The sequence below is a fragment of the Hyla sarda genome, chromosome 10 (genome assembly GCF_029499605.1).
Source record: "Hyla sarda isolate aHylSar1 chromosome 10, aHylSar1.hap1, whole genome shotgun sequence".
Classification (NCBI taxonomy): Eukaryota; Metazoa; Chordata; class Amphibia; order Anura; family Hylidae; genus Hyla; species Hyla sarda.
In genome coordinates, this window is record NC_079198.1 from 85,643,147 (window position 1) to 85,704,288 (window position 61,142).

The 61,142-nt window shown below is 44.9% G+C and overlaps 1 protein-coding gene across 1 annotated transcript; it reads right to left on the minus strand.

The window, feature by feature from the left end:
• Nucleotides 1-24,107: 24,107 nt before the first annotated feature.
• LOC130293221 (5-hydroxytryptamine receptor 3A-like) lies at nt 24,108-59,517 on the minus strand. Its single transcript, XM_056541724.1, has 9 exons — nt 59,463-59,517; nt 50,278-50,438; nt 48,991-49,035; nt 45,152-45,261; nt 41,446-41,615; nt 36,880-37,037; nt 35,093-35,303; nt 28,227-28,457; nt 24,108-25,006 (listed from the first exon to the last, which is right to left on the minus strand). Exons 1-9 carry the CDS (start codon nt 59,515-59,517, stop codon nt 24,738-24,740), a joined length of 1,410 nt encoding a protein of 469 aa, XP_056397699.1. The 3' UTR covers nt 24,108-24,737.
• Between the last annotated feature and the right edge of the window lie 1,625 nt (nt 59,518-61,142).

Consider the following 61,142-nt stretch of genomic DNA (forward strand, 5'->3'; position numbering starts at 1 on the left):
GTTGTAGACAAATTCAGTTTTAAGCGTAGTGGAGCATATTGTACTCCCCTCATATACGCACTAAGTATGTCAGGCAGAGAAGTGCCCAGACGTGCACAGAGAAGTGGCAGAGGCCTAAATTCATCAGGCAGAGGTCACAGCAGACTAGGAGTGAGTGGCAGCAGGAATCGCAGTGAGAGGCCTGAGCTTCCGGTATCAGCTAGTGGTCGTGTCTCGATCAGCAACCCATCCGCCGTCATCAATTGGTTAAAACAGTCATCCACTCCATCACAAGTGACATCTGACACCCCCAGTCAACAGTCGATGGGTTCCTCAGATACAGCCCTCAGTTGGCATTGCCCAGGAGCAGTCCCTGTCTTCCCATTGCCTCTGTCCTTTGCTGTTCCCTCCCCTATTTAGTGAGGACGATCTAGAGGACACAGCAGCTACTGCCAAGCCAAGAAGTGGAGGAGACATCCGCCGCTTTCTCCGCTAGGTGGGCAAGTACTGATAAGAAGAGTGGTGTGGGAGGTGGTGTTGCGAACGATTAGGCTCCTTAAGCAGACACTTTTGAGGAACCTGAGAAGGACATCAGTGATGTGCAGACACAACTCGATGATGATGAAGCCAATCGCACTTGGGAACCGGGTGCAGAAGGGGCTACCTCCTCCTCAGGAGAAGAGGGTTGCAGGTTGCCCGTGAGGCAGAAGTTGAGCCAGCAAGGTGGTAGCATGGTTGGCAGTCAGCATGGTGGCAGAAGTGGAAAGTCCGGAGCCAAAGCGTGCCCTGGGCTACGTGGCAGCCTACCTTCCCGGGAGGTAGTGGAACAGGGGTTCCTGGAGTGGGCTGCAGTAGCAGTCAATCAGTGCAGACTGTTGGTGGGTGTGGCAGTTTTTCATCAAGCATCCGAAGGTTGTTTACCTGGCCACATGCAAGATGTGTCGGCAGAAGGAGAAGCATGGCTAGTGTCCCAATGTTGGCACCATAGCCCTGCATCAACATATGCAGCATCACCATAAAGTGGACTGGGAGAACCATGGCTCCGATGTGGTGGTCCAGCCTACTGCATCACCCAATGGCACGCCGATCCCTGTTTCAGCCAGCCAAAGCTCCACCACCTCAACCGAAGGGAGCTGTGTGTCATACCCATCTTTTGTCGCTCCATATGCTCCTGCTCCTCCTATTTGGTGAAGCCATGTCCAAGAGACAACAGTATACACCCACTCATCCAACTGTAGAGAAGCTGAATATGCTCCTGTCCAAGTTGCTGGTGTTGCAGTCTATCCCTTTTAAAGCGGTGGACTCTGCACCTTTCAGAGAACTGATGGCTTGTGCCGAGCCGAGGTGGAGAGTCCAAAGCCGTCATTTCTTTGTGAAGAAGGCAGTACCAGCCCTGCACAATTTTGTGGAACAGAAGATGGACCAGTCCTTGAGCTTGTCGGTTTGAACCAAGGTGCACGACAGCGCCAATGTGGGGAGCTGTAACTATGGTCAGGGACAATACATGTCTTTTACGGCCCACTGGGGGAATGTGGTTGCTGCACATCCACAACAGCAACTTGGACAGGTCATGCAGCTTCCGCCTCCACGCTCTCAGGATGTTGGTCCTGTGAAAGTGGACGACTCCGCCTCCTCATCCTCCACCCTGACCTAAGCATACCATGTGTGAAGGGCACAGTGGTGTCACGCTGTTCTTCACATGGTTTGCCTTGAAAAACGGAGTCACACAGGGGAGGAACTGCTAAAAGTCAATCATCAAGAAATCGAATCATGGTTAATCCACGAAATCTGGAATTAGGAACCATGGTGACCGACAACGGGAAGAACATCTTGTCTGCACTGTGACAAGGAAGCCTTAGACATGCGCCCTGCATGGCACACGTGTTCAATCTGGTTGTCAAGCGGTTCCTGAAGTGTTCCCCCCATTTGCAAGACATCCTAACAATGGGAAGGAAACTTTGTATGCACTTCAGCCACTTGTACATCGCAAAGCACACCATTCTTGAACTGCAGCATCAAAACGGTATCCCCCAACATAGTCTAATTTGTGATGTTGCCACACGTTAGAATTCCACCCTCCATATGTTGAACCGACTATACAAAGAGAAAAAAGCCATAACTGATTTCCTGATGATCCAAGCGGATAGGGGAACTCCCCTGTGTGACTTCAATGTCAACCAGTGGCATTTCAATGTCAACCCATGACACCTGCCTTTTGCTCAGGCCCTTTGAGGAAGCCACATTATTAGTCAGTCACCAGGATTACAGGATGAATATCGTCATTCCACTGCTTCATCTACTACAACACGTGTTGGAAATAATGGCTGGTCAGGGCACTGGGGAACTGTGGGGGCTTAACTGGAGGAGGAGGAGGGGGGGAGGGGCACAGTGGAGCACCGCTATGTTTTGTGAGATGGGCGGTTTTTCTAGTCATCTGACAGGAGAGGAGGAGCAGTAACAGCTAGAGGAGCTAGAGGGTTATGAGGAAGGCGAGACAGAGGACCCAGACACACCGTGGCAGTACGCAGTGGAGATGTAGGCAGGTTGTCCCTCCGAGTCACTTGCACAAATGGCACAATGCATGCTCACTTTCTTGCGTAGTGACTAGAAATGAGAAGATATGATTTGGCCGATTCGCTGAATTAAAAAAAAAATAATGATTCGATCCAAATAAGGGGCCATTTAAATGTAAAAATAATATATTTTTTTATAATTATTTTTTTTTTATTAGTAATGTACTGTATTTTAATATTGTGTTTAATAAAGTGTGTGTGTATGTGTGTATCACTTTTTTTTCTCAATTTTTTTTAATTTTTTAGGTAGTACTACTACTCCCAGCATGGAACAGACTATTCCATGATGGGAGCTGTAATACCAATACTAATAGACAGATCACTGCAGGTGTCACTCCTGACACACAATGCGATTGTCCTTTCTATTGCAGAGATGGAGCGGCTTTCTCCTGCGCTCGCATCTCTGCACTATACTCCGGCCGGCCAGTGATGTGAATAGAATTCACATCACTTATTCATATTTCCCGCAAAGAGCTGTGATTGGCCAGATGGCTCCAGCCACTCACAGCTCTCTGCGGAAAATATGAATAATAGGTATATATATGGCATATACTCATACTACAGTGGGACCAGAGAAGAGTGGCTATACATTAAACAGGACGATCGCATCGGGTGTCAGAAGTAACACCCGCTGCGATCTGTATATTAATGCAGGTACTGCAGCTCTTAGCATGGAGCAGAGGGTACTCCATGTTGGGAGCAGTAGTACCTGCAATAAAGGACAGATCACAGCGAGTGTCTCTCCTGACACCCGCTGTGATCGTCGTATCTATTGCAGAGATGCGAGCGCAGGAGAAAGCTGCTCGCATCTGTCACGATGCCGGCTGGCAGGTAGTGGATCCTCTGTGCCAGAGAGGGATTGGCGTGGACCGTGCTAGTGGACCGGTTCTAAGCCACTACTGGTTTTCACCAGAGCCCGCCGCAAAGCGGGATGGTCTTGCTGCGGCGGTAGTGACCAGGTCGTATCCACTAGCAACGGCTCACCTCTCTGGCTGCTGAAGATAGGCGCGGTACAAGGGAGTAGGCAAAAGCAAGGTCGGACGTAGCAGAAGGTCGGGGCAGGCAGCAAGGATCGTAGTCAGGGGCAACGGCAGAAGGTCTGGAAACACAGGCAAGGAACACACAAGGAACGCTTTCACTGGCACTAAGGCAACAAGATCCGGCAAGGGAGTGCAGGGGAAGTGAGGTGATATAGGGAAGTGCACAGGTGAACACACTAATTGGGACCACTGCGCCAATCAGCGGCGCAGTGGCCCTTTAAATCGCAGAGACCCGGCGCGCGCGCGCCCTAGGGAGCGGGGCCGCGCGCGCCGGGACAGAACAGACGGAGAGTGAGTCAGGTAGGGGAGCCGGGGTGCGCATCGCGAGCGGGCGCTACCCGCATCGCGAATCGCATCCCGGCTGGCAGCGGAATCGCAGCGCCCCGGGTCAGAGGACGTGACCGGAGCGCTGCCGCGGGGAGAGTGAAGCGAGCGCTCCGGGGAGGAGCGGGGACCCGGAGCGCTCGGCGTAACAGTACCCCCCCCCTTGGGTCTCCCCCTCTTCTTGGAGCCTGAGAACCTGAGGAGCAGACTTTTGTCTAGGATGTTGTCCTCAGGTTCCCAGGATCTCTCTTCAGGACCACAACCCTCCCAGTCCACTAAAAAAAAATTTTTTCCTCTGACCTTTTTGGCAGCTAAAATTTCTTTGACCGAGAAGATGTCCGAGGAGCCAGAAACAGGAGTGGGAGGAACAGATTTGGGAGAAAAACGGTTGAGGATGAGTGGTTTGAGAAGAGAGACGTGAAAGGCATTAGGGATACGAAGAGAGGGAGGAAGAAGAAGTTTATAAGAGACAGGATTAATTTGACACAAAATTTTGAAAGGACCAAGATAGCGTGGTCCCAACTTGTAGCTAGGGACACGGAAGCGGACATATTTAGCGGAGAGCCATACCTTGTCTCCAGGGGAAAAAACGGGGGGAGCTCTTCTTTTCTTATCCGCGAACTTCTTCATGCGTGATGAAGCCTGTAAGAGAGAATTTTGGGTCTCTCTCCATATGATGGAAAGGTCACGAGAAATTTCATCCACAGCGGGCAGACCAGAGGGCAAGGGAGTAGGGAGGGGGGGAAGAGGGTGACGGCCGTACACCACGAAAAATGGGGATTTGGAGGAAGACTCAGAGACCCTGAAGTTATACGAGAATTCGGCCCATGGGAGGAGATCTGCCCAGTCATCCTGGCGGGAGGAAACAAAATGTCGCAAATAATCACCCAAGATCTGGTTAATCCTTTCTACTTGTCCATTGGACTGGGGATGATATGCAGAAGAAAAATTTAATTTAATCTTGAGTTGTTTACAGAGAGCCCTCCAGAATTTAGACACGAATTGGACGCCTCTATCCGAGACAATCTGCGTAGGCAACCCGTGAAGACGAAAAATGTGTACAAAAAATTGTTTAGCCAACTGAGGCGCAGAAGGAAGACCAGGAAGAGGGATGAAATGTGCCATTTTGGAGAATCGATCAACGACCACCCAAATAACAGTGTTGCCACGGGAAGGGGGTAAATCAGTAATAAAATCCATACCAATCAGAGACCAAGGCTGTTCGGGGACAGGCAGAGGATGAAGAAAACCAGCGGGCTTCTGGCGAGGAGTCTTATCCCGGGCACAGATAGTGCAGGCTCGCACAAAGTCCACAACATCCGTCTCCAGAGTCGGCCACCAATAGAAGCGGGAGATGAGTTGCACAGATTTCTTGATACCCGCATGACCTGCGAGATGGGAGGAGTGACCCCATTTGAGGATTCCGAGGCGTTGGCGAGGAGAAACAAAGGTCTTTCCTGGAGGAGTCTGCCTGATGGAGGCAGGAGAAGTGGAGATCAGGCAGTCAGGTGGAATGATGTGTTGCGGAGAGAGTTCAACTTCTGAGGCATCCGAGGAACGAGAGAGAGCATCGGCCCTAATGTTCTTATCGGCAGGACGAAAGTGAATCTCAAAATTAAATCGGGCAAAGAACAGAGACCACCGGGCCTGGCGAGGATTCAGCCGTTGGGCAGACTGGAGGTAGGAGAGGTTCTTGTGGTCGGTGTAGATAATAACAGGAGAACTTGATCCCTCCAGCAGATGCCTCCATTCCTCAAGTGCTAATTTGATGGCTAGAAGCTCTCGATCCCCGATGGAGTAGTTCCTCTCCGCTGGAGAGAAGGTCCTAGAGAAAAAACCACAAGTGACAGCATGCCCGGAAGAATTTTTTTGTAGAAGAACAGCTCCAGCTCCCACTGAGGAGGCATCAACCTCCAATAGGAAGGGTTTGGAAGGGTCAGGTCTGGAGAGGACGGGAGCCGAAGAAAAGGCAGACTTGAGTCGTTTAAAGGCGTCTTCTGCTTGAGGAGGCCAGGACTTGGGATTAGCATTTTTTTTGGTTAAAGCCACGATAGGAGCCACAATGGTAGAAAAATGTGGAATAAATTGCCTGTAATAATTGGCGAACCCCAAAAAGCGTTGGATAGCACGGAGTCCGGAGGGGCGTGGCCAATCTAAGACGGCAGAGAGTTTGTCTGGATCCATCTGTAGTCCCTGGCCAGAGACCAAATATCCTAGAAAAGGAAGAGATTGGCATTCAAACAGACATTTCTCAATTTTGGCATAGAGTTGGTTGTCACGAAGTCTCTGAAGAACCATACGGACATGCTGGCGGTGTTCTTCTAGATTGGCAGAAAAAATTAGGATATCGTCCAGATATACAACAACACAGGAGTATAACAAATCACGAAAAATTTCATTGACAAAGTCTTGGAAGACGGCAGGGGCGTTGCACAGTCCAAAGGGCATGACCAGATACTCAAAGTGTCCATCTCTGGTGTTAAATGCCGTTTTCCACTCGTCCCCCTCTCTGATGCGGATGAGGTTATAGGCGCCTCTTAAGTCCAATTTAGTGAAGATGTGGGCACCTTGGAGGCGATCAAAGAGTTCAGAGATGAGGGGTAAGGGGTAGCGGTTCTTAACCGTGATTTTATTAAGACCGCGGTAGTCAATGCAAGGACGTAGGGAGCCATCTTTTTTGGACACAAAGAAAAATCCGGCTCCGGCAGGAGAGGAGGATTTACGGATAAAGCCCTTTTTTAGATTCTCCTGGACGTATTCGGACATGGCAAGAGTCTCTGGGGCAGAGAGAGGATAAATTCTGCCCCGGGGTGGAGTAGTGCCCGGGAGGAGGTCGATAGGGCAATCATAAGGCCTGTGAGGAGGTAGAGTCTCAGCTTGTTTTTTGCAGAAAACATCCGCGAAGTCCATATAGGCCTTAGGGAGACCGGTTACTGGAGGAACCACAGAGTTACGGCAAGGGTTACTGGGAACCGGTTTTAGACAGTTCTTGGAACAAGAGGACCCCCAACTCTTGATCTCCCCAGTGGACCAATCCAGGGTAGGGGAATGAAGTTGAAGCCAGGGAAGTCCAAGGAGAATTTCCGAGGTGCAATTGGGGAGGACCAAAAGTTCAATCCTCTCATGATGAGATCCGATGCTCATAAGAAGGGGCTCCGTGCGGAAACGTATGGTACAGTCCAATCTTTCATTATTTACACAATTGATGTAGAGGGGTCTGGCGAGACTGGTCACCGGGATGTTGAACCTGTTGACGAGAGAGGCCAAAATAAAATTTCCTGCAGATCCTGAGTCCAAGAAGGCCACTGTAGAGAAGGAGAAGGCAGAGGCAGACATCCGCACAGGCACAGTAAGACGTGGAGAAGCAGAGTAGACATCAAGGACTGTCTCACCATTGTGCGGAGTCAGCGTACGTCTTTCCAGGCGAGGAGGACGGATAGGACAATCTCTGAGGAAGTGTTCGGTACTAGCACAGTACAGGCAGAGGTTCTCCATACGGCGTTGTGTCCTCTCTTGAGGTGTCAGGCGAGACCGGTCGACCTGCATAGCCTCCACGGCGGGAGGCACAGGAACAGATTGCAGGGGACCAGAGGAGAGAGGAGCCGAGGAGAAGAAACGCCTCGTGCGAACAGAGTCCATATCTTGGCGGAGTTCCTGACGCCTTTCGGAAAAACGCATGTCAATGCGAGTGGCTAGGTGAATAAGTTCATGTAGATTAGCAGGAATTTCTCGTGCGGCCAGAACATCTTTAATGTTGCTGGATAGGCCTTTTTTGAAGGTCGCGCAGAGGGCCTCATTATTCCAGGACAATTCAGAAGCAAGAGTACGGAATTGTACGGCATACTCGCCAACGGAAGAATTACCCTGGACCAGGTTCAACAGGGCAGTCTCAGCAGAAGAGGCTCGGGCAGGTTCCTCAAAGACACTTCGGATTTCCGAGAAGAAGGAGTGTACAGAGGCAGTGACGGGGTCATTGCGGTCCCAGAGCGGTGTGGCCCATGACAGGGCTTTTCCGGACAGAAGGCTGACTACGAAAGCCACCTTAGACCTTTCAGTGGGAAACAGGTCCGACATCATCTCCAGATGCAGGGAACATTGGGAAAGAAAGCCACGGCAAAACTTAGAGTCCCCATCAAATTTATCCGGCAAGGATAAGCGTATCCCAGGAGCGGCCACTCGCTGCGGAGGAGGTGCAGGAGCTGGCGGAGGAGATGACTGCTGAAGCTGTGGTAGTAACTGTTGTAGCATAACGGTCAGTTGAGACAGCTGTTGGCCTTGTTGCGCTATCTGTTGTGACTGCTGGGCGACCACCGTGGTGAGGTCAGCGACAACTGGCAGAGGAACTTCAGCGGGATCCATGGCCGGATCTACTGTCACGATGCCGGCTGGCAGGTAGTGGATCCTCTGTGCCAGAGAGGGATTGGCGTGGACCGTGCTAGTGGACCGGTTCTAAGCCACTACTGGTTTTCACCAGAGCCCGCCGCAAAGCGGGATGGTCTTGCTGCGGCGGTAGTGACCAGGTCGTATCCACTAGCAACGGCTCACCTCTCTGGCTGCTGAAGATAGGCGCGGTACAAGGGAGTAGGCAAAAGCAAGGTCGGACGTAGCAGAAGGTCGGGGCAGGCAGCAAGGATCGTAGTCAGGGGCAACGGCAGAAGGTCTGGAAACACAGGCAAGGAACACACAAGGAACGCTTTCACTGGCACTAAGGCAACAAGATCCGGCAAGGGAGTGCAGGGGAAGTGAGGTGATATAGGGAAGTGCACAGGTGAACACACTAATTGGGACCACTGCGCCAATCAGCGGCGCAGTGGCCCTTTAAATCGCAGAGACCCGGCGCGCGCGCGCCCTAGGGAGCGGGGCCGCGCGCGCCGGGACAGAACAGACGGAGAGTGAGTCAGGTAGGGGAGCCGGGGTGCGCATCGCGAGCGGGCGCTACCCGCATCGCGAATCGCATCCCGGCTGGCAGCGGAATCGCAGCGCCCCGGGTCAGAGGACGTGACCGGAGCGCTGCCGCGGGGAGAGTGAAGCGAGCGCTCCGGGGAGGAGCGGGGACCCGGAGCGCTCGGCGTAACAGCATCTATACAATATACAAGAGGATCGCAGGGGTGTCGCTAATGAAGAAATTTGTTATTTCGAATCAAGTCAAAGTTCGGATTCGGTCCGAATCAAATTCTTCATGATATTCGGAATTAATTAGACTTGGTCAAATTCGATTTGCTCATTTCTAGTAGTTACCGCCAAATTATCACCATTCGGCAGCGGGATGATTTCTGGCTCTCTTATTTATTGGACCCTTGCTACCGGCACAAAATTGGGGCCTTTTTTACACCCATTGAGAGGGAGGACAAATTGACCTTCTACAGAGACATGCTACGTAGTCATTTGGCAAATGCCTATCTGCATCATCGTCCATCCTCCCTCAAGTATGACTCTTGGGGTGCTCTGTGCTCACCTTTCACTGCCATGGCTGCTGTGGAAGGGGTGGGCTGCGAGGAGCAGTACCAGCTCCATCAGCAGCAGCCTGAGTCTACAGTCGCTGATGAGTAACTTTCTTCAACCGCATAGTGAAGCAACTCTTCATCAGCAGGAAAACCTGGAGCAGGACCTTAACCAGCAGGTGGTGGCATACCTTGACATGACCATGCCAACACACCTTGAAGATCTGCTAGACTTCTGGGCAGCCAAACTTGATTTGTGGCCGCAACTAGCAGAGTTTGCCCTGGAAAAGCTGCTCTGCCCAGTCAGTAGTATGCCAATAGAGCGGAGTTTAGTGTGGCAGGGGCCATGGTAACCCCAAGGAGAACTCGTCTATTCATGAAAAATATGGAGAGACTTACCTTTGTGACGATGACTCAGGCATGGATTAGCCAGTATTTCCACCCACCAATACCTGATGCATTAGAGTAGATTGACCATGGTGCCACGCCAACACTTCACAAATGTGGATAGTGCAAAACATGTTTAAGGCGCTGCTCCCCAGTTACAGACATTCCTCCGCATCAGACCACAAGTAAGTATTGAGCATATGCATTACGTAAAACTTAACCTCTCCCTATTTCCCCCTATAAACACTGCCATTCCCCAGGGTTTTTAGGTGGAAATAGAGTTTCCTGTGTGGGCCCCCCTTTTTAGGGTAACACTTGCCAAGAAGGGAATTAATAGTGCAAGAGTAGGGCCTTACAGGGAAGTTTTTACCCCCACCCCAATATGTTGTTCCCTTCCACCTTTTCAAAGAAAGTGTTAAAGAGGGCGGCCCCACACATGATCCAAACCCTATTTCCCTCTATGAACTCTGGGAAATGGCAGTGTTTGTAGGTGGAAATAGGGAGAGGTTCCTGTGTGGGGCCGCTCTTTTTAGGGCGAGTAACACTTGCCAAGAAGGGAATTAATAATGCGAGAGTAGGGCCTTACAGGGGAAGTTTTTACCCCCACCAGTTACAATGGACAATACGTTGTTCCCTTCCACCTTTTAGAGGTCTTTGCATCACATCAATACTTGGTGGTGTAGGTGGCACATGGTGTTTTTTGCACACCTTTCCTTTTGTTTGACTTAAAAAATAAAATTGGGTACATATATTTTATCCAAAGCATATTAAAAGTAAAGTTTTACGTAATGCATATTCTCAATACTTACCTGTGCACACTAACACTTTCACAAAAGAGACCGTTTTCTTCTGCCTACCTGCCTCAGCTACTATTCTGATCCTGCCACCCACCTGATGCCACACATCTGATGCCAAGTTCTCCTTTTTTCACCCACCTTCGTCACTGGGTTCTGGTATTGCCACCCAGCTCACCACTCACCGGGTCACTTTCAGGATGATGCCACCTCCAGGCTTTCTCATTTTGCCACCATATGTTCTCCTCATGCTGATGCCAGCTCCAGGCTGTCTCATTCTGCCACTATATGTTCTCCTCATGCTGATGCTAGCTCCAATCTGTCTCATACTGTTACGCCGAGCGCTCCGGGTCCCCGCTCCTCCCCGGAGCGCTCGCAACATCCTCGCATTTGCAGCGCCCCGGTCAGACCTGCTGACCGGGTGCGCTGCAATACCTCTCTCAGCCGGGATGCGATTCGCGATGCGGGAGGCGCCCGCTCGCGATGCGCATCACAGCTCCCGTACCTGACTCGCTCTCCGTCGGTCTTGTCCCGGCGCGCGCGGCCCCGCTCCTTAGGGCGCGCGCGCGCCGGGTCTCTGCAATTTAAAGGGCCACTGCGCCACTGATTGGCGCAGCTGGCTTAATTAGTGTGTTCACCTGTGCACTCCCTATTTATACCTCACTTCCCCTGCACTCCCTCGCCGGATCTTGTTGCCATTGTGCCAGTGAAAGCGTTCCCTAGTGTGTTCCTAGCCTGTGTTCCAGACCTCCTGCCGTTGCCCCTGACTACGATCCTTGCTGCCTGCCCTGACCTTCTGCTACGTCCGACCTTGCTCTTGTCTACTCCCTTGTACCGCGCCTATCTTCAGCAGTCAGAGAGGTTGAGCTATTGCTGGTGGATACGACCTGGTTGCTACCGCCGCTGCAAGACCATCCCGCTTTGCGGCGGGCTCTGGTGAATACCAGTAGCAACTTAGAACCGGTCCACCAGCACGGTCCACGCCAATCCCTCTCTGGCACAGAGGATCCACCTCCTGCCAGCCGAATCATGACAGTAGATCCGGCCATGGATCCCGCTGAAGTCCCACTGCCAGTTGTCGCCGACCTCACCACGGTGGTCGCCCAGCAGTCGCAACAGATAGCGCAACAAGGCCACCAGCTGTCTCAACTGACCGTGATGCTACAGCAGCTACTACCACAGCTTCAGCAATCATCTCCTCCGCCAGCTCCTGCACCTCCTCCGCAGCGAGTGTCCGCTTCCGGCCTACGATTATCCTTGCCGGATAAATTTGATGGGGACTCTAAGTTTTGTTGTGGCTTTCTTTCGCAATGTTCCCTGCACTTGGAGATGATGTCGGACCAGTTTCCTACTGAAAGGTCTAAGGTGGCTTTCGTAGTCAGCCTTCTGTCTGGGAAAGCTCTGTCATGGGCCACACCGCTCTGGGACCGCAATGACCCCGTCACTGCCTCTGTACACTCCTTCTTCACGGAGATTCGAAGTGTCTTTGAGGAACCTGCCCGAGCCTCTTCTGCTGAGACTGCCCTGCTGAACCTGGTCCAGGGTAATTCTTCTGTTGGCGAGTACGCCATCCAATTCCGTACTCTTGCCTCAGAATTATCCTGGAATAATGAGGCCCTCTGCGCGACCTTTAAAAAAGGCCTATCCAGCAACATTAAAGATGTGCTGGCCGCACGAGAAATTCCTGCTAACCTGCATGAACTTATTCATCTGGCCACCCGCATTGACATGCGTTTTTCCGAAAGGCGCCAGGAGTTCCGCCAGGATATGGACTTTGTTCGCACGAGGCGTTTTTTCTCCCCGGCTCCTCTCTCCTCTGGTCCTCTGCAATCCGTTCCTGTGACTCCCGCCATGGAGGCTATGCAAGTTGACCGGTCTCGCTTGACACCTCAAGAGAGGACACGACGCCGCATGGAGAATCTGTGCCTGTACTGTGCCGGTACCGAACACTTCTTGAAGGATTGTCCTATCCGTCCTCCCCGCCTGGAAAGACGTATGCTGACTCCGCACAAAGATGAGACAGTTCTTGATGTCTACTCTGCTTCTCCACGCCTTACTGTGCCTGTGCGGATATCTTCCTCTACCTTCTCCTTCTCTGCTATGGCCTTCTTGGATTCCGGATCTGCAGGAAATTTTATTTTGGCCTCTCTCATCAACAGGTTCAACATCCCGGTGACCAGTCTCGCCAGACCCCTCTACATCAATTCTGTTAACAATGAAAGATTGGACTGTACCGTGCGTTACCGCACGGAACCTCTCCTAATGTGCATCGGACCTCATCACGAAAAAATTAAATTTTTGGTCCTCTCCAACTGCACTTCCGAAATTCTTCTTGGATTACCGTGGCTTCAACGCCATTCCCCAACCCTTGATTGGTCCACAGGAGAAATCAAGAACTGGGGTACTTCTTGTTTCAAGGACTGTCTTAAACCGGTTCCCAGTACTCCCTGCCGTGACCCTGTGGTTCCCCCTGTAACCGGTCTTCCTAAGGCTTATATGGACTATGCTGACGTGTTTTGCAAAAAGCAAGCTGAGACTTTACCTCCTCACAGGCCTTATGACTGTCCTATTGACCTCCTCCCGGGTACTACTCCACCCCGGGGCAGAATTTATCCTTTGTCTGCTCCAGAGACTCTTGCCATGTCAGAGTACATCCAGGAAAATTTAAAAAAGGGGTTTATCCGCAAATCCTCCTCTCCTGCCGGAGCTGGATTTTTTTTTGTGTCCAAAAAAGATGGCTCCCTACGTCCTTGCATTGATTACCGCGGACTTAATAAAATCACGGTAAAGAACCGCTACCCCCTACCTCTTATCTCGGAACTCTTTGATCGCCTACAAGGTGCCCACATCTTTACCAAACTGGACTTAAGAGGTGCTTATAATCTCATCCGCATCAGGGAGGGGGACGAATGGAAGACTGCATTTAACACCAGAGATGGACACTTTGAGTATCTGGTCATGCCCTTTGGCCTGTGCAACGCCCCTGCTGTCTTCCAAGACTTTGTTAATGAAATTTTTCGTGATCTCTTATATTCCTGTGTTGTGGTTTATCTGGACGATATTCTGATTTTTTCTGCCAACTTAGAAGAACAACGCCAGCATGTCCGCATGGTTCTTCAGAGACTTCGAGACAATCAACTTTATGCCAAAATGGAGAAATGTCTGTTTGAATGTCAATCTCTTCCTTTCCTAGGATACTTGGTCTCTGGCCAGGGACTACAAATGGACCCAGATAAACTCTCTGCCGTCTTAGATTGGCCACGCCCCTCCGGACTCCGTGATATCCAACGTTTTTTGGGGTTCGCCAATTATTACAGACAATTTATTCCACACTTTTCCACTATTGTGGCTCCTATCGTGGCTTTAACCAAGAAAAATGCCAATCCCAAGTCCTGGTCTCCCCAAGCGGAAGACGCATTTAAACATCTCAAGTCTGCCTTTTCTTCTGCTCCCGTGCTCTCCAGACCTGACCCATCTAAACCCTTCCTATTGGAGGTAGATGCCTCCTCAGTGGGAGCTAGAGCTGTCCTTCTACAAAAAAATTCTTCCGGGCATGCTGTTACTTGTGGTTTTTTTTCTAGGACCTTCTCTCCGGCGGAGAGAAACTACTCCATCGGGGATCGAGAACTACTGGCCATTAAATTGGCGCTTGAGGAATGGAGGCATCTGCTGGAGGGATCAAAATTTCCAGTTATCATATACACTGATCACAAGAATCTCTCCTATCTCCAGTCTGCCCAACGGCTGAACCCTCGCCAGGCCAGGTGGTCGTTGTTCTTTGCCCGTTTTAACTTTGAAATTCACTTTCGCCCTGCCGACAAGAACATTAGGGCCGATGCTCTCTCTCGTTCCTCGGATGCCTCGGAAGTAGAGCTCTCTCCGCAACACATCATTCCTCCTGACTGTCTGATCTCCACTTCTCCAGCCTCCATCAGGCAAACTCCTCCAGGGAAGACCTTCGTTTCTCCACGCCAGCGTCTCGGGATTCTCAAATGGGGACACTCCTCCCACCTCGCAGGCCATGCGGGCATCAACAAATCCTTGCAACTCATCTCTCGTTTCTATTGGTGGCCGACTCTGGAGACGGCTGTTGTTGATTTTGTGCGGGCCTGTACTGTCTGTGCTCGGGATAAGACTCCTCGCCAGAAGCCTGCTGGTCTCCTTCATCCTCTGCCTGTCCCCGAACAGCCTAGGTCACTGATTGGTATGGACTTTATTACAGACTTACCCCCATCCCGTGGCAACACAGTTGTTTGGGTGGTCGTTGATCGATTTTCCAAGATGGCACATTTTATTCCTCTTCCTGGTCTTCCTTCAGCGCCTCAGTTGGCAAAAAATTTTTTGTACACATTTTTCGTCTTCACGGTTTGCCCACGCAGATCGTCTCGGATAGAGGCGTCCAATTCGTGTCTAAATTCTGGAGGTCCCTCTGTAAACAGCTCAAGATTAAATTAAACTTCTCTTCTTCTTATCATCCCCAATCCAATGGGCAAGTAGAAAGAATTAACCAGGTCCTGGGTGACTATTTACGGCATTTTGTTTCCTCCCGCCAGGATGACTGGGCAGATCTTCTACCATGGGCCGAATTCTCATACAACTTCAGAGTCTCCGAATCTTCTGCTAAGTCCCCATTTTTCGTGGTGTACGGCCGTCACCCTCTTCCCCCCTCCCTACTCCCTTGCCCTCTGGTTTGCCCGCTGTGGATGAAGTGACTCGTGATCTTTCCACCATATGGAAAGAGACCCAAAATTCTCTTTTACAGGCTTCATCCCGCATAAAAAGGTTTGCCGATAAGAAAAGAAGAACTCCCCCCATTTTTGCTCCCGGAGACAAGGTATGGCTCTCCGCTAAATATGTCCGCTTTCGTGTCCCCAGTTACAAACTGGGACCACGCTATCTTGGTCCTTTCAAAGTCTTGTGCCAGATTAACCCTGTCTCTTACAAACTCCTTCTTCCTCCTTCTCTTCGTATTCCCAATGCCTTCCATGTCTCTCTCCTTAAACCACTCATCATTTACCGCTTCTCTCCCAAACTTGTTTCTCCCACTCCTGTTTTCGGTTCTTCTGACGTCTTCTCCGTGAAGGAGATTCTGGCCTCCAAGACGGTCAGAGGGAAAAAAAAATTCTTGGTGGATTGGGAGGGCTGTGGTCCAGAAGAGAGATCCTGGGAACCTGAGGACAACATCCTAGACAAAAGTCTTATCCTCAGGTTCTCAGGCTCCAAGAAGAGGGGGAGACCCAAGGGGGGGGTACTGTTATGCCGAGCGCTCCGGGTCCCCGCTCCTCCCCGGAGCGCTCGCAACATCCTCGCATTTGCAGCGCCCCGGTCAGACCTGCTGACCGGGTGCGCTGCAATACCTCTCTCAGCCGGGATGCGATTCGCGATGCGGGAGGCGCCCGCTCGCGATGCGCATCCCGGCTCCCGTACCTGACTCGCTCTCCGTCGGTCTTGTCCCGGCGCGCGCGGCCCCGCTCCTTAGGGCGCGCGCGCACCGGGTCTCTGCAATTTAAAGGCCCACTGCGCCACTGATATGCGCAGCTGGCTTAATTAGTGTGTTCACCTGTGCACTCCCTATTTATACCTCACTTCCCCTGCACTCCCTCGCCAGATCTTGTTGCCATTGTGCCAGTGAAAGCGTTCCCTAGTGTGTTCCTAGCCTGTGTTCCAGACCTCCTGCCGTTGCCCCTGACTACGATCCTTGCTGCCTGCCCTGACCTTCTGCTACGTCCGACCTTGCTCTTGTCTACTCCCTTGTACCGCGCCTATCTTCAGCAGTCAGAGAGGTTGAGCCGTTGCTGGTGGATACGACCTGGTTGCTACTGCCGCTGCAAGACCATCCCGCTTTGCGGCGGGCTCTGGTGAATACCAGTAGCAACTTAGAACCTGTCCACCAGCACGGTCCACGCCAATCCCTCTCTGGCACAGAGGATCCACCTCCTGCCAGCCGAATCGTGACACATACTGCCACCATATGTTCTCCTCATGTTGCTGCCACCTCCAGGCTGTGTTATTCAGCCACTATATGGTCTCCTCATGCTTCTGCCACCTCCAAGCTGTGTCATCCAGCCACTATATGTTATCCTCATGCTGCCGCCAACTCAAGGCTGTGCCATTCAGCCACTATATGCTGCCGCCACCTCCACACTGTGTCACTCAGCCACTATATGGTCTCCTCATGCTGCTGCCACCTCCAATCTGTGTCATTCAGTAACTATATGGTCTCCTCATGCTTCCACCACCTCCAAGCTGTGTCATCAAGGCCACTATATGTTCTCCTCATGCTGCTGCCATCTCCACACTGTGTCATTCAGCCACTATATGGTCTCTTTATTTTGATTCCACCTCCAGGCTCTGTCATTGTGCCACTCTGCGACAGTGATTCTAATAGCGATACTTCGTATTTGCATGTCATACTGAATAACAGTATTAGTTTACTAACCCAGAACACACCCTATGTGTGTTACAGCAAGGCAAAGTGTTCTACTCCCCTATTGAGGCTCTCTTTAGTCCAGAAAGAGCTGTTTTTAATAGTGAATAAATTCGGACTGACACTAAATTTTTGGGAAAATTTGGAAAATAAGCCAAATCAAATTTTTCAAAAAATGTGCTCATCTTTAGCTAAGACAAAAAGGTTGCACAGATGAAACTAATAAATTCTAATCTTCTAGATGGGCTGTAGATAACTAGTACTGATATTGGTGATCAACACTCGTTTGTTGAGCCTTCACAAGGCCAAATCAGTCATTCGGCCCTTCACTTCATCATTGTCGACCATCATCTGTTTACACATGTGATGTGTGGCCAATAACAATCATTTTGCACTTTTAAAAGGGCCAGTTATCAGAAACAAGCATTCCCAGGGGTGGAATGACACTTTACTGGGCCCCTCGGCAATAGAAAATCATTGGGCCCCCTGGGTGCCAACTGTTTATATACATCCGGCCTACATAAAATACAATTTATAAAAGTGCTTTTAGTTGTTAGCACTTTACAGTATGTATTTTGTTTGTTTGACTGTTTGGTATCTAGGAGGCCACTGACTACATTAGATGAGGTGAACAATGGATGTTCCCTTCCTAAGGTCCCCATCTCCCTGCCTTTCCGCTATCAAGTATCCCAGTCAGCCTGCTTTTATTATAATGTCTCCTCTGAAGTGATGCTACCTCCAGCTTATATGATGGAAGACAGGAGAGATGGGGAGTGAATGAGACTTCAGCCAGGGAGAGGTACTGTAAGTAGTGTAAATAGTCTGGGATAGATAGAAATGGTGAAGAAGTCTGCATCCTCCTAGGATAAAATCTTGTTTAGCTAGATTAAACTGGCAATAGTTACAGTCCCTGTATGGGAAATTCCCTTTTGGTTCTATGTTATGCAGCCAAATTTTATTTTTATTAGCCTGAATTTTCTTTTTATTTCGTTTCAAGACATCCCCTATGGAGGTAGATTTTGTAAAGGTTATTATTGATTTCTCCTTTGCATTTCTCCCCAAATCATTATCTTGGGCAAAAAAGTACCCAATATCAAGGATGCTTTTGCGTATTATTTGATTTAATGGGGAGTTTGCAAAGGAGAAAACGATACGTTTATCATTATCATTTGTGACTGTCTCTTTCTGTCGTTTATGTTTTTTCGGTCTGAGTAGATCTTCTCTTGTTTTGTTATATGTTTTTTGTACTGCTCTTTCTAAAATATCAGCAGGGTAACCTCTTTTGCTTAGACGTGACAATAAGTTTTCTGCTTGTTCATTGAAAGTAGTTTGGTCACTGTTCACTCTCTTTAATCTAAACAATTGACTATATGGGATATTGTCTGTAATATAGGCAGGGTGCGAGCTATCATAATGTAGTATTAAATTTTTAGCTATGGGCTTCCTGAAGCCAGCAGTTTTTAGCATACCGTTTTCTATAGTTAGTCTGACATCCAGAAAGTCAATAGTGCTCCCGCCGTAAACACTAGTGAACAGCATGTTAACTGTATTTTTTTAATTTAGAAAGTTAATAAAATCCAGAAATTTTAGCGATTATGACATCATCTACGTAACACAGATAATATTTAAGATAATGTTTATATGGGTTTTTAGTAGAGAAAATGTATTCCTGTTCCATCATGGCCAAAAAAATATTAGCATAGCTACATGATACAGGAGAGCCCATGGCTGTGCCATGGGCCTGCCTGTACCGTCTACCCTCATGAAGAAAATCATTGTTGTTCAAAATAACAAATAGAGCTTCACACACAAAGTCGACAAATTCCTTAGATTAGTCTGTTCCCATAAGGAACTTGCACATAGCCTGTACACCCGCATCCCACATGATTCAGATGTACAGGCTTTCAACATCTATCAACGTAAGACAGTAGGAATCTTGCCAAGTGAAATCATCAAAAGCCAATAAAAGTTCACTCTTTTAAAAGTGTAGGAATGCCCTTTAGTAGGGGGGCAAGGAGCCACTCCAGGTAACTGGATAACAACTCTGTTGGTGCTCCTATGCCTGCTAATCTATCTGTAGGATGAAAGGCATTTTTGTGTACTTTCAGCAATATATACCATTTGGCAGGCCTAGGATTCACAGGTATCAGTTTCTCCGCGGTTTCAGAGAAATAATACATTTTCCACATAATGCCTCAGTAGGTGGTCTACACTCCTTCTTGTAGGATTTTCTTCTAGAACTTGATAGGTTCTGGTATCACTTAGATGACGTTGTACCTCTTTGTTATATTCTGTAGAACTCTAGACCACCACCGCTCCTCCCTTATCGGCTCTGGTTATGTGGAGATTTTCTTGTTCGCTAAGCCAATTGAGAGCTGTCTGTTCATTAGTTGTAAGATTTTTCTTAGGGGTAGGATAGATGACCGCTTGAGTATCTTTTAGAACAGCTTTATAAAACAGGTCAACATTGCTCCCAGGTATGATGGGGGGATTACATGTAGATTTATTACCATTCTTAACCCCTTAAGGACGCAGGACGTAAATGTACGTCCTGGTGAGGTGGTACTTAACGCACCAGGACGTACATTTACGTCCTAAGCATAACCGCGGGCATCGGAGCGATGCCCGTGTCATGCGCGGCTGATCCCGGCTGCTGATCGCAGCCAGGGACCCGCCGGCAATGGCCGACGCCCGCGATCTCGCGGGCGTCCGCCATTAACCCCTCAGGTGCCGGGATCAATACAGATCCCGGCATCTGCGGGAGTTCGCGATTAAAATGAACGATCGGATCGCCCGCAGCGCTGCTGCGGGGATCCGATCATTCATAACGCCGCACGGAGGTCCCCTCACCTTCCTCCGTGCGGCTCCCGGCGTCTCCTGCTCTGGTCTGTGATCGAGCAGACCAGAGCAGAAGATGACCGATAATACTGATCTGTTCTATGTCCTATACATAGAACAGATCAGTATTAGCAATCATGGTATTGCTATGAATAGTCCCCTATGGGGACTATTCAAGTGTAAAAAAAAATGTAAAAAAATGTAAAAGTAAAAGTAAAAAAAAAGTGAAAAATCCCCTCCCCCAATAAAAAAGTAAAACGTCCGTTTTTTCCTATTTTACCCCCAAAAAGCGTAAAAAACATTTTTTATAGACATATTTGGTATCGCCGCGTGCGTAAATGTCCGAACTATTAAAATAAAATGTTAATGATCCCGTACGGTGAACGGCGTGAACGAAAAAAAATTAAAAAAGTCCAAAATTCCTACTTTTTTAATACATTTTATTAAAAAAAAAAAATATAAAAAATGTATTAAAAGTTTTTTATATACAAATGTGGTATCAAAAAAAAGTACAGATCATGGCGCAAAAAATGAGCCCCCATACTGCCGCTTATACGGAAAAATAAAAAAGTTATAGGTCATCAAAAGAAAGGGATTATAAACGTACTAATTTGGTTAAAAAGTTTGTGATTTTTTTTAAGCGCAACAATAATATAAAAGTATATAATAATGGGTATCATTTTAATCGTATTGACCCTCAGAATAAAGAACACATGTCATTTTTACCAGAAATTGTACGGCGTGAAAACAAAACCTTCCAAAATTAGCAAAATTGCGTTTTTCGTTTTAATTTCCCCACAAAAATAGTGTTTTTTGGTTGCGCCATACATTTTATGATATAATGAGTGATGTCATTACAAAGGACAACTGGTCGCGCAAAAAACAAGCCCTCATACTAGTCTGTGGATGAAAATATAAAAGAGTTATGATTTTTAGAAGGCGAGGAGGAAAAAATGAAAACGTAAAAATTAAATTGTCTGAGTCCTTAAGGCCAAAATGGGCTGAGTCCTTAAGGGGTTAAAATAAGAGATAGCATTTTCATTGGTATTATAAATGGCGGATAAACATTGACATCTCTCCATCAATTCTATTAGCATGTCAGTACATAGTCTATCTTGTGAGGTGAATTTGCTGGACACCATAAAGCCTAGTCTAGAAACGTGACACGGGTCCTTCCCCTCTAAATTTTTATGTTCAGTAGTGCTTTTATTAGATTGTGCAAAACATTTTTTAAGATTCATTTTTCTCAAGGCTTTATGAAGATCGACGTCAAAGGACTCTCTATAGAATTTATCATGCAGTCCAAAATGTAACCCTTTAGATAGAACTAATAGACAGTCCTTATTGAGGGGAACATCTGTGAGATTTATGACATTGTCCACAGTTTCTATGTCCTCCAGCTGATATTTTTTCTCTTCTTGGATCGTGCATAGAAGCTTTTTCTTCTTTCTTCCTCCTCGCCGTGTGCGCCTCCTAAAGGGGCAACAGGTGTATCAGATAGACATAGATTGACTCCTGACCCTCCAGATTCTGCATCTTCGGTAGGGCTGGAATCAGATTTCATGGTCAGATAGTCTGTGACTTTTTTTCGTTTGCGGTTGTCTAGGATAAGATTTATATTTACTGTTATTCATATTGCTGTTATCTAATATCTATTAATATCTATTTGTAGTGTAGTTATTTTCTTTTTAAGAAAGAAACTAACTACACTACAAAAAGAAACTAACTACACTACAAATAGATATTAAAGAACAAAAAAGAGACAAGTATGTCCGGGATAAAACAGATTTTGAAGAGGGACGCATCTTTTTATGGAAAAATGCATATAAGGGAGGCCCATAGCTAACAATTCCATACTACATTATGATAGCTCGCACCCTGCCTACATTAGAGACAATATCCCATATAGTCAATTGTTGAGATTAAAAGAGTGAACAGTGACCAAACTACTTTCAACGAACAAGCAGAAAACTTATTGTCACATCTAAGCAAAAGAGGTTACCCTGCTGAAATTCTAGAAAGAGCAGTACAAAAACATATAACAAAACAAGAGAAGATCTACTCAGATCCAAAAAACATAAACGACAGAAAGAGACAGTCACAAATGATAATGATAAACGTATCGTTTTCTCCTTTGCAAACTCCCCATTAAATCAAATAATACGCAAAAGCATCCTTGATAATTGGTACTTTTTTGCCCAAGGTAATGATTTGGGGAGAAATGCAAAGGAGAAATCAATAATAACCTTTAGAAAATCTACCTCCATAGGGGATGTCTTGAAACGAAGTAAAAAGAAAATTCAGGCTAATAAAAATTGGCAGCAGAACATAGAACCAAAAGGGAATTTCCCATGCAGGGACTGTAACTATTGCCAGTTTAATCTGGCTAAAGGAAATTTTATTCTAGGAGGAAATACTGTCTATGTTACATGCAAGTCAACTCATATCGTATATTGCATTATTTGTTCATGTAAATTCTACTATGTAGGTTAAACAAAAAGGAAATTGCATATATGCATAAGAGAGCATCTCTATTCTCTCCGAACGGGCAAGGGTGTCCCCCGTTTCATTTCCCATATGGCTGAATGCCATGGCAGTGACGGAAGGAACCTTAAATTCCCTGGTTTGGAGAGAATAATAGAAGCCCCAAGTGGAATGAATAAAGAAACCTTTTTAGTACGCAGAGAAGCACTCCAGATAATAAGGTTGAATGCGATGGGTCCACTTTGGCCTTAATGAAAGAAATGACTTGTCTTCCTTCCTGTGAATTTATCGTCTCCCTTACTATGGTTTTAATATATATGTATGTTCACAAATTTTATTTTATATATATTTAATAAGTGTCTTTTTCTTTTTATTCTTTGGTGATTGTTCACATTATATTAAGTTGAGTTGCATTTTGTCTAGCACCTATGGCCGGCAACTAATATAAAAGACACATACCACCTGAGAGAGGTGTACACCTGGGCCGGAAGAAGCGTCCGCAGTGACGCGCAACTAGTAGCCTCTAGTGGTGTGCCCCACGTCTGAGAGCAGTGTTGACTCTCACTCCTCGCTTTGGATTTGTATTCCTTTACATCTCTGCAGCTTTTCTGTAAGAATAAACTTCTTCACATTGCTACTACAGTTCTGGTGAGTGTGACTTCTTTCCGTTTTGCTACTATTCCTTATTTCTTTCTAGCCCTGTTGTTTATTCTGTTGCTAGGACTACGCCTCTGTGCTCTGGGTGTGGTTCAGCTTACTGAGCCAATTAGATTCCTCCTGCTAGCAGCACAAGGATATATAAGGCAGTCTTTCTCAGTCATGCCTTGCCTGTGAAACTTCATGTGGCTGAAACTGGCTACCTCTGAATTATTAATCTGTCTGGTTCTGTGACTTTTTGGCTGGGCTTTTGACTCCTCTCCGCTCTCTATTATTGTACTCCATTCCCTCCTGGCTTTGACTCGGTTCGTTGACTTCGCATTCAGTGTGTGTGTGCTTAGGTTTTCCTTGTTAGTTTTTTGTGCCTCCAGATGTTCCTGACCGTTGTCAGATTTTGTAGTTTGTTTTTTTACCTGATACTGTCCCTCACTTATTCAGGAAGGGCCTGGCACCGTGGTTGTGGACCCGCTGTTTAGGGCGGGTAAGCAAGTAGGCAGGGACAGAGGGAGTGGGCGAGATCAGGGCTGCACTCTATCCCTGCTCGACATGAAACTTGCTTTGTTTTTGTTTTTAAGACAGTCTGAGCCTTAAAAATTTATATAATGCTGTCAGCCACTTTAAGGTTATCACTACATAAGATCAGGTGGTGCTGTAGGAACTGCTGTATGAGGTGATATGGTGGGGACTTTATTTACATTTTGTAGCAGATACTCACACCTGAAAATGTGGGATGTAAGAATTTACCATGATTGTGCTGTAGGCTTCCACTTAGTCACTTAAATATTCCCGATTTATATAATGGATAGTGAGAGCACATGCAAGACCATCAGTCTTCTGCAAATGGAAAGACAAGAGGTATTAAGTAATGTTTAGCCCTGTCACAGTTCTGCACTGCCCTTTTGACTTGACTGACAGTCCTAGCAAGAGGGAGGGCTTGGACACGTGCAGCAATCTTGGCCACTTAATTGGCACTTGAGGCTCATTAGTAAAACTTTGATTATCTTACTTACAGACATAACCTTTCACATCATAGTGGTTTACACACTAAAAACACAAATGTACCTGATTTCTAACAAATGACATTTTTTTTTACCAGAATAATTTTTTCCGGAGTAGAAAACACAGGGAAAAAATCAATACCAATAATTTTAACATGCATTTATTCATAAATTGTTTTCTTAATATACTTAATAGCTCCATAGTTTCACATATAGGGACATATTAAATTATATACTTGAGAACATTTTCTTAAACAGTCGACTACATTTTCCAGGAAAAGCTGATACATTTTTCCTTAGTATAAAAAATGTTAAGTCATGTTGTGGATTCCATTGGTTGACAGTGAATTGAGAAGGTATTATTATTATTATTATTATTCATTGACCGTAGTTTGGTAACCACTCTTTAGGCATCTGTATATTACAAGTGTAGAATGGTATGTTGTATGTATCCTACATATTTTTTTCCTTTCATGCCTTTGGAGTGGACGGTGTCTTTCTGTTTTCTGGACCAACCAACCTGTACCGATCCCACTTTATTTTCTTTGCTTGCAGAACCACAAACACAAAAAGAAGACATACTGTTTCAGCTGCAGCCCCTCCTCTCCCCTCTTCCTTGTTTACTGTGTTATGGGACTAAGAAGGTTTCTAAACATCTACAGGGAGCAGGGAAATAGGGACAAAAGGCTACTAAAATAAGATGTTTAAATAGTAAGATAAGTTGTAAAATTTCTGATATCTACTTGTACTATTAATGTGAAAAATTGAAATGATCTAACTTTTTATTTTTAGAGCTTATACAGCTATATGATAAGACCAACATATGGCCATGGTAACAGTATAAGACATCACTGTTATCAGATAAACCCAAAAAAGAAACTTATCAAGCACATATCCGACTAGCAGCCATTCCTTGGACGTTCTCTCCTCATTTTGGTGCTTAATATACTGCCGGATGGTCACAATCTCATTGAAGATGCTATCCAGTATCTCTGTACGTTTCTTAGTCACTGCAGGTGTCTGTGTGGCTGTGTCGCTGTTTTCATTGTATTTAGTCAGTTCATCTGTATAAAGGAAAGTGAAAGTTGACATATTGATCCAGTTATGGAGAAAAATAAAATACAAGAATGGCACATAAAATTATGGCAAAATTTATCAAAACTTGTATAGAGGAGAAGCAGTCTAGTTGCCCATAGCAACCAATCAGATCACTTCTTTCATTTTCAGAGACCTTTTTAAAAATGAAAGAAGTGATCTGATTGGTTGCTATGGGCAACTAGTCAGTTTTTCCTTTACACAGGTTTTGATAAATTCCTCCCCCTTGTCTCAAAAGTCGTAAACCTGTTCACCTGAGACAGACTATCCATGGTACACGGGTGCAGCTGGCCTCGCTCGTGGACAGTGGGTCCTCTTTCACGTCCTTACATGTGTGTCATGCCCTGGCCCGCATTGTCTCTTACGTGGGTTTTTCGAGGGTCTTGTACATACTTGGGACTCATTGTGCAGACACCTACCGTTTATTAGTCTGTCGAATGTCTTAGGCGCTATGTACTTGCGAACTTACATACTTATTGTTGTATTCTGTGATTGACTCAACTGTTGTGTCTTGAAAATTCATAAATAAAGAATTGATAAAAAAAAAAAAGTCGTAAACCTGTAACAATCGCACCTGGCCAGGTTGTACATGTTGCTCTCTGGTGAGGTAAAAGTAACAGTCTTGGGCCAATAGGCAGCAAGGAGGGGTATTTCAAGCCTCCTCAGCCTCACTCATGTCTGTGCACACATGTAACTTTGTTTAGCCATGGCATTTGTAGTTTAATCATTTGTGTGTTTTTAGCTACGTAAGTTATCTTTGCTTGTAAGTTATCGGTTTGTGCCTTGGTCGGTTTATCCTGTCTTGTTTGGTATTGTTCCTTGTATTTTGGCTTGTGTCCACACTTGTTTCTGTGTATCCTCTTTGGTTATATCTATTACATAGCTGTTGCTTGTCCTTGTCCTACATGACACTTTGTGACAAAGCTAATGAGCCAATGAGGAAATGCAATGTGCAGGATGCTTTTGATGCTCTATTTACAGTATGTAAAAAAAAAATCCCATGTCTCATTTACTGTATGTTTATTCTACACTTCTGCCAGAGGATGACATCTAAACTGATTTTAATTGGACATTTTCCCTCCCCAGGGTCATGTGACCCATTAGTGTTACAAGGTTTTAGGTGTTAATGGGGAGCAGATGTCAATTCAAATCAATGGCAGCAAAATCCACAATGGATTCTCTGCAGCAAATCAGCACAAAATCCATCCGTGTGAATTGACCCTTTCTGTAAATTTGGTGCAGATTTTGTCTTTCCAATTGAACAAATTGGTGACATAAATTGAGGTGCTGCAGATTTTAAATCCATACTGCAGGTCAATTTTTGTCAGAAAAATTTCTGCTTTGTGTAGATGATACTTCCAAAATCAAATTTACTTTATGGCACTGTCATCTGCTGCGGATTTGCTGTGCAAATTTCCACATGACGCCGGCGTGTTCACCTGACATGCAGATATCCCGGACACCGTTCCGGTACTCGCTGCCACTGCAGCGATTCATGCATACTTTGTTTTGAACAGCTTCAATGCCCGGCTCCCTTGCTATACTCGATCCAGTAGACAGCATTGACCGGGATGGTGAGAAATGTCCTGCCTGGTCTCTGGAAACGAAAGCTAATTGTAGAGCCGGATGTTTACTGACGCTGGTTGCTTCATAGTGGTTACTCTCTGGGTGTCATTGGCTGAAAATTTGCCCATTTAAAGGGATATATACAGTGACATATATGAGTGTGATAGACCTAATACCCTGAAGAAGTGTGGGGGGTAATTCTATACCCTAACCCTTACATGGAAACGCGTTGGGATAAGGGAATTTCTGTTTACTATATATGATAGTGCTAACATCACATATAGGTATGGTGCAGTATGGTGATGTGTATCTAACCACTGTTACAATACTTACCGCGTCATTGTTTTCAATAGTCGCAAATTGTGTCAATATTATTTCTTGATGAGTTTTCAAATTTTGATAGTTGGTGAACCGATATTTTAAATTATATTATTAAAAGTTATATTTTAGAAGTCACCTCAGTCCTTGGTAGGGACAACAATATATTTTTTCCTGATTTATTGCCGAGAGGTATTATGTATTAAACATATGTGTCTGGCCTATATTTTTCATACATTTATTTTTTCAAATTTCCACATAAAAAATCTGCAGCAAATCAGTCCAGCTTGTTCCTAGTAATAGAATGTATTAGCTGGAAGGCTCCAGTCTGAAGGACCCAGCACCACCATGCATCTTATATGTCTAGAACACTGTATAATGCAGTATATCTCAGTACATTTAAACAGTGTGTGGTTTCTTGGAAACCACAATGAAATTGCAGTTGATTGATCTACTATTCTTATGATGTGTCTATTTAGTATTTAGAATATGCATTTGTTATAGGGTTGTGGAGTGGAATTTATTTTTATCATTTTATTACACAAAAATATCTAATGCACTTACTTGATGTTCATGTGTATTTAGACCACTTGGATGTGTATATGATTGTCCATATAAAAAGCTGCAAGTAGCCTATGTGTGGACAGTTTAAATGTATAAAAGATTTCTAGATATTTATTTTGTACTATGAAACCTACAAGATGTAAGAATAATGGAGGCATTAAACATTGTCTTTAGAGCTGTTTTAGTGTGCATATTTGTCACACATTTGGTGCTGAGCTGCTCCGGGGGCTATTTCTATATTTTTTTTTTGCGACTTTTTGGTTTCCATTTTTTTTTAAGTGTGTACAGACCAGCTGTTAAGGTTAGTCTGAATGTATCCACTGCAACTTTAAAAAAAAAAAGGTTGCAGTGGAATCAGTAAAAGCCACCAAAAAGTCGCAGAAAAACACCAGTCCAGACTTCGCTTAGCTAAGTGTAATTTTAAAAAACGTGACCTGCACAAAAATTATCAAATGCCCTGTGACCATTTAATAAATTTGGTGCTCCTACACATTACCAGCACTCACAAAAGGTGTACAAAAATGCTTCACCTGCACCAACCATGATAAACCCCCCCCCCCCTAATATTCTAAGTTATAAAAGAATGACTCCCAGAAATGTTTAAAAATATAAAACTAAACATTGTAAGATTATGTGATTCCTGTAATGGTGACAATTACACTGACAAAAAACAATTACAATAATTTCCAACTATCCTCCATTCCTCCAAATGTGTTTGATCAGTAACAATCTTCTACTTACCATTACTGCAGGTCTCCATATCTTGTGGTGTATCAGAAAACTTCTGTGCTGTCTTAATGGGCCAGTTTTTGTCTTTCATACAAACCAGGATACTTATTTTTTCTAGAACCAAAGTTTTGATCCACGTGGGTACTTTAGTCTTGATATTTTTCTTACTGACTATTCGAACTATAAAAATACTTTCCATCAAGCTTATCGCAAATAAAGCCATACAGACCAAGAAATAAGAATCTGAAGAGAAGATAGAATCATAAAGAACCATGTAAATGAACATACATAAATACTTTTTGAAAAATTTTACTCGGCCGATCTGCAAAATTTTCCCAAAAAATTAGATTCCATCTGAATTTATTTGCGGCAAATCTGTATTAACCTGTTGGAGATGAAGGGCGTATCTGTTTGCCCTTCGCCCACTCCTTTTTTCTATAACGCGGGGCCACGTGTCATAGCTGGTCGTGTCCGGCTTCTAACAACGGCAGGGACCCGTGGCTAATAGCTCGCAGCACTGATCGCTGTTCCGCGCGCTATTAACCCTTTAGACACGGCGTTCAAAGTTGATCACCACGTCTAAAGTGAAACTAAAGTGGTGCCGGTTAGCTCAGGGGGATGTTCAGGACTGCCGTGGCGAAATCGCTGCATCCTGAACAGCTGTAGGACAGCAGGAGGGTCCCTTTACCTGCCTCCTGGTGTCCGATCGCCGAATGACTGCTCAGTGCTTGAGATCCAGGCATGAGCAGTCAAGAGGCAGAATCATTGATCAATGGTTTCCTATGAGAAACCATTGATCAATGTAAAAGATCAGTTTGTGCAGTATTATAGCCCCCTATGGGGGCTATGACATTGCACAAAATAAAGTGGAAAAAAAAAGTAAATAAAGATCCTTTAACCCCTTCCCTAATAAAAGATTGAATCACCCCCCTTTTCCCATTAAAAAAAACCCAGTGTAAATAAAAATAAACATATGTGGTATCACCGCATATGGAAATGTCTGAGTTATAAAAATATATTGTTAATTAAACCGCATGGTCAATGGCGTATGCGCAAAAAAATTCCAAAGTCCAAAATAGCGTATTTTTGGTCACTTTTTAAATCATGAAAAAATGAATAAAAAGCGATCAAAAAGTCTAATTGATACAAAAATGGTACCACTAAAAACTTCAGATCAAAAAGTAAATAAAGATCCTTTAACCCCTTCCCTAATAAAAGATTGAATCACCCCCCTTTTCCCATTAAAAAAAACTGTGTAAATAAAAATAAACATATGTGGTATCACCGCATATGGAAATGTCTGAGTTATAAAAATATATTGTTAATTAAACCGCATGGTCAATGGCGTATGCGCAAAAAAATTCCAAAGTCCAAAATAACGTATTTTTGGTCACTTTTTAAATCATGAAAAAATGAATAAGAAGTGATCAAAAAGTCTAATCGATACAAAAATGGTAACACTAAAAACTTAAGATCACGGCACAAAAAATTAGCCCTCATACCACCCCGTACGCGGAAAAATAAAAAAGTTATAGGGGGTCAGAAGATGGCAATTTTAAATGTATAAATTTTTCTGCATGTAGTTATAATTTTTCTAGTAGTACGACAAAATCAAGCCTATATAAGTAGGGTATCATTTTAATCGTATGGACCTACAAAAAAAAGATAAGGTGTCATTTTTACAGAAAAATGTACTGCGTAGAAACGGAAGCCCCCAAAAATTACAAAATTGCGTTTTTTCTTCAATATTATAGCACAATTATTTTTTTATTATGTTTTGCCGGAGATTTTTGGATAAAATGAACAATGTCATTACAAAGTAGAATTGGTGGCGCAAAAAATAAACCATCATATGGATTTTCAGGTGCAAAATTGAAAGGGTTATGATTTTTAAAAGGTAAGGAGGAAAAAACGAAAGTGCAAAAATGGCAAAAACCCTCTGTCCCTAAGGGGTTAGAAATGACTATTTCTGGCCTACAGGGAGCCTCAATAGGAGCTTAGAACACTTTGCCTTGCTGTAACATGCATAGTGTGTGTTCTGGGTTAGTGAAATAATATTGTTATTCAGTTTGACATGCAGATTAGAGGCGTCGCTATTAGAATCACTGTCATTGAGCAGCACAACGACAGAGCCTGGAGGTGGCATCAATAAGAGGAGACCACATAGTGGCTGAATGACAAAGCATGGAAGTGGCAGCAGCATGAGGAGACCATATAGTGGCTGAATGAAACAGTGTGGAGGTGGCGGCAGCATAAGGAGACCATATAGTGGCTGAATGACACAGCGTGGAGGCAGTGGCAGCATGAGGAGAACATATAGTGGCTGAATGGCACAGCATGGAGGTAGTGGCAGCATGAGGAGATCATATAGTGGCTGAATGACACAGCGTGGAGGTAGTGGCAGCATGATACCATATAGTGACTGAATGACACAGCCTGGAGTTGGCGACAGCAAGAGCAGACCATATAGTGGCTGAATGACACAGCCTGGAGTTGGCGGCAGCATGAGGAGACCATATAGTGGCTGAATGACACAGCCTGGAGTTGGCAGAAGCAAAAGCAGACCACATAGTGGCTGAATGACACAGCCTGGAGTTGGCAGCAGCATGAGGAAACCATATAGTGGCTGAATGACACAGCTTGGAGCTGGCAGCAGCATGAGGAGACCATATAGTGGCTGAATGACACAGCCTGGAGTTGGCATCAGCATGAGGAGACCATACAGTGGCTGAATGACACAGCCTGGAGTTGGCGGAAGAAAGAGCAGACCACATAGTGGCTGAATGACACAGCCTGGAGTTGGCGGCAGCATGAGAAAACCATACAGTGGCTGAATGACACAGCCTGGAGTTGGCGGCAGCATGAGGAGACCATAGAGTGGCTGGATGACACAACCTGTAGTTGGCGGCAGTATGAGGAGACCATATAGTGGCTGAATGACACAGCCTGGAACTGGCGGCAGCATGAGGAGACCATATAGTGACTGAATGACACAGCCTGGAGTGGGTGGCAGCATAAGGAGACTATATAGTGCCTGAATGACACAGCTTGGAGGTGGCGGCAGCATGAAGAGACCATATAGGGGCTGAATGACACAGCCTTTAGTTGGCGGCAGCATGAGGAGACCATATAGTGCCTGAATGATACAGTGTGGAGGTGGCGGCAGCATGGGGAGACCATACAGTGGCTGAGTTACACAGCCTGGAGTTGGCGGCAGCACGAGGAGACCATATAATACCTGATTGACACAGCTTGGAGGTGGCAGCAGCATGAGGAGACCTTGTAGTGGCTGAATGACACAGTCTGGAGTTGGCGGCAGCATGAGGAGACCATACAGTGGCTGAATGACACAGCCTGGAGTTGGCGGCAGCATGAGGAGACCATATAGTGGCTGAATGACACAGCGTGGAGGTGGGGGCAGCATGAGGAGACCATATAGTGGCTGAATGACACAGCGTGGAGGTGTTGGCAGCATAAGCAGACCATATAGTGGCCGAATGATGAAATGCGATTGGCTTCATCATCATCATCAAGTTGTGTCTGCACATCACTGATGTCCTCCTCAAGTTCCTCAGAAGCCGCGATCAATGTTGAAATGTAAGAAAACAATTCTGGCTGCTCAGTCAGGCTGATGGTCAGCGCAGTGAAATTGTGATGTCTCGATCTGCTGGGTCTTGGACCAGATGTGTTTCGGCGAGCCACGTCCCCTTTTTCAATGGTGGATATGCAAAGACTGTGAACCACCATTGAAAAAGGGGACGTGGCTCCCCGAAACGCATCTGGTCCAAGACTGCCTTTGCACATGAAGTCGGGACTGTCTGGATTATTTTTCCACCACTATTGGTCTTTCACTGCCCTCTCATCTTCTTCCCCCCGCAGTCGGGGTAGAGAGGGATCTAACACCAAAGACCTCCAGCGCTGCTATACGTTTCAGACTAACATTACCCTTTACAGCGGACCCTGCATTAATCATCTGTACCGGACATCTTCACCTCTCCTACACCTTCCCCGTGCTCCTGGGGCAGAGAGGCATCAATCCAGATCATCGACAAGCGCTGCTATGCGCATATAACTGTTTCGCCGGAGCCGGTAAGAGGCACTAAGTGCCTGACTTTGATCTATTTACCCTCTTGTACTTTGTCCCCGTGCCGTCGGGGTATAGAGGATAGATCTCTAGCGCTATTGCGCATCTAAGTATTCTTAGTGGGCTCGTACCTGCGAGCCTCCAGTGCTACCAAAAACCGCTTATTGGAGTTATCGTATCACGTGTATTGGAATATAAACCCCTACCATTGTCCCACCGTTTAAGTGCAATACCATTTTAACTTTATGTTTTAAATGTTTATAATTAACTATTAACACTTTATTTTAGCGAGTAGTCTGCGGCAAGGGCCCTGCCCCAGACCTCACAGTATTATTCAATAAATGTAATTAAATTTTCAGACACTTCTTTTCTTATTTATTCCTATTTATTCTGCTTTATTCTAAATCTTCTTTCTAGCCTAGTAGGACTGCTATTTTCCCCTTTTTTTGAATCAGTATCTATTTGGCACATGGGTATGTGCAACGTAGTATCCTCGGTTTAGGTTTCTTGTATTTTACATAGAGCTCCCACATTTGTATATTATATTTTTATAGTTTGGACATATATGCACGCGGTGATACCACATATGTTTATTTTTATTTTTGTTCAGATATATATATTTTTTTATGGAAATTGGGATGATTCAAACTTTTTTTACGGAAGGGGTTAAATCACATTTATTAACTTTGTTTTTTACATTTTTTTTACACTTTTTTAGTCCCCATAGGAGACTATTTTATGCAATACTTAGATTGCATACACTGTTCAATGCTATGCCATTGCATAGCATTGATCAGTGTTATCTGATGATTGGATGGCAGGGAAGGAATGTAAGCACCCTCCAGCTGTCCTCTCAGCTGTTCGAGACGACGCAATTTCACCACTGCGGTCCAGAACAGCTCCACTGAGCTAACCGGCAGTGTTTTCTCCCATTTTAGACGCTCAGCTCCTGAGCACTCTTCACATAACAAGAGCCGGCAATGGACTTGAATATACGTCCGTGGTCGTTAAGGGGTCAACATTACTAACTAACTGCAATTCCCAGCATGCGCTGATTCAGCCTATGGCTCTGCAGCTGACCCAAACCAAAACCACAACTCCCAGTATGTTGCACTTTATAGTAGTACAGTATAGGTTATGTTGCAACATGCTGGGAGTTGTAGCTTTGGTTTGGGTCAGCTGCAGACCCATAGGCTGTATCAGGGCATGCTGGGTGTTGTAGTTAGTAACTGCTGCTCCCAGCATTCCTTCACTTAGCTTTACAAAGTGCTAGTCTGGCAGCCAGAAGTTATGGGTACTCTGAGGTGCAGAGATGAAGAGGACCAGAGAGGCGCAATCTCCACCACGCTCCTCTCCTGTGGGGCCTCGTCACTGACATCTTCAGCCCTTCAGCCTAGTAACAGACGTGCCTGTGAGCGGCACGTCTGTGTGCTTGCAGATGACCTGGGGGCGGGGGGATGTGGAGAGGGGGGGGGGGGGGGTCAGGAGTCTTGGCTAGTTGGTGGCTGGGGGCGGAAATTGAAAAATAAAAAAAAGTACCTGGCTGCCACAGGCCCACCCTGAGACCCTGGCCCTCGGCCCTGGCCCACCCTCACTTACTGTACTGGACTTTGTCCATGCCTGTGCTTCAGCTTGGACAAAGCCATGATTTTATAAGCCATGATTTCTATAAAAAGGAAATAACATTTTCTTATGAAGTATATTAGAAAGGTTAATGTTTTGCCAAGATGTACAACATATAAAAAGTTCTTAAATCTAACAGAGCCCATTTAAATATTATGGAGGCCACTGTGCACTTGGGAGTCTTCAGTTCAAGCTGAATTTTTGTACTGTTCTACAGATCTGTGCCTTCACACAATCCTGTCTCAGAGATCTACAGGCAGCTCTTTCCTACTCATTGCTTGGTTTATGCTCTGATATTCATTGTTAGCTGTGAGACCGTATATAGAAAGGGCTGTGTCTTTCCATATCATGTTCTTTCAATTGAATTTACCGCAGGAGACTTCTAACAAGGTGTAGAAACATCTCAGAGATGAACAAGAGACAAGGGAGCTAAATTTTAAGTGTCCCAGCACAAAGTCTGAATACTTATGCCATTGCAAAATGTTAGGTCATCAATCATATTACCACAAAAAAAATATTTCAAATACCATCAGCTTCTCAGACAACCTTATGCACAGTGTACTTTAGTAGGCTGACATGTGCCTCCTTGGTATTGGAGAGCTGATGGTAGTCCAAGAGCAGGTAGCATGTCTCATACTACTGAAGCAAACTGCTTAGGGTAGTGTAAGGCTAGGTTCACATGGTCAAAAAATGTGCGCAGTGTCCGCATGAAAAACAGGTGTGGACATTTCGACCATTTGACTAACCGGTGGGTGCTAGGACCACTCAGAAATGTGCCTTCTCACAGACAGCAATGCATTTCTTTGTGGACTCTGCAGAAAGTATAGTCTTGACTATTCCTCTGCGGATGCCGGAACCAGAATTTCCACGGCAGAAAGATCTGGTGTGCAAATTCTGACGTGTGAACAGTGCTACAGAATCCCATTGAAATCAATGGGACTCTGCTGCTGCAGTATGTCAGTGGGGAATATTCAGGCGACATTTCACACAGACATTCTGCCATATGAATGAACATAGCCTAAGAAGCTGCCAACCCTGCTACCTAAATGATGAAGAATCAGAACTTCAGAGGAATGGCAGCAGAAAGATAAAAAAGGAGGGCTCCAAGTATTTTAACTTTATGTTTAGAGGACAGGACGGTAGTTTTAATGTATGTTTTATATGATCATACCTATTATAGGAGTAGTGTGGGCGGAAGCCGGTAATGCATCCGTAACTATGATGAGGAATACTGAATAACCCAGTAGTAGAGTAACCTTGAATGTAATCCTCTCTCCGCTCTCAATAGGGAGGTAGAATCCAATAATGTCCAAAATCATGAGCAATATGCTGGGAATAATCAGGTTTACAACATAGTACAGTGGATGTCTTTTAAAGATGATCTGTGATAAAATATTACAGAAAGAAATGTAATGTTATAATAAAAAGGATTGCCTGAAAAGCATATAATCTTGTTAAACTTTAATAATATATCATTCACTTTCTTTATATTTATCAATATAAGTAGAAGATCTGCACCAAACTTATAGGCTTTGAGACAGTGCACTTGTAATGTCCATTGCCACTGACTTTGCCATTCCAGTTTTTCCACTATTTAGCTTGCTGTGTTGCTGACCACAATTAGCTTTTACTTTAAAGGAGTACTCTGGTAGAAAACAATTTTTTTAATCAACTGGTGCCAGAAAGTCAAGCAGATTTGTAAATTACTTCTATTCAAAAATCTTAATCCTTCCAGTACTTAGCAGCTTCTGTAAACTCCAAAAGAAATTATTTTATTTTTTAATTTATTTTATGTCTGACCACAGTGCTCTCTGCTGACACCTCTGTCCATGTCAGGAACTGATCAGAGCAGGAGAGGTTTGCTATGGGTGTTAGGTCCTATTCCGGACAGTTCCAGGCATGGACAGAGGTGTAAGCAAAGAGTTCTGTGGTCAGACTGAAAAGAACTTCCTCTGTAGCATTCAGCAGCTGATAAGTACTGGAAGGATTAAGTTTTTTAAATATAAGTAATTTACAAATCTGTTAAACTTTCTGGCACCAGTTGATTTTGAAAAAAAATTTCCACCGGAGTTCCCCTCTAAGAGCTACTGTCAGTTAAAAAATTTTTTGACATGTCACACAAATATGTCAAAAGTCAAGACTTGTTGCAGGAGACAGTCTCTGTAAACTTACAATGGAGCCTTTTCTTAGTTAGGGTGGGTTCACACTACGTTTTGTTAAAGGGGTACTCCGACCCTAAGACATCTTATTCCCTATCCGAAGGATAGGGGATAAGATGGCTGATCACGGGGGTCCTGCCACCGGGGTCCTCCCGCAATCTTTCATGCAGCACCCCGCTATCATCAGCCTCCGGAGCGAACATCGCTCCGGGTCTAATGAATCACGATCACGGGAGTACCGTGATGTCATGACTCTGCCCCTGTGTCATGTCCCATTTTGCCCCCTCAATGCAAGCCTATGGGAGGGGGCGTGACGCCCCCTCCCATAGGCTTGCATTGAGGGGGCAAAATGGGACATGACACAGGGGCAGAGTCATGACATCACGGTACTCCGGCCCCGTGATCGTGATTCATTAGACCGCGCCTCCTCCCATAGGTTTGCATTGAGGGGCGGAGCATATTGTCACACGGGGCGGAGCCATGATTTCCCGATACCCCGTGATTATTAGACTATATATACTTCTGTCTGCTAGTGAACCATTATGGTATATGAAAAATGGGTACATCAGCTGTATCCTATGAAGTGTAGATTTCCTGATGAGCTATCCTTTAGTTTACAGCTTTATCCTTAAGGGCCCCAGACATGGAGGACAGGTAGTCACCAGCTTATTGTTAGGGGGAACTCCTAATAAAAGGGCATTGCCTAAGAATATGTTCCGATGCTATGGATTAGTTGCAGATTTTCTGGATACATTACAATATAACATAATACAGATTGAAATACGAAATGACTTCTCACGTGAAACATCAGCATTGCAAATTCTTCATCTTCATCAGTCTCTAACGTGTAGGTGGAATATACTTTGACAAGCTCCCATTCTCCTTGATTATAAAACTTACTCAGCTCCTTCTTCACATCTTTAGCTGTTCTCCCTATCGACATATTGATGTGTTTGGCTAGTAACCAAAGAGACATGAAAAAGTCTTGTTAGCATTCATCTGACTATGCTTTTACCAGAAGTGTAACTTGATGCTTCTGGGCCACAATACAAAAATACATTTTATTGTCGTGTCCCGGTATAGAACATGGTTCTGTACAGTTTCCTAAATTCCCCTCAGGTAGAGTCCCTCCAGTCCACAGGGCTCTCCTGCAGGATCCCCTAGGTCATTATTATGGTTTCTATTGTACATTAATTATGTTTATTTTAGGTATTGTACAATAAATTTAAGCTATGTGCAAAGGTTATTAGGATGTCTAAACTGTATAGGACCTTCCTAAGGTCATGTGATATGGTCATGTGATATGTGATCACCTGATACCCAGAGTTCCAGAGGCACAGGTAACCACAGGCAGCCAGCTACCAATGGGATTTAATCCAGCCCCCTGATATATAAAGGGATGTAAGTCTTCTATGTCTACAAGTCAAGTCTCTACTGTCCCTACCAAAGTCATAACAGTAGCACAGTGGCCTGCATCATTATTATTACCACTACAAGTCCAAGCAAGCCTGAGAGGTTCTCTGTGTCCTGTCACCACTATGGAGGCTATCTGTAAGAACTGTTATTCTGCCTTCTTCAGTAAAGTTCCAGTTGCTTCAAAACCTGTTTTGGACTCTCATTTAATAAATGCCATTTCTGGGTTGGTTGTTGGCGGTGCCCTACACCATACAACCCCATCCTGGCATCATGAACACTAGGGGTTAACATCATCTTTCTGCAGGGGTTAATACCATCTGGCCCCACCACCTACACTGCTACACCCCGTGGTCTTTCCATATACCGTGGGTCACCACATTACATATCTCCCAATATTTAAGAAAGAGAACAATTCGTAAGTTCCTGTAAGAGTCATAGATAGTAACCCCATGATGTTGCTAGCCTTACCCATGTTGCTTATCCCTGCTGCTATTATAACCGCTAGCCAAACCTGGCAAGGTTCGAAAGGTGCGAGCCAAACCTGGCAAGGTTGGAAAGCTCGGCAGGCTGCTGTGACCTCAAAGTTCTGAGAGAGACAGAGTAGCGGGGCTTGCTCATCTTTAAAGGCATACTCCAGTGAAAAACATTTTTCTTTAAATCAACCGGTGCCAGTAAGTTAAACAGATTTGTAAATTACTTCTATTTAAAAATCTTAATCATTCCAGTACTTATCAGCTGCTGAATGCTCCAGAGGAGGTTCTTTTCTTTTGAAATGTATTTTCTGTCTGACCACAGTGCTCTCTGCTGACACCTCTCTCCATGTCAAGAACTGCCAGAGCATGATAGGTTTACAATCAGGATTTGCTCCTACTCTGCTATCGGGATTTACTCCTACTCCTACAAATGCCCGCAGTTTAGGTAATAAAATCAATGAACTTGGGTCAATAATGGCATCTGAGAATGTAGATTTAGTGGCTGTTACTGAAACATGGTTTAATGAAAGGAATGACTGGGACGTATCCATACCAGGATACTCTTTATACAGAAGAGACAGAGAAGGCAAGAAAGGAGGAGGAGTGGCCCTATATGTGAAAGATAGCATAAAATCTAACCTAACACAAGTTAGTGAGGCAAACATAGAGTCAGTTTGGGTTACGTTGCAGTTTGGTAATCAGACAGTAACTCGTGTAGGTGTGATATACAGACCACCTGGCCAAGTTAAAGAATTAGATGATCTACTTGTTGAAGAAATAGCTACAATGACAATGAAAGGGGAAGTTATCATTATGGGAGACTTCAATCTTCCGGATATAAATTGGAAAACCAAAATAGCTAGTTCTGCCAGGAGTACAGATATTCTAAATTCCCTACTGGGATTATCTCTACAACAAGTGGTTGAGGAGCCAACGCGGAAGTAGGCCATTTTGGATTTGATATTCACAAATGGGGATTTGGTATATGATGTTATTGTAGGCGAAAGCTTGGGATCTAGTGATCACCAGTCAGTGTGGTTTAATATAAGAACAGTGAAGGAGTCACACCACACAAAAACAAAAGTTTTAGATTTTAGAAAAACAGACTTAAAAAAAAATATGAAATTAGTCATAAATGAGTCCCTATCAGACTGGAATGGATTACATGGAGTCCAGGAGAAATGGGACTACTTAAAAGACGCATTATTGAAGGCAACAGAAAACTGCATTAGACTTGTCAGTAAAAGCAGATAAAGGAAGAGGCCACTGTGGTACTCAGCAGAAGTGGCCACCATCATAAAAAACTAAAAGCTAGCATTTAGTAATTATAAAAAACCAACAAAAAACAGAGCAATGAAGATAGGGAAATCTACAAGATTAGGCAGAAAGAGGCCAAGCAAGTCATAAGAACATCTAAAGCGCAGGCAGAAGGAAAACTAGCACAGTCTGTGAAAAAAGGAGATAAGACATTCTTCAGATATATAAATGAAAAAAGGAAATTAAAACAAGGAATAACTAAATTAAAAACAAAAGAATGAAGGTATATAGAAGAGAATAAAGGGCTAGCCGACTGGCTTAATGAATACTTCTATTCAGTTTTTACAGAAGAAAAAGAAGGAAAAGGACCTCCAAAACGAATGAATTGTTTGATGTATGTGTCTTTACAGAGGAAGAAGTTCTACGTTTGCTGTCTGAAGTGAAGACAAATATGTCACAGGGGCCTGATGGGATACACCCAAAATTATTAAAAGAGCTTAGTGGTGAGCTAGCAAAACTGTCAACAGATTTATTTAACCAATTACTGGTAACAGTAGTTGTCCCGGAAGATTGGAAATTAACAAATGCTGTGCCCATTAACAAGAAAGGTAGTAGGGAATAATAAAGCAACTATAGGCCAGTAAGTCTGACATCAATAGTGGGGAAATTAATGGAAACCCTACTAAAGTATAGGATTGTGGAACATCTAAAATACCATGGATTGCAAGATGAAAAACAACATGGGTTTACTCAGGGAGATCATGTCAAACAAATCTTATATATTTTTTTGACTGGGTGACTAAAATAATAGATGGCGGAGGGGCAGTAGACATCTCATATCTAGATTTTAGTAAGGCTTTTGACACTGTCTCACATAGAAGACTTATCAATAAACTACAGTCATTGAGCTTTGACTCCCATATTGTTGAGTGGATTAGGCAGTGGCTGAGTGACAGACTACAGTTGTAGTCAATTGAGTATATTCAGAGCAAGGCCTTGCTACCAGTGGGGACCTCAGGGATCTGTACTAGGACCAATTTTGTTTAATATCTTCATTAGTGGTATTGCAAAAGGTCTTGATGGTAAGGTATGTCTTTTTGCTGATGACACAAAGATATGTAACAGGGTTGATGTTCCTGGAGGGATACACCAAAAGGATTTATGCCAACTAGAAGAATGGTCAGAACTCTGCCAACTGAAATTTAATGTTGATAAGTGCAAGATAATGCACCTGGGGCGTAAAAACCTTCGGGCAGAATATAGAATTTTTGACACAGTCCTGACCTTAGGATCTGAGGAAAGGGATTTAGGAGTAATTATTTCAGAAGACTTAAAGGTAGGCAGACAATGTAATAGATCAGAAGGAAATGCTAGCAGAATGCTTGGATGTATATGGAGAGGTATAATCAGTAGAAAGAGTGAAGTGCTCATGCTGCTGTACAGAACAATGGTGAATGACCTCACTTGGAGTATTGTGCGCAGTACTGGAGGCCATATCTCCAAAAGGATATAGATACTCTAGAGAGAGTTCAGAGAAGATACTAAACTAGTACACGGATTGCAGGATAAAACTTGCCAGGAAAGGTTAAAGGACCTTAACATGTATAGAAGAAAGAAGAGACAGAGGGGATATGAAAAAGACTTTTAAATACGGTACATAAAGGGAATCGACATGGTAAAGGAGGAGAGCATTTTTAAAAGAAGAAAAAATACCACAAGAGGACATTGTTTTAAATTAGAGGGGCAAAGGTTTAAAAGTAATATCAGGAAGTATTACTTTACTGAGAGAGTAGTGGATGCATGGAATAGCCTTCCTGCAGAAGTGGTCACTGCAAATACAGTGAAGGAGTTTAAACATGCATGGGATAAGCATAAGACTATCCTTCATATAAGATAGGGCCAGGGACTATTGATAGGATTCCGATTATTGGGCAGACTAGATGGGCCAAATGATTCTTATCTGCCGACACCTTTTATGTTTCTATGTTCCTAAAATGGACAGAGGTGTCAGCAGAGAGCACTGTGGTGGTCAGACTAAAAAAAAATTCTAAGAGAAAAGAACTTCCTGTGGAGCATTCAGAAGCGGATAAGTACTGGAAGGGTTAAGATTTTTAAATAGAAAAAATTTATAAATCTGTTTAACGTTCTGGCACCAGTTGATTAAAAAAAATAATTCACCAGTGTACCCCGTTAATAGTAAGGTAATAAGTGTTACTTACTTGTGTGTAGTTGGCTGCGAAAACTTAAAGTACAGTTGTGGGCATCAAAAGGGAAGAAGTAGGTGTGAAACATGCACATGGTAGAAACCCTGTTTGTTTTTTGGAATTTTACCAGTCCTGTATTTTTAATATAGACAAAACTATGTCCCAAGGGTTTTCCTGAGTCCACACTGTGAGAAGAAAAAATCATGAAATTAGTTCAAAATGCTGTCACTGATTCATACATTTCCTTTTTTTTTTCTTTTTCAACTGTATATTTTTATTGAAAGAACATCATTGAAAATACATACATCAACACAAGCAGGGAAAATGAAGTCCGCCACTCAGGTAATTCGTACATTTCCTACAGTCCTTTCTTACATTTCCCCATTTTCAGTTTTGTTAGGATGTCATACTTTCGTTTTAGTATTCACATAGTACCTACCATCTTAACATATGGTACATACAGGGCTAAAGTCCTGCAGGAACACATGGGAATGGAGTTCCTGCACTTTTACCACAGCATGGACACAGTTCCCATTAGCAGGAGTCCTGCAGGACCAGCTCTTGAGCGAAAATCTTGGGTGAGTTCCCCCACTTTTTTCCCAGGACTTGACCCCTGGGTACATCCCAGGAGAGTACATGTCATATTTCTAGAAGGTACCACACTGTCTTTGTACTGTGTCATTATTATTTACAGCATAGTGATGGATCATAACCCTGTCTACATATTAGATCATTTTTGGAATCCTGAGCCATTGGGGATGGGTTTAAAAAATTACAATATTGTGTAAAGTACCAAGAAAGTCTGTAGGTGAAAGTACACTGCTCAAAACAATAAAGGGAACACTAAGATAACACATACTAGATCTGAATGAATGAACTAATCGTATGAAATACTTTAGTTTTTGAATAGCTGAATGTGCTGACAATAAAATCACACAAAAATTATCAATGGAAATATAATTTATCAACCCATGGAGGTCTGGATATGGAGTCACACTCAAAATCAAAGTCAAAAACCACACTACAGGCTGATCCAACTTTATGTAATGTCCTTTAAACAAGTCAAAATGAGGCTCAGTAGTGTGTGTGGCCTCCACGTGCCCGTATGACCGCCCTACAACACCTGGGCATGCTCCTGATCTGGACTAAAGCATCCGCCAACTCCTCCAGACTCCGGACAGTCTGTGGTGCAACGTGGCATTGGTGGATGGAGCGAGACATGATGTCCCAGATGTGCTCAATCGGATTCAGGTCTGGGGAACGGGCAAGCCTGTCCATAGCATCACTGCCTTCCTCTTGCAGGAACTGCTGACACACTCCAGCCACATGAGGTTTAGCATTGTCTTGCATTAGGAGGAACCCAGGGCCAACTGCACCAGCATATGGTCTCCCAAGGGGTCTGAGGATCTCATCTCGGTACCTAATGGCAGTCAGGCTACCTCTGGCAAGCACATGAAGGGCTGTGAGGCCTCCTCAGAAATGTCACCCCACACCATTTTTGACCCACCGCCAAACCGGTCATGCTGGAGGAAGTTGCAGGCAGCAGAACATTCTCCACGGCATCTTCAGACTCTGTTATGCCTATCACATGCGCTCAGTGTGAACCTGCTTTTATCTGTGAAGAGCACACGGTGCCAGTGGCAAATTTGCCAATCTTGGTGTTCTCTGGCAAATGCCAAGCGTCCTGCACGGTGTTGGGCTGTAAGCAACCCACACCTGTGGACATCGAGCCCTCATACCACCCTCATGGAGTCTGTTTCTGACCATTTGAGTGGACACATGCACATTTGTGGCCCGCTGGAGGTCATTTTTCAGGGCTCTGGCAATGCTCATCCTTGCACAAAGGCAGAGATAGTGGTCCTGCTGCTGGGTTGTTGCCCTCCTATGGCCACATCCACTGGTCCTGATGTACTGGCCTGTCCCCTATAGTGCTTCCATGCTCTGGACACTACGCTGACAGACACAGCAAACCTTCTTGCCACAGCTGGCATTGATGTGCCATCCTGGATGAGCTGCACTACCTAGACTCCGTCTCATGCTACCACTAGACTGAAAGCACCGCCAGCAATCAAAAGTGACCAAAACATCAGCCAGGAAGCATAGGAACTGAGAGGTAGTCTGTGGTCACCACCTGCAGAACCACTCCTTTATTGGGGGTGTCTTGCTAGTTGCCTATAATTTCCACCTGTTGTCTGTCCCATTTGCACAACAACATGTGAAATTGATTGTCAATCAGTGTTGCTTCCTGAGTGGACAGTGGGATTTTACAGAAGTGTGATTGACTTGTGTTGTTTAAGTGTTCCCTTTATTTATTTATTTTTTGAGCAGTGTATCATGAAACTTGGAACTTTATATGGTATTTGAACATTCATTAAAGGGGTATTCCACTGTCCCAGCGTTCGGAACATTTTGTTCCGAACAATGGATGCGGGCCGTAGGGTTGTGATGTTACGACCATGCCCCTCATGATGCCACACCCCCTCAATGCAAGTCTATGGGATGGGGCGTGTCCTTGGTTGTTCAGTACCAGGCCACAAGGTTTACATTTTGGTCCATTGTCCTTAAAGTGTACCTGTCATTAACAAAAACTTTTATTATATTGTAGATAACACCATTATATGTATATTTGTAATGTACATTGAATAAAAAATTGTATATTTTTGGTGAAAAATGCTGTCCCTGCAGATATTGTCTGTGTGTCTCTATGAGGAGAAAAAATACAGGAAGCGTGGGCAGGACAAACAGGGCTCTGTGCAGGTTCCTGGCTTGTCATTCATCCTGATGTGTGAGCCGGGATCATGTCAAAGAGCCTCAGTGTACAGGGCCCTGCTTGTCCTCAGTGTACAGAGCCCTGCTTGTCCTCAGTGTACAGGGCCCTGCTTGTCCTCAGTGTACGGAGCCCCGCTTGTCCTCAGTGTATGGAGCCCTGCTTGTCATCAGTGTACAGGGCCCTGCTTGTCCTCAGTGTACAGAGCCCCGCTTGTCATCAGTGTACAGGGCCCTGCTTGTCCCCAGTGTACAGAGCCCTGCTTGTCCTCAGTGTACAGAGCCCTGCTTATCCTCAGTGTACAGAGCCCCGCTTGTCCTCAGTGTACAGAGCCCCGCTTGTCATCAGTGTACAGAGCCCTGGTTGTCATCAGTGTACAGAGCCCTGCTTGTACTCAGTGCACAGAGCCCTGCTTGTCCTCAGTGTACAGAGCCCTGCTTGTCCTCAGTGCACAGAGCCCTGCTTGTCTTCCCACACCTGTATTTGGACTCCTCATAGAGACAAACAGAAAATAACTGTAGGGACAAAAATATGCACTTTTTATAACCAATGCATATAACAAATATACATATAATCTACATTGTATTTAAAGTTTTTGTTAACAACAGGTACACTTTATTGGGTTAACATAGTGAAAACTTGAATCACAATTTACATTGAAGAGTTTCAAAACTTTTAAGAGTATAGTAAAGATGCTTTATTTACCCAACACTAAAAACTCTTCCCAAATTGTTATTCTTGTTTTGACAGTATGATGCCTACTAGTAATTGTGTTCAATGTCTAAGCACACATTTACAATCAAGAGCTATTACTATTTTGGCAATAAAAAAAATTGAAAGTCTAAGCGACAATATGAATCTTCCTGTGAAAAGTCCATGACATTCGGCCTCCAAATTTCTACAAGAAATATGACATATTTTGTTGTGTAAAAAGTATATGGTAACTCAACTCACAATTCATTAATCATTATATCCGGTACCCATATGTTCTCCTTAGGGATGGAAATAATTGTCATATTGTCAAAGTCCCTTGGATTCCATTGTAGAAATTCATCTTTCCAGTACTTAAAAGAACACAAAATGCATTCAATTACTAAACAGTGTGAACTTATTGTCAGATTTACAAAGCAAGGAGAAACCTTTAAGCCACAAAGGGGTTGTTCAGCGATTAAAAAAAATAAATAAATACATACATACATAAATATATGGCTGGGGTACTATAAAAGTAGAAAAGAAATTATACTCACCTCCCCTGATGCTTTGCAGCTGTTACAGTATTTGGACCTGGTCCCTGCAAGTCACTGCAGTTTCCTTATTCCTGTGATGTTTCTTGTTCTGCTCAGCCAGTGGAGCAGAAGTGGTGGTGAGTGGGGAGCAGGAGATGTCTACTCAGCAGCCTTGTGGGATCAGGGGAGGTGAGTGTTACGCCTAGCGCTCCGGGTCCCCGCTCCTCCCCGGAGCGCTCACGGCGTCTTTCTCCCTGCAGCGCCCCGGTCAGTCCCGCTGACCGGGAGCGCTGCACTGTCATGGCCGTCGGGGATGCGATTCGCACAGCGGGACGCGCCCGCTCGCGAGTCGCATCCCAGGTCACTTACCCGTCCCGGTCCCCTGCTGTCTTGTGCTGGCGCGCGCGGCTCCGCTCTCTAGGGCGCGCGCGCGCCAGCTCTCTGAGACTTAAAGGGCCAGTGCACCAATGATTGGTGCCTGGCCCAATTAGCTTAATTGGCTTCCATCTGCTCCCTGGCTATATCTGATCTCCTCCCTTGCACTCCCTTGCCGGATCTTGTTGCCTTGTGCCAGTGAAAGCGTTTAGTGTGTCCAAAGCCTGTGTACCTGAACTTCTGCTATCCATCCTGACTACGAAACTTGCCGCCTGCCCCCGACCTTCTGCTACGTCTGACCTTGCCTCTGCCTAGTCCTTCTGTCCCACGCCTTCTCAGCAGTCAGCGAGGTTGAGCCGTTGCTAGTGGATACGACCTGGTTGCTACTGCCGCAGCAAGACCATCCCGCTTTGCGGCGGGCTCTGGTGAAAACCAGTAGCCTCTTAGAACCGGTCCACTAGCACGGTCCACGCCAATCCCTCGCTGACACAGCGGATCCACAACCCGTAAGCCGAATCGTGACAGTAGATCCGGCCATGGATCCCGCTGAGGTGCCGCTGCCAAGTCTCGCTGACCTTCCCACGGTGGTCGCTCAGCAATCGCAGCAGATTGCCCAGCAAGGACAGCAGCTGTCGCAGTTGACCGCCATGTTACAGCAACTTCTGCCTCTGCTACAGCAGCAACCATCTCCTCCGCCAGCTCCTGCACCTCCTCCGCAGCGAGTGGCCGCTCCTAGCCTCCGCTTGTCCCTGCCGGACAAATTTGATGGGGACTCTAAACTCTGCCGTGGATTTTTGTCTCAGTGTTCCCTGCATATGGAGATGTTGTCTGACTTGTTTCCTACAGAACGGTCTAAGGTGGCGTTTGTAGTAAGCCTTCTTTCAGGAAAGGCCTTGTCTTGGGCCACACCGCTCTGGGACCGCAATTATCCTGCCACAGCCTCAGTCCAGTCCTTTTTCGCTGAAGTCCGGAGTGTCTTCGAGGAGCCAGCCCGAGCTTCTTCTGCCGAGACTGCCCTGTTGAACCTGGTCCAGGGTAATTCTTCAGTGGGCGAGTACGCCATCCAATTTCGTACTCTTGCTTCCGAGTTATCATGGAATAACGAGGCTCTCTGCGCGACCTTTAAAAAAGGCCTATCCAGTCGCATCAAGGATGTGCTGGCCGCACGAGAGATTCCTGCCAACCTGCAAGAACTCATCCATTTGGCTACCCGCATTGACATGCGTTTTTCTGAGCGACACCAAGAGCTCCGCCAGGAAAAAGACTTAGATCTCTGGGCACCTCTCCCACAGTATCCGTTGCAATCTACGCCTGGGCCTCCCGCCGAGGAGGCCATGCAAGTGGATAGGTCTCGCCTGACCCAGGAAGAGAGGAATCGCCGTAGGGAAGAAAATCTCTGTCTTTACTGTGCCAGTACCGAGCATTTCTTGGTGGATTGCCCTATCCGTCCTCCACGTCTGGGAAACGCACGCACGCACCCAGCTCACGTGAGTGTGGCGTCTCTTGGTTCCAAGTCTGCTTCTCCACGTCTCACGGTGCCCGTGCGGATTTCTCCTTCAGCCAACTCCTCCCTCTCAGCCGTGGCCTGCTTGGACTCTGGTGCCTCTGGTAATTTTATTTTGGAGTCGTTTGTGAATAAATTCAGCATCCCGGTGAGCCGTCTCGTCAAGCCGCTCTACATTTCCGCGGTCAATGGTGTCAGACTGGATTGCACCGTGCGTTACCTCACAGAACCCCTCCTGATGTGTATTGGACCCCACCACGAAAGGATTGAGCTCTTCGTTCTCCCCAACTGTACCTCTGAGGTCCTCCTCGGTCTGCCATGGCTCCGGCTTCATTCTCCCACCCTTGATTGGACCACCGGGGAGATCAAGAACTGGGACTCTGCCTGCCTTAGGAAGTGCCTCTCCCCCCCTCCCAGTCCCGTCAGGCAAGCCTCTGTGCCTCCTCATGGCTCCCGTCCTTGTGTCACCCTGCCCCGTGCCAAGCTTCACCCTCTGCCCTCCCTCCCCATTCCAACTCCTGCTGTACTGCCTGCCATTGAGGAAACCCTCCATTCTTTCCCGGTGTCCTCATCCCAGGGGAGGCAGTTACCGGACAAAAAAAAGGGGAGACCTAAGGGGGGGGTACTGTTACGCCTAGCGCTCCGGGTCCCCGCTCCTCCCCGGAGCGCTCACGGCGTCTTTCTCCCTGCAGCGCCCCGGTCAGTCCCGCTGACCGGGAGCGCTGCACTGTCATGGCCGTCGGGGATGCGATTCGCACAGCGGGACGCGCCCGCTCGCGAGTCGCATCCCAGGTCACTTACCCGTCCCGGTCCCCTGCTGTCTTGTGCTGGCGCGCGCGGCTCCGCTCTCTAGGGCGCGCGCGTGCCAGCTCTCTGAGACTTAAAGGGCCAGTGCACCAATGATTGGTGCCTGGCCCAATTAGCTTAATTGGCTTCCATCTGCTCCCTGGCTATATCTGATCTCCTCCCTTGCACTCCCTTGCCGGATCTTGTTGCCTTGTGCCAGTGAAAGCGTTTAGTGTGTCCAAAGCCTGTGTACCTGAACTTCTGCTATCCATCCTGACTACGAACCTTGCCGCCTGCCCCCGACCTTCTGCTACGTCTGACCTTGCCTCTGCCTAGTCCTTCTGTCCCACGCCTTCTCAGCAGTCAGCGAGGTTGAGCCGTTGCTAGTGGATACGACCTGGTTGCTACTGCCGCAGCAAGACCATCCCGCTTTGCGGCGGGCTCTGGTGAAAACCAGTAGCCTCTTAGAACCGGTCCACTAGCACGGTCCACGCCAATCCCTCGCTGACACAGCGGATCCACAACCCGTAAGCCGAATCGTGACAGTGAGTATCACTTTTTTTTATTTCATAGTATCCTGAGCCATATATAATTTGTTTTATCCCCAATAATCCTTTCAAGGGGGTATTCTCATCTTTTAATATTACATCATATCCAGGTAATGCCGATCCTTCTGGATATCTTCTGCGCAGTGGTGTTTTTTGTTAACTGTTAAGCAGCTGTAATGTAGTGCTGTGTATCTCTGCATCAATCTAAAAGAACTGTTATGGAGCTACAGCCCTCCTATACTACCACAGCCCTCCTAGTCTAAGTATTGGTAAGGATCTAGGCAGTTGGATCCACACTGATAATAAATCTGGCATATCCCACATGCTATGCATCAAGATCATCCATTTTCTTACCCGATTATATACAAAGTAAGTAGTCAGCAGCTGATTTTTCTCTTCCTATAAATGGAAACATAGTAAAAATGTTAATACAATTGTAGAATAGAAGAATAGAGTAATATGATTAGAAACATTTATCAGAATAGGCATTTCACTGGTATAACCCCTGTGTTACTAAAGTGCATGCACTGACTGGCTGTCTGGTAGTGCTTCCCTACAGTACTCGGAGGTATTAAATGTTCTTTACTACTTTTAAGCAGTGCCAGATTGAGCTGATTCTTTGGAAACTATGTGGGGGTGACTCTACTTTTATGGGACACTGAGAAGCTGGGCTAAATAATAAGTTCTTTGATAAGAGAAATTACAACTCCTATCCTGTTTTTTGCCATGATAGGGAATGTTACATGGGTACTCTGGTGAAAAACGTTATTTTTTTTTCTTCAAAACAACTGGTGCCAGAAATTTAAACATATCTGTAAATTACTTCTATTAAAACATCTTAATCCTTCCACTACTTATCAGCTGCTGTATGCTCAACAGGAAGCTGAGTATGTTCTTTTCAGTCTGACCACAGTGCTCTCTGCTGGCACCTCTGTGCATGTCAGGAACTGTCCAGAGCAGGATAGGTTTGCTATGGGGATTTGCTTGTTCTCTGGACAGTTCCTGACACAGACAGGGGTGTCAGCATAGAGCACTGTGGTCAGACAGGAAAGAACAATTCAACTTCCTGCAGTATACAACAGCTGATAAGTACTGGAAGGATTAAGATTTTTTTAATAGAAGTAATTTACAAATCTGTTTAACTTTCTGGAGCCAGTTTATATGAAAAAAATAGTTTTCCACCGGAGTACCCCTTTCATAACTTGAAGGACACGATAAGAGAGTACTGCATAAAGATTTTGCTGGAAGATGTTATCAATCTAGAAAAGACCAAATAGGCATTTCAGAAAGGATTTGATGTTTTGAAGGCAATTCTTATGTATGTTTATTGCCTTGTAAAATCCCCAACTGTGGGTGGTACTGTGTGTTTGGCTCGGTGTTGGGGGTTGTTGGAAAGAGTGTCAGGACTGGGGGGAGATAACTGTGATGGCTCACATGGCTACGTGATAACTCCTATAGAAAAAAGTCAACAATTAAATTGGGTTACATCAGTTACCTTTCATTCCCTTCTGATGCAAATGTGATATCATTCTGACAAGTGTGCTTAAAAAGTTGCATTTAGGGATGTTCCACGGAAATTAACACTTTCATACGGCGACAGAAAATATTTATTTTGAGTAATAGCAAAATCTTTCTACTTACTACAGAGAGAATAGCATAAATAGTAATGTCTACATGGACATTGATGACCGTTTTCCAGTCCTGAACAGGTCTCACTTTGGCTTCATACCCATTCATAAGGGAATGTAAAAGGCGCACTTCAGTTGAATTTGACTTTTGGAAGTTGGATGTTTCTTGGGTCCCTAAACAGAAACAATAATATATATATAACATATATTTTTCTTACAAACACATCAATGAGATTTGTACATAAACAGTATTAGTCAATATCCTGAATCAGAGTGATTTGTACAAATTTGGCATTTTTATCATAGTGACTGAAGAAAAGACCTGAGGTGTCTCAAAATGTGTACAGCCATTTACGTGAAACCACCATTCAAGAACACTTTGATAGCACCAGTGGCGGATTCGGGGGGGGGGGGGGGGGCAATGGGGCTGTCAGCTGTCCCGCTCCACCAATCCCTAACCTTTCTCGCACGCTGTGGTTGCTCCATTCCTGCAGTCAATGAGAGCCGCGGGGACGCCATCCACGGTATTACGCCGGCGCGATGATGTGATGTGACCCGGAAATCACGTCCCCGCGGCTCTCACTGACTGCAAGAATGGAGCAGCCGTAGCGTGTGACAAAGGTGACGAGAGAGAGAGGTGACGGGTGAGAAAGGGGGGGGAGCAAATTATAAATCAGAGGGGCAAAGGATGAGTGAGGGGCACATGTCAGGTGGGCATTATAAGTGGGGGCAAATGACAGGACCTCCCCTGTCATGTGCCCATATAATGCCCCCCTGGCATGTGCCCCTCATATATAATACCCCATGTCCCGTGGCCCTCACAAATAATGCCCCCCTGACAAGTGCCCCTCACATATAATGCCCCCTGTCCTGCCCCCCCAGGGGGCATTATATGTGAGGGGCACATGTCAGGGGTACATTATATGTGAGGGGCACAGGACATGGGGCATTATATGTTGGGGCACATGACAGGGGGCATTATATGTTGGGGGCACATGACAGGGGGCATTATATGTTGGGGGCACATGACAGGGGGCATTATATGTTGGGGGCACATGACACAGGGGCATTATATGTGAGAGGCACATGTCAGGGGGCATTATATGTGGGGGCACATGACAGGGGCCCCCCTGTCATGTGCCCATATAATGCACATATAATGCCCCCCAGACATTTGCCGCTTACTTTTAATACCTCCCGTCATGTGCCCATAACTTATAATACCCCCTGTCCTGTGCCCCTCATATATAATCCCCCCCTGTCATGTGCCCCCAACATATAATGGCCCCCCATCATGTGCTCCACGCATATGATGCCCCCCTGTTATGTGCCCCTCATATATAATGCCCCATGTCCTGTGCCCCTCACATATAATGCCCCCCTATCCTGCCCCCTCAGGGGGCATTATATGTGAGAGGCACAGGGCATGGGGCATTATATGTGAGGGGCACAGGGCAGGGGGCATTATACGTCAGGGACATATGTCAGGGGGGCATTATATGTGCATTATATGGGCACATGACTGGAGGGGGCTGTCCTGTATCCCCACATATAATGCCCAATGTCCTATGCCCCTCACATATCATGCCCCCTGAGGGGGCAGGACAGGGGGCATTATATGTGATGGGAACATGACAGGAGCATTATATGTGAGGGACACAGGACAGAGGGAAATATTATTATTATTATTATGTAGGGGGAACAGGACAGAGGGCATTATTATTATTATGTGGGGGGGACGGGTTATAATTATTATATGTGGGGGCACAGGATGGGACATTATTACTATAAGTGAGGGGCACAGAGTGTTTTGCATTTTGTAGGTGTAAGTGAAGTATTTTTCTGTGTAGGAGCGCCACATTTATAAAAAGATAGCAGACCATTTGATAAATTTTGTGTGGGTCACATTTTCTAACATTTCTCTCTTCACATACACCAAAAAGCTAAGTCTGGGCTGGTGTAGTTTTAGAGACTTTTCAGTGGCACAAAAAGACGCAGTTCATAAAACCCGTCCATATCATGTGTATTGCCAAAATCTGTGGATTGCAACTCAAGTGCAAAAAAAGGCGCAAATAAACCCTGCTTGCGCCTTTTTTTCATAATTTTTAGACACAAAAAACAAGAGACAATTATACATGTCGGCCATAGTGTATACTTTAAGGATTTTTTAGGGTTGTATGGTTTTTATGGGCTACAATACATTACGGTATTGTATTCAGAGGGTGCATGGCAAGGTTATATTCAGAGAGCACAGTATGTGGTGGTTTTATATTCAGAGGATACAGTATGTGGTAGTATTATATTCAGAGGGTTCAGTGTGTAATAGTATTATATTCAGAGGGTTCAGTGTGTAATAGTATTATATTCTGAGGTTAAGGTGTGTGGCGGTTTTATATACAGAGGGTACGGTGTGTAGCGATATTATATTCAAAGGATACAGTGTTTGGCAGTATTATAATAATTATTGTTTTCATATAGAGGATCAGAATCTGCTGACATAGAAACCATCTGGGTATCAAGTTCTGCTGAGTGAACTTTTAGCTGGACCCGGCGGTATATACCATCTGAATTAGATAAGGAAAGACTATAGAGAAGATGTCACCTATAGTCACTGATAATATTGTGTATTCTCCTCACTATAGAGAAGACATCACCTAAAGTCACTGATATCATTGTGTATTGTCCTGACTGTCCCATCAGAGCTGGAGTCACTTGTAAGTTTTGCAGTAATGATGGGTGAAACAACAACTCCCAGCATAACCTTACCACATACTTAAAGGGGTACTCCGGTGAAAAACTTTTTTTTTTTTTAAACAGATTTGTAAATTACTTCTATTAAAAAATCTTAATCCTTCCTGTACTTATTAGCTGCTGAATACTGCAGAGGAAATTATTTTCTGTTTGAAACACAGAGCTCTCTACTAACATCATGAGCACAGTGCTCTCTGCTGACATCTCTGTTCATTTTAGGAACTGTCCAGAGTAAAATGAAATCCCCATAGCAAATATATGCTGTCCTGGACAGTTCATAAAATGGACAGAGATGTCAGCAGAGAGCACTGAGTTCATGATGTCAGCAGACATCTCTGTGTTTCAAAAAGAAAATAATTTCCGCTGTAGTTTTCAGCAGCTAATAAATACTGGAAGGATTAAGATTTTTTAATAGAAGTAATTTACAAATCTGTTTAACTTTCTGGCACCAGTTGATTTAAAAAAAAAAGTTTTTCACCGGAATACCCCTTTAAGGTCATACTGGGAGCTGTAGTTTTAAATGGTAAAAACTTTTTTAGCACTTTCCCATTCTGTGGCAATTGGTATGTTTGATTATTATACTGAAAATAATTTTTTGCAACATGCTACAGCACAGGCATCACAACATGCTACAGAACGGGCATCACAACATGCTACAGCGCGGGCATCACAACATGCTACAGCACAGGCATCACAACATGCTACAGCGCGGGCATCACAACATGCTACAGCGCGAGCATCACAACATGCTACAGCGCGGGCATCACAACATGCTACAGCACAGGCATCACAACATGCTACAGTGAGGGCATCACAACATGCTACAGCGCGGGCATCACAACATGCTACAGCGCGGGCATCACAACATGCTACAGCGCAGGCATCACAACATGCTACAGCGCGGGCATCACAACATGCTACAGCACAGGCATCACAACATGCTACAGTGAGGGCATCACAACATGCTACAGCGCGGGCATCACAACATGCTACAGCGCGGGCATCACAACATGCTACAGCGCAGGCATCACAACATGCTACAGAGCGTGCATCACAACATGCTACAGAGCAGGCATCACAACATGCTACAGTGCGGGCATCACAACATGCTACAGCGCGGACATCACAACATGCTACAGCGCGGACATCACAACATGCTACAGAGCGGGCATCACAACATGTTACACCGTGGGCATCACAACATGCTACAGCGCAGGCATCACAACATGCTACAGCGCGGGCATCACAACATGCTACAGTGCGGGCATCACAAAATGCTACAGCGCGGGCATCACAACATGCTACAGAGCGGACATCACAGCATGCTACAGCACGGGCATCACAAAATGCTACAGCGCGGGCATCACAACATGCTACAGTGTGGGCATCACAACATGCTACAGCGCAGGCATCACAACATGCTACAGCGCAGGCATCACAACATGGTACAGCGCGGGCATCACAACATGCTACAGCGCAGGCATCACAACATGGTACAGCGCGGGCATCACAACATGCTACAGCGCGGGCATCACAAAATGCTACAGCGCCGGCATCACAACATGCTACAGCGCGGGCATCACAACATGCTACAGCGCGGGCATCACAACATGCTACAGCGCGGGCATCACAACATGCTACAGCACGGGCATCACAACATGCTACAGCGCAAGCATCACAACATGCTACAGCGCGGGCATCACAACATGCTACAGCACGGGCATCACAACATGCTACAGCGCGGGCATCACAACATGCTACAGCGCGGGCATCACAACATGCTACAGAGCGGGCATCACAACATGCTACAGTGCGGGCATCACAACATGCCACAGCGCGGGCATCACAACATGCTGCAGCGCTGGCATCACAACATGCTGCAGCGCAGGCATCACAACATTCTACAGCATGGGCATCACAACATGCTGCAGCGCGGGCATCACAACATGCTACAGCACAGGCATCACAACATGCTGCAGCGCGGGCATCACAACATGCTACAGTGCGGGCATCACAACATGCTACAGCGCGGGCATCACAACATGCTACAGCGCGGGCATCACAACATGCTAAAAAAAATCAGGGCCTATATCCCTTAATGTTATGTTTTTGCAAATATTCATCCAGTTGCTGTAAAAACCCTTTCCTTTGCCTTAGACAAAATCTCCTTTCTTCCAGTCTAAATGTTGCCGAGTTGCCCATAACAACCAATCAGATCGCTTCTTTCATTTGTAAAAAAAGGCCTTGGCTGCTATGGGCAACTGGTCAACATTTCCTCTGGATAGGTTTTGATAAATCTCCCACTAAATGTGTGACCCTGTGTCCTACGTGTTGTCCTGTTTATGTAAACATTCTAATATATGCGTAAACTGCTTAAAATGTCTTATGATCTTTGTAATATTGATATCTCTGTTAAAACATATCCTATCTGTCCGCAGGGAAAATCTCTGTGCAGACAGCGTCTCCTAGATGGCTAAGCGTTCCATGCGGTGTCTGCACAAAGAATGAACGTGCACATTCTTTCTGCGGAGACAGAAAACAGAATTTCCGTGCTGGAAACATCTGACATGGATAATCTGCCGTGAGCACAGCGCAGCAGAATCATGTTGAACTAAATGGGACTCTGCTACAGCGGAATGCCCGGGCCGAATTCCGCCTTGGAAATTCTGACGTGTGAACATGGCCTATGAGTCTTAAACAAGGTTAGGACTGTATGATACATTTAATATTGTAAGTACCTTAAGCAGCAACTTATTTACTGTCCGCCAACACAAAATACTCTAATAGTGCCCCTCCCGAGACTAGACTCTGGATCCGCCCCTGGATAGCACCTAGTTCACGTGCAAACAATAAACCTGGTTTCTGTCTATACTTTCTCATTAAGGAGAGGACATGTTCCACTAACATAAGGACACTGCACCTTGTCTTAACCTCATCTCTACATCGGACATCTTCATTATAAACCATTTGCATAAGGAACTCAGCATAAAACGCACTAGCATGCTCGGTTGGCTTGCACTGCACTTCTGCCGGTTACAGCTGCACGCACTGCTGGAGCGAGGACCAAAAACCAACATTGTGACTGTCAGCTGATGAGAGGTGCACAGCATTAAAGATTTGTGTCATTTAGAAGACATTTCATCATGCACAGATGAATATTGTATTATTTATATAATGGCTAAAAAGGAGACTGGCAGCGTGTACGGTACTAGACAGGCTTTTTTCCCCATCAATAGACCTTACTGCAACATTCTGCAATGAAGTTGTCTGTCTGCTCACAGTTATTGTGCATAATGGTTACAATCTACTGTACTCACACAGTGATACAGAGAACTCTCCTTGATTTGTGGAGACACAATAACCTCTTATCCCCCACTCATGATAAATGGACTGTAAACCTTACTAAATTACTTCTATTAAAAATGTTTAATCCTTCCAGTACTTATCAGCTGCTGTATGCAGAGCTGTATCTAGCTCCTTTTGTGCCCGTGGCAAGAACAGAAGATTGTCCCCCCTCCCCCATTTGGGCTCAGGGCACCCCTCACAATTTTCACAGCCACCCACCCCATGCCTGCGACTCACTCACAGTGCTGCAGGCCCTGACGCACCATAAGTGACAGGTGCACAGGCCGGTATGTAAAATTCAACAACCTTTTTGTGTCATCTTTTCCACTGGAGTGTCTTGGCACCCCTGCCGGGGCACCCTGGTTAGGAATCACTGCCAAGTGTAATGTGTGCTGGACTCCCTGTGCTGGACATCCTTAGCCGATGTACCCCCTTGCAGCAGAACACCTGAGGCAATTGCCTCAGTCACCTTATGGGAGCTACTGCCCAGGCTGTATGCTCCAGAGAAAAGTTGTAGAGTTATTTTCTGTCTGACCACAATGCTCTCTGCTGACACTTCTGTCCATGTCAGGTACTGTCCAGAGCAGCATATGTTTGCTATGGGGATTTGCTCCTACTATGGACAGTTCCTGACATGGACAGAGGTGTCAGCAGAGAGCACTGTGGTCAGACAGAAAATAACTAAATAACTTCCTCTGTAGTATACAGCAGCTGATAAGTACTGAAAGGAGTAAGATTTTTCAATAGAAGTAATTTACAAATCTGTTTCTGCAGCCAGTTGATATGATTTTTTTTTCCACCAGAGTACCCCTTTAAGTATACACTTTCTAAGAATTAGCCAGTTTTTAACTATCTCCCAACTGTGTCCCACTGTGTCAGCTTTACCGTATAGTGCACTGTGAAAAAAAATGTAGGTTGCGTCTTACATTTAATGGTAAAATGAAATGTGTCATCACAAAGTACAATTGGTCATGCAGAAAACAAACCCTCTGTGGATGAAAAAGAAATAAAAGCATTTGGCTCTTAGAATGCGAGGAGGAAAAAACTAAAATGTAAAAATGAAAATTGAAAATTGTCCTCAAGGCTATGTCCAAAGAAAAATCTATCCCCAAGCCACAGGATAGGGAATATGTGTCAATTCGCAATAATGCCTGCCCACTGAACTGCCAATAGAATCTGATTTTTTTCGCGATAGAAGTCTATGCAGAAAAAAGGTTGAATCTGGTGGCTGGCCTGAGAGTCAAGCTTAAAGGGGTATTCCAATAGTTATTAGCTTCTGAAGTTTTCTGTCTAACTGCTCAATGATGATGTCACGTTCCGGGAGCTGTGCATGATGGGAGAATATCCCCATAGGAACTGCACAGCTCCCGGGACGTGAGTCATCATTGAGCAGTTAGACAGAAAACAACAACTCAACTTCAGAAGCTAATAACTATTGGAAGGATTAAGATATTTTAATAGAAGTAATTTACAAATCTGTTTAACTTTCCGGAGCTAGTTGATATATAAAAAAAAGTTTTGGCCTGGAATACCCCTTTAATACCCCAACTTATATCGAACAATTGTAGCAAGTCTCAAGAATGAAACATGGTGCAATCAAAACTTTTGACATTTCTGACATTTTGTTTTTTTTGTTTTTTATTTGGGGATTTTTTTCCCACCTTTTTTGAACTTCATTGTCACAAGAAATCTTATTTTGCAAACTGCATATTACCATTTGTTATAGCAATAAAAGCATGAAAACTATGTGAAAAAAATGCCCAAAAACTGTACAAATGGCATAGAAAAATCTGGAATTTAGAGATACGTTTTGCCTATACAGACTGACTTTTCTGAACCTTAAAATACAATGGGGGGGGGGGGGGTATTTATCAATTTTGCCTGTTGACAGTTTCTTTTTACCCTCTTTTTTTCACTTTGGTTTTCGTGAACATGCACCAAATTTATCATTTGGTGCAAGTTGTTAGTAATTTTGGCTCAAATGTTGAAATCAGCTGTTCACAGCGCCTTTTACACAGAACTTACCGCCACAGAGGACGCGTATTTTACCCTGTAGAGCAGCCATTTCGGAGTCCCTCCTGCAGGATATCAGCAAGCGACATGAGTTATTTTCTTTTGTGGGGTTTATAGCCACCATGTGAAATGGATTTTATTTTCAACTTGGTTTTTTTTTTTTGTTTTGTTACTTTAGTGCAGTGGTCTTCAACCTGCAGACCTCCAGATGTTGCAATACTACAATTCCCAGCATGCCCGGACAGCCGTTGGCTGCTCTAGTGCTTACCTTTCCTGAACCTGTGTGGCCATGTCCAATGCTGGCTCAACGGAGGGTGAAGGTCCCTCAGAGACAACGTTGTCGCAGGATAGTATTGAGCAGCCCTGGAGGCGTCGCTGCTTTCACAAAAAAGATTTTTTAATGTATTTTGACGCCTTTACATTTTCTGACATTGCTAAGTGTGTTTTCCATGTGCAAAATTTCTTGGCGGGGATTTGCCCCCCCCCCCCCCCAAAAACAGGATTGGTGCCAAAATTGCGCCAAAAGATCGATTGGCGCAAATGATGAATTACTGACTGAAGTTAAAATCACACACAGGACCTTGTGATTTTGAGAAAGTTGTAAAAATGACAGCGGAGAAGATGCGCCAAACTTTGGCGCAAAAAGACACTGCGCCAAAGTATTGCGCCAAAGTTACGTGAAAAGAAAACGCATACATCCTTTGATAAATACCCCCCTATGTGTGCACAATTGCACATAGCCTGATGAAAAGATTTGCACATTTTTCTGTATGTTTGACCATTTCCTGTTTTGGCTTAAAATACTGACCAAAATATTAGAACTTAGTCCAAGATTCACAAGATTTTAAATTCCACATAATGTACTATTAGTGAAATCTACTATTATGAAAGCCTAAATTTAAAAAATGGCATACAAATAGGGAAAGGGTTGAGAAGTTTCCCTGTGGAAGCAGATTGCTTCCATGATTTTCAAAATGGCCTCTAAAAATGGGATCTGGAACCCGATTGGTTGGGATATTGCTCTCCTGTTCCACATTTTTGATAAATCTTTCCCATGAATGCATTATCAGGTATCTACAATGTACTTACCTGAACAGAGAAGAATAAGGAAGAAGATGCTGTTCTGGATCCAGTATACACCCATTGTTGTACTGAAGAGCAGATATATTTTCTTCTTCTAATGGATGCGACAAACTTCTGATATTCTGTCAGTCTGTCATTGAGAGGAGACTGTGTGTACTGAAATAGGAAACAATGGGGATTGCTACTATATTGTTTTTCCCCACACCCGCCTTTTGGGATTCCACCAATCCTCTGTGTGATTTCAGCCAAGCATTTAAGTAGATGTTGTTGTATGACGTTATTCTTCCAGACCATTAGCACATTTGTTGTCAGTCTTTACTATTTATGTGAGCACTGAGTAATAGTAACATGGGTTTATATTTCACTGGTATTTCCTGCGAGATCTTACTTTAAAAGCATAAAACCATTTGTTGTGGGTTGTGTATCTACTCAGAACATACCGATGAACCATATCAATAAGAAATTAGGCTGAATATTATAGTACAAGACTAGTGGCTGGTCATGGAAGGGCAAGCTGTGCATAACTAGCTTGCCCCCTGACTGGTGAGCAGTTAAGGGGTTAAGAAATAATACAGGCAAGGTTTTTAGCCCCCTCCCCCGCCTGTAAAACTTGTCGCTAACTATAGTGGTATGTCCCATGGGTGGGGGGGAAAGGAGTGCACCAATCAGGGGTTCAATAGTTTCCCAGGCTTTCAGGGGCACCCCTGGGTATTTATAGATGTGGTGTCTCCTTTCCCCCCCTCAATCTGCCCAGGACCCGGAGCTTTGCCCTCCCTCCCTTTTTGTATCTCTGTTTTTTGTAAGTCACGGCTTGGCAGTAAGAAGACGGTGAAAGCGGGGTCAGCCCGGGGTAGACCTCCACACAGGATGGTGTGGCAGCACCTCTCGGGTTGGTAAGAAGCCAATCGGTGTCTTTGTTACAGTTAAATTGTTATTTATACTACTAATTTTATAAATAAAGCTGTGGCCGATCCCCACCCACGGAAAAGTTAAATTGTTGTTGTGTCAGTTAATATTGAATTATTTATTGTAGTAAGGGGGAGGGGTAGTTATAGCCTGCTAGGAGGTAATTGGGTCTCAACAGTCTGCCTTTCAACCACTAGTTGGTTCCCAGAATTGAATGAAAATGACTAAATTATCTGTCATGCTTCTCATATACTGTACACTGTATATATCATATCTTAATATTTTTGTTGAAATTTTTTTTATGTTTTATTGTTTCCAGCTGTATTGTGTAAGGTGTGCAGCTGTATGGTTTGCATTTTCCATCTATGTAGTATTTGCCTTGCATTTACTCTACTAAATACTAAGGGCAGCATGTCAGCCCTTGCACTACTATAGACACTTTGAGGTGTATTTATCAAGCATTTTACCCTGGTTTTCTTGGGTAAATTTGTCGCAAATTTTAGCACAGTGTGTTTTTTGCAACTTTTCCTGTGAATTTTCCTTTACCTGTGTTTTGGATTTTTGCAATGGTAGCCATGTTTTTTAGTAGATTTTTTTGCAGCCAGTGGTCAGCGATTTATGAAACTGCAACATTTAAAAAGAAGTTGCATACTTTGGTGAAATCCAGCAAAAAGGGCGCTAATCACTACCAAATAAAAAAGCACTTACAAACTGTGGACAGCATTATTAAAAAGTCACATAATTATCTCACAGGTTAAAAAGTCACGTAAAAGTTGCAGA

Bases quoted from the DNA above. Each gene is read 5' to 3' on its own strand.
- LOC130293221 (XM_056541724.1), bottom strand. From the start codon at position 59,517: ATGGGTGTATACTGGATCCAGAACAGCATCTTCTTCCTTATTCTTCTC. The intron at 41,616-45,151 runs GTGAGTTGAGTT...TTCTTCTCACAG, and splicing joins GATATAATGATTAATGAATT to TGTGGACTCAGGAAAACCCT. The intron at 37,038-41,445 runs GTAAGTAACACT...TTTGGTTACTAG, and splicing joins TCGCAGCCAACTACACACAA to CCAAACACATCAATATGTCG.